This window comes from Puntigrus tetrazona, chromosome 19 (genome assembly GCF_018831695.1).
Source record: "Puntigrus tetrazona isolate hp1 chromosome 19, ASM1883169v1, whole genome shotgun sequence".
Taxonomy (NCBI): Eukaryota; Metazoa; Chordata; class Actinopteri; order Cypriniformes; family Cyprinidae; genus Puntigrus; species Puntigrus tetrazona.
In genome coordinates, this window is record NC_056717.1 from 12,701,096 (window position 1) to 12,772,127 (window position 71,032).

The 71,032-nt window shown below is 38.0% G+C and overlaps 5 protein-coding genes across 6 annotated transcripts; 3 read left to right on the top strand and 2 right to left on the bottom strand.

The window, feature by feature from the left end:
* Positions 1-2,496: 2,496 nt before the first annotated feature.
* Positions 2,497-4,552, bottom strand: dlx5a (distal-less homeobox 5a). Its single transcript, XM_043217244.1, has 3 exons — positions 4,044-4,552; positions 3,373-3,557; positions 2,497-3,097 (listed from the first exon to the last, which is right to left on the bottom strand). The coding sequence occupies exons 1-3, from the start codon at positions 4,396-4,398 to the stop codon at positions 2,786-2,788; spliced, it is 852 nt and encodes a 283-aa protein (XP_043073179.1). The 5' UTR covers positions 4,399-4,552; the 3' UTR covers positions 2,497-2,785.
* A 1,619-nt stretch (positions 4,553-6,171) lies between these two features.
* Positions 6,172-25,271, top strand: ago2 (argonaute RISC catalytic component 2). Its single transcript, XM_043217499.1, has 23 exons — positions 6,172-6,513; positions 8,026-8,073; positions 8,876-9,056; positions 9,138-9,258; positions 9,427-9,608; positions 9,720-9,856; positions 9,935-10,069; positions 10,157-10,244; positions 10,372-10,519; positions 10,610-10,729; positions 10,809-10,931; positions 11,036-11,169; positions 11,276-11,460; positions 11,540-11,699; positions 11,897-11,987; positions 12,248-12,442; positions 12,553-12,687; positions 12,905-13,006; positions 13,214-13,413; positions 13,647-13,795; positions 22,117-22,230; positions 23,556-24,065; positions 24,920-25,271. Exons 1-20 carry the CDS (start codon positions 6,489-6,491, stop codon positions 13,753-13,755), a joined length of 2,619 nt encoding a protein of 872 aa, XP_043073434.1. The 5' UTR covers positions 6,172-6,488; the 3' UTR covers positions 13,756-13,795; positions 22,117-22,230; positions 23,556-24,065; positions 24,920-25,271.
* Positions 25,272-25,416: 145 nt separating this feature from the next.
* chrac1 (chromatin accessibility complex subunit 1) lies at positions 25,417-26,719 on the bottom strand. The gene is made up of 3 exons (XM_043217500.1): positions 26,512-26,719; positions 26,139-26,265; positions 25,417-26,051 (listed from the first exon to the last, which is right to left on the bottom strand). The coding sequence occupies exons 1-3, from the start codon at positions 26,662-26,664 to the stop codon at positions 25,975-25,977; spliced, it is 357 nt and encodes a 118-aa protein (XP_043073435.1). The 5' UTR covers positions 26,665-26,719; the 3' UTR covers positions 25,417-25,974.
* A 651-nt stretch (positions 26,720-27,370) lies between these two features.
* Positions 27,371-35,422, top strand: crtc2 (CREB regulated transcription coactivator 2). Of its 2 annotated transcripts, none has more exons than XM_043218397.1 (14): positions 27,371-27,713; positions 28,943-29,044; positions 29,225-29,317; positions 29,915-29,976; positions 30,058-30,126; positions 30,253-30,353; positions 30,434-30,504; positions 30,589-30,632; positions 30,714-30,916; positions 31,652-32,103; positions 32,508-33,209; positions 33,286-33,342; positions 33,463-33,607; positions 34,484-35,422. In XM_043218397.1, exons 1-14 carry the CDS (start codon positions 27,534-27,536, stop codon positions 34,585-34,587), a joined length of 2,385 nt encoding a protein of 794 aa, XP_043074332.1. In that variant the 5' UTR covers positions 27,371-27,533; the 3' UTR covers positions 34,588-35,422. The 2 variants fall into 2 exon arrangements, with proteins under 2 accessions (XP_043074332.1, XP_043074333.1); XM_043218398.1 differs by having other exon boundaries at positions 30,717-30,916.
* Positions 35,423-38,501: 3,079 nt separating this feature from the next.
* On the top strand, positions 38,502-60,033 carry si:ch211-57n23.4 (immunoglobulin superfamily DCC subclass member 3). The gene is made up of 14 exons (XM_043217292.1): positions 38,502-38,900; positions 44,706-45,017; positions 46,240-46,384; positions 46,462-46,592; positions 46,823-46,960; positions 47,044-47,202; positions 52,950-53,115; positions 53,474-53,724; positions 53,824-53,988; positions 54,314-54,502; positions 55,283-55,399; positions 55,483-55,609; positions 55,787-55,913; positions 56,223-60,033. Exons 1-14 carry the CDS (start codon positions 38,855-38,857, stop codon positions 56,310-56,312), a joined length of 2,163 nt encoding a protein of 720 aa, XP_043073227.1. The 5' UTR covers positions 38,502-38,854; the 3' UTR covers positions 56,313-60,033.
* Positions 60,034-71,032: the final 10,999 nt, after the last annotated feature.

The following is a 71,032-nucleotide window of genomic DNA, read 5'->3' on the forward strand; positions in this document are numbered from 1 at the left end:
AGACATAATTAGGGTAATTTTTGATGTAGCCCGCTGATTACAGCGTTTTTACCGTCAAAGATAATTACCTGTAATTTTCTACCACTTTTAATACTAAAAGGCATCTTTATTTGGATTTGAAGTGGCAAAGACGAAACAAAAGATGAAATTATTCGGTTATTCATGTACAAATTGCCGAGGAGAGTGAACGCTTGGGATATTATCTAAAATTACAATGTTGAATGGGGAGACGAGAAGCCCCTGCAGCTGTCAAATCGTGGATGCCCCAGACGCAGAGAATGAGGCTTGATTTTCTAAAAAGGTTCCCTCATCAACGCATTGGGATGGTTCATTTAAATGTTTGCTCTGCCTATACATAACCTAGCCTATATGATGAAATAGGAACTACTGTAAAAAAAAAAAAAAAAAAAACGCTTGTTAATGGTTTCAGCAACGTCTTCAAAATATCCCCTGCCATTTTTTTGCAACCTAAAATACTAGTTAAATCTTTTTTTTTTTTTGCATGAATTGCAGCTGATTATGCATAGCAATAAAAACTAAACGTGCCTGTGAGAGTTAAGGCCCCTGCGCGTAGAGGGCCCCAGACGGACGGACGGAGACACGTAGCCGTCGATACCGAAACGCACGCGGTCTGACTGCGATAAAACACTCTTTGGCCAAACGCACGAGAACGTGCGCGCGCATGTGAAAACGCTGATACAAACCGTGGCCGGTTCGCTACGTCCCAGCCACGTTTTCCCGTAAAACAGCGCGGCTTTACCGACGAGTCGAGCGCGCAGATCATAACAGTGCCCACCCGTCAGCCGACAGCAAAACAGCGCGGTAAAAGAGCAACACTTACCTCCGATAAATTTATTGTTTGGCATGCATCGAAATCTCTGGTTTCAATGTTTCAATAAAGATACCGTTGCGAACGCGGACGCTCCCGTGTACCGCTTGTGTCGAGTAAGCAAATCCAGGTGTGAAAGTGTTTGCACACCCCGACACCTCTTATATATCGCCTGCAAAATTAGCCGTTATTACTGTCACTGTTTAGTGATGGTGAGCCAGGGAAAAAACCTTCTGCAATCAAGAACCGGGCGCATCTTTGCAAATTATAGATAATTGTAAATGTCCAGATTATGATAATGGAGCTAATCCTGGTGGAAGTATAATTATTGTTGAGTGTTACAGTTGAGGGTGTCCAGTAAAGCTAACTGTCATTATTTATACGCGCTTTTGCGGTGAAATCGTTGAGTGGAAAATGTTCAGTTGGAATTTAACAAGGCTCTCGATATAATGGCATGGGATATAGCGTGTTTGTGTATGTGAAATGCAACGAGAGGCAAAGCTGGAGTTGCTGGTGTGTGTGTGTGTGTGTGTGTGTGTGTGTGTGTGTGTGTGTGTGTCCGCGCGTGCTGGGAGGGGTGCGAGGGATATAAACAAAATGCATAAGCCCATTAGTACATACCACGTTATTCTCATAATCATGTCCCGGCTCTCCACTGGGTTTATCGTCGACTTTCAAATAAAGCCCTAAACAGTAGGCATGCAGCGCGTGTACAGATTTATTTTCGTTTTATAGTCACGGCAGCCATTATTTTTTTGTGCTCGGAGCATAGCAAATACCGATTCTATTCTGATGTTATGAGGGGAAAGCCGGTCTCCAGACGTTTAGTTTTAGGAGCGGACCTAAGCTCGCGTGTTTTGAACGCGGAAACGCTCGCTGGAGGCTTGTGAGGAAATACCGCCGGCGCGCCATTGGACCGTTTTTTTGTTGTTTGTTATTATTTTGTTCGTAGGCCCGCGATGTCTCCCACTCCTCTGTCGACGAAGAACATCTCAAACGAAGCCCGTGTCTGGCAGCCCGGTTTATCGTGCCGTTCAGCTGTAGAAATGTTAGCGCTGGTTTTAATGAGATGTTCAGCATTTTTCCGGGAGGAGGATCTGTCGGGGCTGGGCTGTGGTCGCCGGAGCCGGTTTGCCCCCACAGGCATGCCTCAGACTGCCTCAGATCTCCGCGCCGTCCCTTCGCCTCCTCGCTACAACTCAAAGCGTCTAATTGTAAGGAACACAAAGACAGCAAGGAAGAGCACACCGCTCGCCAGACCAATTTTTTTCGTTCGACAGAGGGGGTTTTAATCAAGATAAAGACCAAGCATTCAGTTCTACTAACGTAAAAACATCTAAAATGTATTTGGAATTAGCTAATGGCTTAATAATAATAATAATAATAATAATTATAAACAAGTACTCTCGGTTTAAAATCATACGTTTTAACTGAAGACCAAATGCGTAAAATGATCTATTCGCCATTAAATAGCGACACCTGAGCCCTGAACACAAGATCCCAAAATTGTAATGCAATATAAAGATTTCTTCAAATTAATTTTTTAGGCCCGCAAAGTCCCTTTTGCAATCAGAAATTTCGAGCAAGCAGCGTATCACAAACGGCTCTGAAAGCGAAGAAAGTGTTCGGTGCATTGTTCGCGAATTAACTTAAAAGAAGACGAAATGTTTGATCATCAAAGAAAAGCACATTTATTTGGGGTCGTCCTTAATGTTTTGGCACATCGCCGGATGCACGCGTTGAGGTCAAAATTCAAGGCACCATTCAGAATGTTCGGGTCCACTGTCCATTTAAAACATTTAATAATTCTTCCAAATGCAATAAATTACATGCACACAATTTACACATTATACACGTTCTTCTAGGACTGCCATATCGATACATTGCATATTCCTCAAAAGAAAGAAAAAAAAATGTTAACACCAGTCCAATATACAACAAAATAATAAACAGATTTCAGTACAACGTTCCTGATCCGAGTGCCAACGAGTGCTGTAACGTGCCGGGTGCCTGAAGGTGGGAATTCATCGCCCCGGTGGAGGAATACCAGGACGAGCTGGCGCTTTCCAGAAACGTGGATGCCGGCGTGTTGATATTTTGCGGCTGATGGTGAGGTCTCTGAGGACCTTGCGAGTCCCAGACCGCGGGAGACTGCGGTGAATTACACGCCATCGGGTCGCTGGAGCTCGGGCTGTGTTCTGGAGGCAGCTCGCCGTTTTTCATGATCTTCTTCAGCTTTGATCTCTTGTTCTGGAACCAAATTTTGACCTGCAAAGAAACAAAGGGTTCCGTGAGATTCCGAGGGCGAATTCCCGTCGCTGTTACGTTTGTACCTGTTATTAAAATGCATATATATTTTTTTTACATAACGTCGTTAACATTATTTTAACGGCCTTTTAAACGCGGGCCATTAAACGCCACACGCGCGCTCGTTTTGCGCGCGAGCTCATGTTCGCATTTTAATTAGAAACGAATAGCTATTTCGCGTTATATGGGTATCGCATAAAAGTCACTGCGGTAAAAGAGTTTGAACGTGGTCGGACCTGCGTCTGTGTGAGTCCCAGCGACGCCGCGAGCTCGGCTCTCTCCGGAAGCGCGAGGTACTGCGTGTTCTGAAACCTTCTCTGGAGAGCGGCGAGCTGGAAACTGGAGTAGATGGTGCGGGGCTTCCGGACTTTCTTGGGTTTACCGTTGACCATCCTCACCTCGGGCTCGGCTGTTTCTTTTTCTGACGGGGGAACAAAAACGGGATAAATACACGGGGACAGACAAGCGAACGTCGGTCATTTTTTGCTGCGATTCGGGTCGCGAGGTTTCAAATCGCCGCTCGTGCAAAATAAACGAGACTTTTGGTTGCCAGCAGAAAATAATTTCTTAAATCATTGCGCATTTCTTAAAGCTTTACAAACTCTTTTTTTTTTTTAACGCAATGTATATTTGCAGTGTTTTGCACAGGCTGCGTAGCTATAAAGAAAACTCGAAGAGCCCATTTTGAATTAGATGCAATGCTGCAACATATTAAAATTTTGTCCGATATAGTTACGAAATGCAGAGCTTACGATAAGAAGCAAAAGTAATACACTGGTTGTATAATATGTTCAACAATAATGCTCAACCATGATAACAGTACGCTGTATAATACATAGTAGTAATAGTAATAATAATAATAACAACACAAGTAATAAATAAATGAATATATTATATAATGACTGACCTTGCGGGCTCGGCTGTGACTGCACCCTATTATATGTTCCGGCATATTGGTGATATGCTGTGGAGTAGGAGCCGTAATCAGGGTAGGATTTTGCAGGGTAATTTCCAGAAGATCCATTGACTCCGTGGTATTGGTACTGATAGGCGTTAAGAGGTTTCCCATACGTGCCCGAGTTCGGTGAACAATAGCCATGATGAACTCCTCCAGCGGGGCTGTAATAGCCAGAATCCGTGGCCGTCGACTCCGGCAGGGTTGGAGATTCCTGAGATGGGTGATGCATCGTGGAGAGCTGAAAAGGGTTTTGAAAATCTGCAGGTTTAATACTCTGAATCCTTCTGTCGAATACTCCAGTCATAGTTTGGATAAGACAACGCAAAAAGGCAGTCTGACTCTATAGGGGTCCACGGAGTCTACGCTAACATTGTGTGTGCAAGCGTCAAGCGTCTCTCTTGAAGACTGCTTTAAGCCCCGCAGCAAAGACTTGGTTAAATCCTAAATTGCGCTGTTACGCACTGCAGGGAGGATCTAGTGCCATTGGCCAAGAAGCACAGCGGACGGCAGTTACTCCCCAACTCGTTCAACCAGTTTCAGAAGAACAAAAAAACTTAACGGAGGTATTTATGGTATGTTTACAAACAAAATGTGAGGGAAATAGATTATTATTTGATAGGGCGAAATGAAGACGGCGGCTGATCTGTTCCATGCAAACCTATCTCCCAGCATGCAGCAGCGATGCCCGATTCCTTAAATACGTTTGGAACACGGTGCTACTTTAAAGGCAGACACGGACAGGCTACATATAGTTTTGTTTAATTATATCTTTTCAGGGGTTCTTACGGATTGAGCTTTTTTTTGTTTGTTTTTGTACGGGCTATTCTGCCTGAATCCTCTCAGATTGTGTCTGCGCTAATGTACATATCAACGCGCGCACGTGCGCCCAGAAAACGCGCAACCTTTTTAGATTACAATAATTTATTATTCGACCCTAAATCAAATCACATTATTATTAAATGCCCTCCTCTGTCAGTAGCGGGTGCCTGAGGACAGCAGCGACGCGCGGAAAGGCCTACTCGCAGCGACTCATTTTATGATAATGGCGCGAACCTTGATTTGTACAGTATGATTTAACGACTCTAAATTTTGCTAGTCTGTGCTGTTACTGTTTCTTAAACGTTGAAGAAAAGTCGTCCGGCAAGCGTTTGGTGAGGGAATCGGCAATTGTGGTAAAATGGTGCCACCAAGTGGAGATAAGTGGTTGTAACTCATGGTAGTCCCGGTTACTTCATGTCTGTTATCCATTTTCCAAAAACACAATGCATGGCCGCTGCAACAGTGCATTGTTGCAGGTGTTGACTAGTCATAAACGACGAGGGAAAGGTCTGAGCTGGTTTACTGATGAAAAAAGCAATACATCAAGGTTTGCTGTTAGGTTAGCGTTTAATAATAGGTTTCGCGATTAAATAGGCCTGATGATTCTGTACAATCAAATTAATTATTCTGGTAAAAAACAACAACAACAAAGTATGAACAAAAACAGTGTTTGGTACAACCAGAAGCAAATTAATCAACTTCATAACTACAGTTTACAAAGTCACTGATGTAAAGCAAATGTTTCCAAGTTCCGTAGGTCTCCATGGTTAATAGAGTATAATATATATATATATATATATATATATATATATATATATATATATATATATATATATATATATATATATATATATATATAATTGCATTTAGAATATTTAAATGCTCATGATAAGCATTTAGATGATGAAAACCCACCTTTAGGGACAGAAAATGGTTTTGTGGAACAAATTCCCTCTGTTTAAAATATGGGAGCAAAAAAAAAGTGCTTCCTAGCCCGGCATATTTTAATAAAAGTTGATAAATGCACACATACAGAAATTACATTGTGTGATACAACAGAACATAACCGCCAGAAATAACAAAAAAAAAGCGATTAAACAAACACAACAATTTGCATTAATATAAACAGCTAAATTATCTTTTTTAAAATAGCCTCTAAACAACGCCGGAAATGACGTATCGTGACCCCCAGCGTTATTTAGACGTCGTTAAATTTAATTTGACGAATGTTTTGTATCTGCTAATTTATTGGCGATTTTGAATAAATGCATTAAATAAAGCGCAAGGCGCGCGCACACGCACACACACACGCGCGTTAGTGTCCGCTCCCTCGCAGTGAGAGTGTGTGAGTGTCGGGTAAATAGGCGCTCGTGCTGTGAAGGGGGGATGGGATGGGGCCACTGAGAGCTCTCGTGCTCCACTAACTCAGCGCGCTCATTAATCCCGGTTTTCTCCTTTATATCGATGCTGTTTTAAACTAAAATTCGCGTTTCCCGTTACCGCATGTGTTACGTGGCACCGGAAAAGCAAAAAGTGTCGGCCTGCGATTGAATTTTGCTGCAGAAAGCGTTTAAAATGTATCCCATTGGAGCAGCTGGCGGTGAGTATTATTATGATTAGCGAGCATGCTAGCGACGAATTGCTAACTGAATAAGTGCGGCGCGTTTCGATGAGGATAAAAATGCAGTTTAATGTAGTTCGGCTCTGCGTGGCACGCATGTTCAAATAATGTTTTAGATTGTAGTTCGTAAGTGCTGTTTTCTTTCTCCGTCGATGGTTTGTTTTGTAGGCCCATTGTTATTGTTAGCCTGCTAGCTAAGCTTGTTGACCTGCTGGCTTTTGAATTTACTGCAGCTGGTTAAACACGTCAATTTTAAAACGTTAACGTGGCGTACTTCTAACCGTTTTAGGTTTGGAGGTATTAGCGTGGGTTAGGGGTTTCTGTTTAATTGTTTTATGCGAGTTTTAGATGTTTTAACGCTGGTAGTTAGGCATCAGTTTGACTTTCTCCAGCTAGCCAGGTTGTAAAAGTTACTAACGTTGTAGTTAAACTGTTGGTGGTTTTGCTTCCAAATTTTGTACGTTTCCGGTCGATTTGTAACTTTTTTTTTGTTATCTACTTGCACAGTCGCTATGTTCAGCTGAAGTTGATCATAAACACACAATTATTATTAGAGTAACGTTATATGAGCCTTTTAGCGTACTATGTATCTTTATTAGATTTCACTTTATGATTGAAACTGCATGCGTATTTCACAAAAGCAGTAAAACGACAGAACCTTTTGTTCAAGTCATAAACTTGGTACTATTTAGTTTACTGCATACATAAACTAAACACCAGCACTTCTTTTTTACAGTGCGATGTTACTTTCAACGTGCTAATACAGTTTTAAAGTCAAAAGTTGAATTGAACATAAGCTATTACGCCGTGAACCAACAAATGACAATTGTTTTAACACATTTATTAATGCTGCAAGAATATAATTGTCTGATTGTTGGTTAACTCTTTAATGTTAACATGGGACCCTGTTGTAAAGTGTTGACACATTGGTTTCATAAAGTGATGAGTGTTGGTAGAGACTTCTGAAATGCAGTTGCTGTAGTTCAATGAAAAGGCATCCTGGTACGTGTGTGTGTGTAGGAGAGTTTGGAAGGTTGAGTTGCTTGTGTGGTGTTGGTGATAAGGAGGTAAAAGGGCTGTTGCCCAGTGGGATGGGTTCATGTCCCTAGTATCTTCCTGCCGTCTTGTGTTTTTAGGGTTGATAAGATGGGGTGAGACAGTTCAAGGAATCTGTCGGCCAAAGACTTCAGAAACCCGTAGCTTCCTCGTACATCAAACGTTTTCACACGTTTAACACCGTTGCATTACCTTGAAAAAAAAGAAGCTTTTCTCAAATCCACAAACCATGTGACCTCATTTTACTGTACACTACATATTTGTAAATAATTAAATCTGATGGATATTAACAATTAAAATAATTTGCTTAAATGTGATCTTATAATCAAAGTTGTAGTGCAACCCGTTTTTTTTTTTCATGCATTTACATTTGTTTCTGCACATAATCACTAATGCAAAGGTTTGTTTGAAATAAACCTGTTATGTCTTTTATAGCTGCTGAGCTGTGTCAGGGACATCAGTCTTCAGGGTCAGATGTTTCTGGTAAGCAGCCCAGACTGAGCTGGTCTCTTGACGGTCTAACATATATTTTCAGTATTGTTTATCAAGTTGCTTGAAATGTTAATTAAATGAATGATTGTCTTTAAACTTAATTTAATAAAAAGAACTTTGGTTTTCCACAGTGTGTCTCTAAAACCTTCAGTATTGCATAATGTTAATTTTTTGCCTGCTGATTGTGTTAGTACAGTAGTAAAGTTTATTACTTTAAGTATCACACTGTGTAAAAAAAAAAATAAATACAAATGTAAATATGTATTAACTTTAAGTTATACATTTCTGTGTGCTTTTTACGGGTAATTTAGCTGTATTTTGAATTTTGCACTTCATTGTGTTTTGTTTTAGGGTTAACAAATGTCTGCAACATTTATTGAATGTTGACATGGCAATAAATTAAAACTTTTTTTTTTTTAAAAAGCAAGTGTTGCTGTACTGAACATCAGCATGGCTGTTATTAGTCTGTTTTCATATTCAGTACAACAGCACGATTGTGATAAGTCTGTTCCATAGAATTAAAGAAACAAACTAAAAATAAAGTTTGCCTGTTAGTTTGTATATACGAAAATAAAGATGTTATGTAAGGTGGGGTGCTTGAGTTCATATAGCACAGCAGAGCTCTAATAGTCTTACCTTAATGTTTGTGTGGGCCTAATTGATGGGATTAAGTTGCTCAAAGGTCCACTAAACTAAAAATGGACATTTCTATCTTAAAATAATAGACATGGTCAACAAAAGCAGTGCTTCTAATTCATGTTAAAAAACCTAACTATTTGTGTGTGTCCCATAGCTCCCTTGTCTCCTCCAGCGCAAGAGTATGTCTTTAAACCACCTCAACGGCCAGACTTTGGCACAATGGGTAGGACAATCAAGCTTCAGGCCAACTTCTTTGAAATGGAAATACCCAAGTTGGAGGTGTACCATTACGACATAGATATAAAGCCTGAGAAATGCCCACGGAGAGTTAACCGGTAACATCTTTTTACTGAAACTTGGAATTTCAACTGATTGTGTGGAAGGACATTTTATACTTACCTTTTTTTTTTTCTTAGTGAAATTGTTGAGCACATGGTCCAGCACTTTAAAACGCAGATCTTTGGAGATCGAAAGCCTGTGTATGATGGTCGGAAGAATCTCTACACTGCCATGCCTTTGCCCATCGGAAGAGACAAAGTATGCACTAATAAAGTTATATTAAATGCTGTATATATTTATTATGTTTATGCTTGATAGAGCAGTTACTGAAATACGTTATTCTCCTAAACTGTACCTTCTTAAAATGCTACATCAAAGTCTTTTTACTTTCTCACATGGCACCGATGTCACAAACTGCTTTTTTAGGTGGAGCTGGAAGTCACAATTCCAGGCGAGGGAAAAGACAGGAGTTTTAAAGTAGCTATCAAATGGGTGTCCTGTGTGAGTCTGCAAGCTCTACATGAAGCACTGTCTGGACGGCTACCCAACATCCCTTTTGAGACCATTCAGGCTCTGGACGTTGTCATGAGACATTTGCCCTCTATGAGGTTAATGGCTGTGTTTTGATATCTCTGTCATTCATAAATCACCCTTAGGGGGCGTCATACGTCAACTTTCTGCACAATGTGGCATTGTAGAGCATATTGTTGTGTCTGCAGGTACACCCCAGTCGGTCGTTCATTCTTCACTCCCTCTGAGGGCTGCTCCAACCCCCTCGGTGGAGGAAGAGAAGTTTGGTTTGGCTTCCATCAGTCTGTTCGACCATCCCTCTGGAAGATGATGCTCAACATTGATGGTTAGTGTGCACTGACATCAATAATAAATGTTCCTTAAAAAAATGTATGCTTATCTTTTGTGTAATGTTTATCTTTAGTATCTGCCACTGCATTCTACAAAGCTCAACCTGTTATTGAGTTCATGTGTGAGGTTTTGGATTTTAAAAGCATCGAAGAGCAACAGAAGCCCTTAACGGATTCCCAGAGAGTGAAGTTCACTAAGGAAATCAAAGGTGATTGATTAAAGTAATTAGTGACCTAATGTTTTTAAGCAGTTCATTTTTGATTTTTCTGAACACTGCTTTCTTTTCCTCCGTCAGGACTGAAGGTTGAAATCACTCACTGTGGACAGATGAAGAGAAAATACAGAGTGTGTAATGTGACTAGGAGGCCAGCCAGCCATCAAACGTAAGATCTTTCACAAAGCACATTTTTAAAGCTTTTTCTGTATGAATGCGGTTACATTTTACATTCCTCATTGTTATGATGTAATGTTAAGTCAGTGCTTTTAAAAATGTTTTTTGCCTACCTCCAGATTTCCCTTGCAGCAAGAGAATGGTCAGACCATTGAATGCACTGTCGCCCAGTATTTCAAGGATAAGTACAAACTGGTGCTGCGATATCCACATCTCCCATGTTTACAAGTTGGTCAGGAGCAAAAACACACCTACCTTCCTTTGGAGGTTGGTCAAGACCACATCTTACACTTTTTTCCAAACATCTCTTATTTATTTCTCTGAATGTCATCAACCTTTTTTGTTGCTTAAATTCAGGTCTGTAACATAGTAGCTGGACAGAGATGCATCAAGAAACTGACAGACAATCAGACCTCCACTATGATACGTGCCACAGCCAGGTCTGCACCTGACCGCCAGGATGAGATCAGCAAACTGGTTTGTCCAGCTATCTGTACTCATTCATTTGTCTAAATCTCATCCACACCTCATGATGGATTTAATTTGCTTCTGACAGATGAGAAGTGCCAACTTCAACACCGATCCTTATGTGCGTGAGTTTGGAGTTATGGTAAGAGACGAGATGACTGAGGTCAATGGTCGGGTCCTTCAGGCACCTTCAATTCTCTATGGTGGAAGGGTAGGAACCTGTCCTGATCAACTTAACTTTTTTTTTGTGTGTGTGGTTAAATTCCAATCTGGATGTGTCTTCCTAATTTATTTGTGTCTCTCTGGCCTTTTCAGAACAAAGCAATAGCAACCCCGGTCCAGGGTGTGTGGGACATGAGGAACAAGCAGTTCCACACAGGGATTGAGATCAAAGTATGGGCTATTGCCTGCTTTGCCCCGCAGAGGCAGTGTACAGAACTTCTTCTGAAGTAAGACAGCTTTGGACCTGGATCTGGAGAAGTTTTTGTATTTGGTGGAATTATATATAAAAAATAAGGGTCTTACATGGTCTTATCCTGTATTTGTTTTCTTTAGAGCATTTACTGACCAGCTCCGTAAGATATCACGCGATGCAGGGATGCCCATTCAGGGCCAGCCATGCTTTTGCAAATATGCCCAGGGAGCAGACAGTGTGGAGCCCATGTTCAAACACCTCAAGTACACGTACCAAGGCTTACAGTTGGTGGTGGTCATCCTACCTGGGAAGACTCCCGTTTATGGTATTTTAGCTTCTGTCGGTTTCATTTGTGTTTTTCTTTTAGTGTATTTTGTAACACTCTAAACAATCAATTCTTACAGCTGAGGTGAAGCGCGTTGGAGACACTGTTCTGGGCATGGCCACCCAGTGTGTCCAGGTGAAGAATGTACAGAAAACCACACCTCAGACCCTTTCCAACCTCTGCCTCAAGATTAATGTCAAACTGGGTGGAGTCAACAATATTCTTCTTCCACAGGGCAGGTGAGGACAGCTTTTCCAAAAAGCCTTTGATATGCAGAAAGCTTAAGGCACTTTCTGAGTCTTTGTTTGATTGTTGGATAACGCCTGGGCTGCTTTCCCATGAAACTTGACCAGAAAGTACAGCTATCTATGCTGTGTGTGTTTTGTATGTGTTTTTTACATTTGTTTTATCACTGTATTGTTTTTTTTTTCTGTAGGCCCTTGGTGTTTCAGCAACCAGTCATCTTTCTGGGTGCAGATGTGACTCATCCACCAGCTGGAGATGGCAAGAAACCCTCAATTGCTGCTGTAAGCCTGACAAACCTCTGATATTTTAGGCAGATTGTTAACTGCGTATTTCCAAGTGGTCACACTCGTGGTATTAGTGCTAATCTACATCTTGTACCCATTTTAAGTCATATTATACCATTTAAGCCATGGCAACAAAACCTTAAGTGTTTAATATGAATTTCCACATTTCTGAGCTACATGGCCCTCTAAATAAAAAATGAAATAATCATAATAATAATATAAAAACAAACTTTTTTTCCTATATACATAATATTTAGGTTGTTGGCAGTATGGATGCCCACCCAAGCCGATACTGTGCCACGGTGCGGGTGCAGCAGCACCGTCAAGACATCATTCAGGATCTAGCCACCATGGTGAGAGAGTTGCTGATCCAGTTCTACAAATCCACACGCTTTAAACCAACGCGCATCATCTACTACAGAGACGGAATTTCTGAGGGCCAGTTCAACCAGGTAGGTTGCGTTTTTATGCTTTTTTTTTTTTTTTTTTTTTTTGGTCAGTGCTTGCTAAGTGGTGCTGACACATTTAGTTTAATCTTCACTGTACTGTTTTGTATGTTAAGGTTCTACAGCATGAACTCCTGGCTATTCGTGAAGCCTGCATCAAGCTGGAGAAAGATTATCAACCAGGCATCACCTTTGTAGTAGTGCAGAAGAGACATCACACCAGACTCTTCTGCATGGACCGTAATGAGCGGGTGGGTTATGGCAGTGTTTTTTTTTTTTTTTTTTTTTTTTGGCTTCTTGCTCAGTACGTTTTAATAGAAAGTATCCAGTCAGAAACATGGTTATTGCAAACATCTTGTGAATCAGAAAAGTACACGTCCTTGAGTAAAATGTTAAATTATAACCTTTTCTGATTTTATCATTTTAATTCTTTTTAATGTCTTTTTAAATTTGCTGTTTATATTCAAGGTTGGAAAGAGTGGCAACATCCCTGCTGGCACCACAGTTGACACCAAAATTACTCATCCTTCTGAGTTTGACTTTTATCTTTGCAGTCATGCCGGAATTCAGGTACCATTGAAAATTTCAAACGGGATCCCAATGAAAGGTTGATAAAGAATTCATAGACTCACTATATAAAGTAAATGCTTACGAATTCTTTATTCCTAGCAATCAGCACTTAAACAAGTGGAGGTTAATTGGCTATAGTGTCGGTGGTTATTATGCTAGTCTGAGTGTGTGTGATTTCGATTCTTCATAATTGCTGAATATCCACAGGGAACCAGCAGGCCGTCCCACTATCATGTGCTGTGGGACGACAACCATTTCACCTCTGATGAGCTGCAGGTCCTCACCTACCAGCTGTGCCACACCTACGTGCGCTGCACCCGCTCTGTCTCCATTCCTGCACCAGCCTACTACGCCCACCTGGTGGCGTTTCGTGCTCGCTACCACTTGGTTGACAAAGAACATGACAGGTAGTGGGTCTGACTATGATTAACATAACATCTAGAGAAGGACATATAGCCCTGTTTGTTATAAATTTTCTAAAGGCTGCTTCCACATCTCTGAAATAAATCCTATTTATTTCATCCTAAATCCTTAATTCTTATAACTCACAGCTTATTCATTTTTTTTTATAATGAGACCTTATTCGTCGTACATTATACAAGTAGATGGAATTATGTGTGTTGTATTTGTTTGCCGGCAGCGCTGAAGGCAGTCACACGTCAGGTCAGAGTAACGGCAGAGACCATCAAGCCCTGGCCAAAGCTGTGCAGATCCACCAGGACACACTGCGCACCATGTACTTCGCCTGAACATAGCCAGAAACAAGCCCTACATCCTGAAAACAGCACGGTGTGTGTGTATGTATTTTTATGTGTTTGCCTCAATTGTAAAAACGAGAACCTTCAAATGGGGAAAAAAAAACAAGAATCGCCATGCTGTTAGGTTTCCAGTTGCCCATGTAGTCAATTTCCGTACATACTAAATATCCATGATTTTTAGAACTGTAATATGTGAATTTATTAATTTATCCTTCTATTTTTTTTTTCTTTGATTTGGAGGGCATGGTTATGTGTCTCTGTTGTACATGTGCATGTCAGATTAGAGGTTACCATGTTTACATAGTCAATCCAAAAATTCAGACTATTTTTACACTGAAAGTTACATTTGCTTCCGGGTGGGCTTGATTCAATACTATTGCCAAGGCTGCTGATGGAGACTGTCGAACAGTAGTTTTTACAAACTCATCAAACCAATGGGTTCGGGTTAGTTTAGGACAACACAGATCAGGTTTAGGGGTTGTGGGGATGCAGTTTCCACAGCTAAATTATTTATCAGCAAAAGCAAGTGCACTGACCAGATGGGGACTTCAGGACAAAAGTACTTATCCTGTTTTGTTTCATTTATTTGTGCTAATATGAATTTTTTTTTTTTTTTTTTTTTATCGTGGTGTCATTTATTGTTCAGTCCAGGGCTCAGTCATCCTACTGTACCTGTCCGCCAATGACATGATCGACCGAGCACTGTCATGTGCTTGTATCATGAAATTTGAAAACAGTATGTCTAGAATCAAGAATGCATTTGGAAGTGAGAATGTAGGAATTGTGCTGACAATCAGTTTTCTGGCGCTCTGCCGCTCACATGAGACTGGTTCTCATAAGTGAAGCCCTGTTTACCTGCGCCGGGGTTCTCAGTGCGGAAACAGCTCTGAAATATGGATAATTGTCATGAGAAGTACTAACAACTTGTGGCTCTAAGCGTTGATGAGATTACGTATTTTAAATTCTACTGCCATGAGCATTTGTTTTAATTGTTCGCTGTGATTGTAACCTAAGGTTTCAGTGGATTGGGTGTATGAGTTAAATTTCTAAAACGCATCAAAAATGTTCCCCTAAGGAAAAAAAATCCCATCACCCTTCACTTGTAAGCACCCGTTATGAAATTTTCATTATGATGTTGTCAAATCTTCCCCACACTGAAACGCAAAGCCAGTTTGGTGCTGAATATTGGGGAATCCGAAGCCCCGAGGTTTGCTTGGTTCTCTGTGCTGTTTCTAATGGTGAAGTTTAACTGTACTACGCTGGCCAGGTTTAAAAGCTGACATCGCACTCCAGCTGGCCATAAAGGCAATCAAGTCTTTTTTTTTTGGAAGTATCATACACACACAGTTGCATTGACGCAAAGGAAGAGAATTTCATACATAACTTCAAATGCACCTTAGTATTTTTTTTTGTTGTTGTTGAATCTTTATTTTTTTTCTTTTTAAACTAAGAATCTCTAGTTTATAATTAGAGAGGTTTTTTTTGAATATTAAAAAAAATCCCTTTTAACACTCAAGATACATTTCTTTTTAGATATATACACATTTGTGAAATCTAGTTTTTCTTTGAGTTTTGTAGAGTAACAGGGTGGGGCCATTAGGCGAGTTAGCTTTTTGTTGCTTAACGGAGTAGAAAATGTATTTAGTTTGAATCCAATCTTAGTTCAAATTTGAAGCGCAATACATTGTATGTGTCGGTAAACTGTTTTCGTGTAAACAGTCTTATCCTTTTCTAAAGCATATCATCATGATGTGTAGTGATTGATCGAGTCTTGTTAGTAAGATAACTGTAAAATCACATCCCCAAATAATTCAATTTTAACTTGAAATTTTTAACCATCTTTTTCTAACTATGCATTCTTAACCAAGAGATTTTAGTGGTTTGTTTGTGTATATGAATTTTAAATATAGAACATTTTGTAATGTAGTCATTTTCATGCTGGGTACTTTTAGTAGTGTAAATAGTGCAAACCCTGTACCCACTGTAGCAGTATTAGCTTACAAAATACTCTATTTTTATTATCAACAATTGGATCTTCTTTATATGGCTCTCAATTATTCCTGTTAGCCGAACAAGATTACATATGTACTTGTAGTTAATGTCCTACCATAACTGAAGCACAATAGGACATTATAATTGTAGGTGCTAGAGTTATTCTTGAGACTACCATTTTTAAAGTATCTTGTTTAGCTTCGACTTTTAAACAAGAATCACAGACTGGTCAGAGAGCTTAATGGGTATGTTAGGTTTTTGATGACTTTTGACCCTGAAACCCTGACCCTTTTTTTTTTTTTTTTTCTTTCTGAACCCAACAGACTGTGTATAAGGGGCATTTTAATTTATCTTCAAATACTTGACTAGAGTTATGTTGTTATTTGGCGCTGATCTCGTAACTCATCGAAAGTAGATGCACTTTGAAGAGCAATGGACACAGACCCCAGATCATGAGTGTGCTATCTGGGTGCAGTTGTGTGGAAATGACTAGATGTCCTACCTCTTGTTACCTGTTACTTGTATTATGGTAACATTACCGCGCTGGTCATTTCCTCATAATTGCACTAATGGGGGAACGTCGTCTTTTTGTCCCTCTGAAAGTGGTAGATGTCACAGAAAATCTTGAACGCATTTTTTTAATTCATATTTGTTCAGAGGCCATACCTGCTGCCATTTAGCCTAGATGACTTAGCATTGCTGTTGTTTTACGACGGTAGATTTAAGCTATGTATTGCAAATGAGGGCTGCAAGTTTCAGATGTCCAACATTTTGACGTTTCATAAGTCAGACATAAATCCAAAAGATTATATGCTTTCCGTGAAGTGGATGGATGCTTTTAAGCGTGCTTAGTAAGCTAGAAAAATGTTCATAAATGTATAGTTTTATAATTTTTCTGTCCTTTTTAAACGGCAGCGCATTGTCGCTTTATCCATATGCTTGTTTGAATGTGTATCACCAAGTTTCCCCGTTTTTCTTGACTCTAGGTTTGAATAATAGTATTTATCATACAGCAACAAAAACATGAGATGAAATCATTGCTCAAACTACTACTTAAAGATATTCCATGGAACAATCTGATTTTCTTTTTTTTTTTACCCGTTCATCCTCATGACCTGATTTAGTTAGATGTTTTTAGAAGTTACTGAGTTTTAGTATTTTAACCTTTTTGAAATTCAGCACCTTAGTCACAGGTCTACAACATATGCAATTTCTCAAGCATGAAATATGAGATGTTTTTGCACTATATCAGAAGAGGTGTTACTAATTTGCATGCTGGTGGACAGATTGTAAGATTATAGAGAAGAACCATCAATATTAGGATAGTCTCGGCCTCGTTTCTTCATGTACAATCATATTGCCACTAATCTATAAAGTTAACAGACGTAAGAAGGTTTTGAGTTCTTACACTATGCAAAAACTCATTTCCATTCAGAGCCGTCACTCTGTTTAGGGGTCAAATTGTCGGATTTTCTCTCTGAAATCTGTCAAGCATACCAAATTGAGTTAGTGAGTTATAGAACGCAAGTCTCACTTTTGTGTGTGTGTGGTGGACGTTTGTTTTTTTCATTCCCTCCTTCTACAATACAATCAACTGATGTTTTTAGCACTCTGACGCAAATGCTTGATTCAAATAAATCCGTTCAAATATCCATGAATGCAAATGTAATGGAGTCCAAGGATTAAGGGAGGAGAATGAAGTACGGTGCTGGTTTTGTCGAGATCGTCGTGTTAATCTATGCTGCAGCATCTCTGTTTCAATTCTTAAGAGGCACGTACAGTGTTAACAGAAAATTGAAATGGTGCCTCAATTTCCTTGGAAACTTTAAATTATTTATCAATGTTGCGCCATTAACATTATTGTCTCTTGAGTCTTCTTTTCTAGAGTATTGTCTTGCTGCTTGAGTGAAGCTTGTATATTGCTTGGCGAAGTGTCTTTTTCGAGCTTTGCGTGGGGTTACAGTGTCCACATGCCTCTTCGCTTTACATTTTATGGTTTGAATAAAACTAGTTAGTTGCATTGATGCTTAGTTGGTGCCCCAATGATTTTTAGATTTTCATTTTAGAAATGTTTTTGTTTGTTTTTGTTTTTTTTATTCATGCCAGACAAAAAAAAAAGCCAGTCTCATCAAAAGAATTTTGCCCCTCATGTTGGTGATCAGAGGTGGTCTTTTAACCTTAAGAAACATTGCTAATGTATTTGCATTAGAACTTTGCACTATAGTGTTCCGAAGCAGAAATGTAAGCCTCTCTCTACATACCATGGTAGTTATGTTACTGTATTCTTTGCTTTTTAATTCCTAAGGTGGCAAGTTTAAAACGCGCTACCTTTTTTATGATTTGCTAAAACCATAAGGATACAAACGAACAGTTTGAATGTACTTCATACACCTGCATACTGGTAAAGAACATTATTTCCATCTTGTTTGCTCCACTTTGTTTTATGCATGCACATTTTAAGCAGCATTGAATCGTTGGGTTTTATTATCCATGAACTGTATCTCACCATTCATGGTTGTGATGTACTAAATTAACAGATATGGGCAGTTTATTCCGAATACACACTGGCACAAAGATCCTTGTATCGCTAAAGTTTGTGGTGCTGTACTGTAAAAAGTGTACATAAGGCAATGTTTTGATGTTTTTTTTTTTTTTGCCGAGTACTGCTCGTATGTTTGCCGGGATTACCAACTCAAGTTTCATCCAAAGGGTTTTTATGCTGCAACACCTGTGTTCATGTATCAACCCAATATGCCAATTTCACTTTCATTGGAAACATTTTGCTTTACCAGCAAACACTCTGTGGTGGTCCCATAATCATGACGGTGGTACTTGCTGAGCCTCAGTTCATTGTGTGCACACACTTAACCTCTGCTCAGTACCTTTACAGGTCAGTTGCCATTCAGCTAGTCATTTATTGGGTTTCAAAACACTTTTTAGGATGTTTCCCCCCCTTTCTAAGTTCTAAACTATTATAAAATGACCAAATCGATGCTTGTTGTGAGGGATAAGAATATTGCAAAGAATCCTGTTAAAGAGCACAGTTCCATTAGTTCATTACATGCTAACATGTTATTTATTCAAATATGAGCATGCTTGTAAGATGAAAATGGGGTCTTGAGACTGATTTATTGGAATAATTGAGAGCTTCGTCACAACCTGGCTTTTTAAACCAACTTCGAAAACTACCTCAATAGTGTCAGGTGCTAACATTAAAATATCCCTTATACATATATGTATATGTGCTCATGACAAAGAACAATAATTGTGACCAAACAACGCAAGCCTATACTGTGTGTTAAGTGTTTAGTTTTTTTATTTTGTATGGTGGATCAACATGAGGGATGTTTTAGCATGTAACAAAATCGCAGGGGACCAAAATAAACATGATTCGAAAGTTTCCCTTTTTAAAATGTAGTGACAAAATACTCATCAGCTTTTAGAGGATCATTCAAATGTTTTTCCACTGTAGCTTTTGAGTGGAGCTGTTCTCAGATCCTCCGGTTGTGTCTATGGAAAATAAATCCGAATTCAGGCCAAGATAATTGCCAAAACACGGTGGTTAAGTTGGTGGTGTTCTTTTCAGGATCTTGACTGAGTTGTGTGGCAGTGTCACCCACATGTCCGTCACTAGCATTGTGCCATATTATGGATAACATACTGGACAAGAGACGTCCAATGACCACTGCTCTGTGTTTTATGTATGTATGGGGGAAACTGACAACATTTTCTTATGAAGCAGCTTGTCAACGTGTCAAAAGGCAATCGATGAGCTTTATTGTCTTTGGAGTGCTAGCGCTCTACTTGATTCTACTTGATTTCTATCTAGTATTGCAATAAAGATGTTTCGCACTCATTAGACCCTGATCCGTTTGAAAGTTCTATGACGAGTCTGCGATAAGCTATTTGTATTTAAACGTTGTCATTTGAGACTTCAGAGTGCTACTCGTTGCAGCTGACGTGTATTTACCTTGCTACATTTTATGAAGGGAATTCAATTTTGATTTGTTGTCTCTCAGATTCTGATTAAGGATGCATTAAGCATCCTAATACACTGGCATTTGAGTTTCTTGAGAGATTAAAAGGTACAAAGAGGTTGTATGGAAATCATTCAGATTCTTGTTTTTCATCAGTGAGCTTAAAAACGTCCAGCGTGTTTTTTTTTTTTTTTTTTTTTGTCGTCGTATGTGTGCCTTTTTAAAAATCTCTCCCACCCCTGATCGAGGGACTATCCTTTTAATTTGATACTCAACGCCACATTGAATAATTTGTACATTTATCATGCAACCTTGAGTGAATGCTGCATAGAATGATCAGTATTTGTATTTTGCACTTTCTAAGCAGTTTTAAAGGATGCCCTGTTGTAATTGGGCACACAGACTAAGACTATTTAAGACGAGGTATTTTCTGCTATAATAGGAATTCTAAGGAACCATATGACTTGTTGGTCTTTTCAAAAAAATAAATAAATAAAGTGTATAGATGTGAAGTACCTCATAAGCCTGATAAATGCTGCATAAACTTCATTTATTGTTCTTTTGTGAACCTCATTTCAAATAATTTCCCCTACAGGGAGATTTGACGCCCACAAGCTGTGCAAGCACCTTTTGAATCATGCGATTGACCGGAAACGCTATTTAAAAGATTAGCAGTGATGCACATCAAATGCAATTTTGACAGATTTTTAGTCATATTCACTGACATGATACAATATTACAGAGCCTCTAGCTTGAGCATCGCTCAGTTGATCATGACTATTAGATTATGTAGTGATGTCTTGCAGTCAAAAGTTACAGTTGACTCAGGTATTGCCATTTAAGGGCTGTATCTGCTTGCCTCTCGTCCTCAATCCCCTCACCTGTGTCTTAATGTAGCCTTAGAACTGCATTTATGGATGGAACAAAGTATATCTGGCCTTAAAATATGCACTATTTAACCACAACATGCAAGTCGCTACAAATCAGGCCATACATTTTTGCCATAAATCTACCTCCTGAGAATGTAGGAGTGTCCTGGAACTGACAGATCGTTTTTTTTGTTTTTGTTTTTTTCTTCCAAATTGTACTCTGTAAGTTGACAATCATCCTTCTTTTTTTCATCATTAAATTACAAACCGTTAAAATTCCAGGACACTCTTGTTAATTTTTTTTTTTTTTTTTTTATCATATTCATGCTAGTGACGGAAAAGCCAAGCGACCAAAGTTTCTATTCGAAGGCTTTCTTGCACTGCGTCGTGGCGTCAAACCTCCCTCTCACATCAGCAATTTATCTTTCATTTAACCTTGTGTTTGCTCCTTTTATAACATGCCAAATTAAATTTGCTGTCATTCCTGTCATGAATTCTTTAATTTCTGATTCATGTGTTTGCATTCACTGCTAAGCTCCTTGTCGTTGTTGTTTCTTGATAATGTAAAGTGTGAGCTTTTCTTTCTTTTTCTTTTTATTTTTAAACAACAGATAAATTTACAAACCAAGATATGCTGTAAACCCTGCTAAGACATAATGTGAAAACGTATCATTTAATATAGCTCACTTTCGCTTGACTGTGTATTGCATCATTTAATAAACTTAATTTCCTCTGACTGCCGTGTCCTGTGTTTTTAATATTTTATGCCAGAATTTTTACTTCTAGCTATGATGTTTTTTGGACATGCTGGCCTCTGCAAAATGTCTGCTGCTTTTGCCAGCTTTTTTTCCCCATTCCTGTTTGCTGAGATCATATTGGCCTTTAAAATCCCTCTACACTTGTTTTCTAGATCGCCGAGCAGCCATCTGTAAGTAAACGCAGATTGTGTGGATTTTTGCAAACCTCAAAACAATGTTGCCTGAAGCCAAAACTGGTGTTTACTCTCTTCTCCTGCTACAGTACAAAACTAAGCTTTATGTTGTACAGTTTAGTTCGCATAGGTACAAGCTAGGGTTTATTTAGGGTTAATCCTTGAACCTAAACTAAAAAAATAAATTGCATCTGCCTCAGCGTCTACTTCGTTATAAACGCCATGACTCAGTCTCTCCTTACCCCAAACATCAAAGGAAAAAAAAAAAGAAAAAGTCATTCACAGTCAGGGAAATCCTCCTTAACTTTAAAATGGTCGTGTTTTAAAACCTAGTGCGCATCTGCACGGTGTTCTAGAAAGGGTGTTGTTCCGTTGTCTGAGATGCTGTCCACATAGGCAGCTCACTTAGGTGTTGAGACACGGCCACTCTTCCAGCTGATAAAAACTCTGGAAGTGGAAAATCACATCTCGTACGCTGGTTTTGTTTTACTCCACTCTGACACTTTATATACAACGCCCGCTGATTATTTAGCGTACTATTGTGTTTGTGAAAATAAAAGGCGTTTTTTTTTTGCTTATCCAGACAAATGAGCAGTGAGCAGCTCTGAGCTGTGAAGAGCGAGTCAGATTTTCCAATAGCTCATTTATGAAAGGCACGCGAGCTCCGCTTCTGCCCGCTGAGATATAATAGACTGAGGTAAGTTTGTCTGACGCTTTGAATTAGTTTTATCATTTAAATGCTTTCGTTTCATTAGTAAGTTGAATAGCGAAAACCTAAATTTTTTTTATAAAGCGTTTCAGTTGAAAGGACATTTTTGTGCTTCATAAAAGAAAATTCGACGGAATCTTTCTCCATTCATAAATTAAGAGCGAGTTTTAACATTTCGTCCGTGTGCGTTTGTCTATCTGTTTCTTTTTGTTTGTTTCCCCTCAGTAACACTACCTTTATATCGTTATGTCGAGTGAGAACAGTAAACTAGCCTGTTTTTTTTTCGAGGTTACATTCTACCCTTCCAGCACAACAACAGAGGCGACTAAACAGGTTCTGTCCGATTTCCCACCCAAAAAACAGCATATATAAAAATACTATAAAAATAGCTGTATTTGAGCATCAACTCAACATGATAGTAATGTTTCGATCTGCCTGACCAACTGGAGAAGCTATGTTTTTGAAAGCGGTCATTATTTTACAATGTATTGCTATAATCGAAAACATTATAAATAACTATTAGTGGGTGTCCCTTTTGGGTTCGTTTATTGGAAACAGGATAGAGCATCAAGAACAGCACAAACACTAATCATGAACATGCTTTAATAATACTAAATAAAAGCAATAAATTCTCTATAGCAGACTATAGACTATTTTTTGAAATGGACAGTATTTCAAAATATTTAAATATGTTGTCCGATAGGTATTTGTAGTGTTTTATATTATGCTTTTAATTAAAATTAAAATAGCTAAAAACTGGAAAAAAAAATACTTTTGAAGACAGTTTACTGAAGCCATATATATATATACTTAAGCATATATATATATATATATATACACGCTTAAGTGGCTTCAGCAAACTGTCTTCAAAAGTATTTTTTCCCAGTTTTTAGCTATTTTAATTTTATACACACACACACACACACACACACACATATACATACATATACATACACAATTAATTTAGGATTAAAGCTAACAAATGTCATACTTTAAGTCAGTGATTTAATAAATGCGCAGCCCTCTTAGCATGCTAGAAAAAAAATAAACAACCTTAAGAATTAAGTGTAACCCCAAAGATAATTTTTTTTGCCTTTTTTTAGATAATGACACTATATCAGTGTGCTGCACATTAGTCTATTGGCACAGACCCCATGTAATCTACTATTTTTTTCAAAGTCTTCCTGTCTTTATTAAGCATTATATTGAGATCCTTTTCTATAAGTCAGGAGTATGGGTTTGAGACGCTGAGCTCACAGTTCAAGGACACTTAATTCTTTCAATACTGTTTACTGTTTGTCCACTATCGCCAGTATGCTGTTGCTCCAGGACAGAATGAGAAGGACCTGTTTGTCCTGGTGCCTTTCCCTCCTGTTTGTCTGGTACCCAGCGGGCAGCATAGTGACGGAGCTGGAGCTGGAGGATTTGGACTGGGAATGGGGTTCTGGATTACACGAACTCCTAAACAGCTTTCCAGCCGATAGCCCGTTTGTCAGAGAGATGCCTGGCAGGCCGGCCAACTGCACTCAGCGCTTCTGGCTTCCTCCATCCTCCCCTGTGTGCTGGGATGATATAGCAGGCCCAGAGGAGTTTGAGAAGTCCCGTCTCCTCGTCCTGCAGAACAGGGCGGCACTGCAGGCCGTATCCACATCTAGCGGCCTCGAGGAAGGGGGTGCGTCCTACGATCTGCAGGCCAAGGAGAACATGCAGGGTGTCCGGGATGACCATCTCACCGTGGCCCAGACGGCCGATACAATGCAGAAGGTGTTTATGGATTTGGATGAGAAGAGGAAGGAGGGGAAAGAGCATTACACCTTCTCAAGGTAACTGAATGCTGAATGTTTTCGTGGGAAGAATAGGAAGTTGCCTTTTTACTATCTCCAAAAAATGACTAACCAGAAGTTATTCACTTCTGATGGTGAAGTGCATATATAGAGTTGTTAGACCCAATTGTGTTTTGGCTGCATATCTGAACTTTGGGACTAAAAACTAGTATGGACACAATGGGCGAAGAACCAACATACCAACAAAAAGAAAAACTTTATTCATTTTTATTAATATTTTAAACGTAATGGCTGTGATTTGTGTTTTTTATAGCCGTACGCTCATCATTAAACAAAAAGAGTGAATTTTTCCCATCTTTTGAGTTTTAAGCCATGAACCAACCAACACTGCTTTTTGTTTTGATGTAAAATTAAAATGCTGATTACAGAAATAACACTTTTTTTTTACATTTATTACAAAATATTCATATATTCCAAAGTCTTTAACTAGTCTTAGAGTGTAGCGAGATGTTTTTGAGGAGTGGGGCACTAAAGAGTTACTTTAGTGTGATTAGATTTGTGGAGATTTTCTTGCAGAATCATGGGTTTTGTATTTTTGCCACCAAGAATTCTGCTACTAAACATGCATTAAGCAGAAAAAAAAAATGCAGGCTGACGATTTCATCAAAAGCATAAACCGTCTTCAAAGGGTTATAAGTTATTGTTAAAAATCTATTTCTCTGTTGATAAAACTTACTTCCAGGAATCCGACTGCTGCACTCTTGTCAGAGATAGTGGAAAGGCAGCATATGATTGCAAAATGCCATCACAGGTTGTTTTCTTCTAAATCAAAATCAGTACATTTTGAAACGCATGAATCAATTTTTTTCTGCCTCTCTCTCTCTGTCTCTCAGTCTGAAGGAGCAAATCGACAACACGAAAGACTCCATTGCTAAAAAGGAGCAAGTAGCAGCTTTTCTAGAGAAACATCTTGCCAATCTGGAGAGGTCTTTGAGCACCATGCAGCTTCGACTGGACAAACTACTTCCCCAGTAATTTCACTTGAGCAGCACAACCTTCACGTGTGAAAATTAATGCAATGCATGCTTTCTTTTACATTTTATCAAACAAACGAACCAGACTTGTATGACCGTGTACTGCATGCCGACAGCACCATGTATTTCTCTTTTGGTACGTATTTGTTTCCACTCTATTAAAGTAAATGGGATAAATATTAGGTAACGGCAATAAAATCTATTTTTATACCCCCAGACTATAGACTGTTCCCTAAAAATGTAAAAGGTACAAGTATAATTACGCTTAATAAAAATAAATAAATAAAACGGTTCACTTTCAAATGTTTTGCGCATCATAGACTGCCGTATTAAAAACAAGATTTTAGAGAACACCGTCAGCAAAAGTATTTATTCAAATACAAAATTAAGACTGTTCAAGCATTTAAAAACGATACAGTACGCTATATAAATCTTCAGCTACAGCCCAGAGTCAAGTATGAATTAAAGGCATTTTTATCCTCAGTGGTTAAAATGTTAAAGCGTGGCCACGAAACATACATTTTAAACCCTGAGAAAAGCATTTTCAATTTGAAGACGTGAGCAAGGTCTGATTTCACATTGAATGGAATGGACTGCACAGATGTATGGATCTTCCCTAAACATACAGATTCAATCAAGCAGTAATAAAACACCATATAACCTGGTCTCACAGTGGTTCAGTTGAGAATTCAGTGTAGCGGCTATTTTGACATTTTAACACAACGCATAGTGTAAGTGGGTCCTAAAACACACAGACTACATTAAGTAAAACATGTACATTACCTCTCTAAAACAACAGAGGTGTATTAGTACAACTCTTTGGGTGAAATGTCCTGATTTGTGAGACAATGTCCTGCGAGTTTAATCCACAGTTTTAGCGAGGAAGTGGTCAGGATCAGTTCACAGTGATTTCCTCAGACATCATCGTCTTTTTCCATGTCTTCCAGCGACTTCAGATAGTCCCTGGCCAAGATTTTCTTAGGAAGGATATCTAAAAATAGCAGAGACAAAACTGTTTACACACCAGCTGATTTAGTTTGACTTGCGTTCATCAGCGTCGCAAACGGCCGGGACTCACCGGTTAAAAACTGAAACGTTTCCGTCTCCTCTGCTGTGTTGGCCAGGTCCCTGTACGACAGCGTGTTTGTCTCTTGACCCGAACCATTTTTATATGAGGACAGAGCCAAGTGCTGGACAAAAAGCTCCTATGAGGAAATTATGAAAATGTCACACATTAATAAAAACGCGAGTCAGTGATAAACGCACTGTCGGAGTCTTTCCTTTGTACTTTTTTCCTGAAATATAAATAGAGCTGTTAGAACTACGGGGATATGGTCTAAAAGCCAACTGATATCACAGATTTCCAAACCAAAACACTTTTTTCCACTGAAGTAACTAAATAATGCAGATAACCTAGCAAATGACCATTGCTTAATGACACATCAAATTACCGTTGCTTTTGTTGTCAAGAAAAGAGCGTCCTGGTTAATACAGGACACATCGGGAGAACTTTTCATGATTAATCGCACCCTCGACATGGGCAGAGATATATTTTTAGTGTTTGTAGCATTCTCAACTTTTTCCTCCATGTTTTTTTCAGACATGTTCTATTCTGTTAGCACCAGCCGCGTAACGGAAGTAAATCTACAGACTTTCAAAGAGTCGTCACCGGACTACGGTCACATGGGAATTGTAGTTTTTATGACAAATCTTCTGTAGTCCTTCCATCAAAAGTAATATTTTTCATCGGTATTTCATAAAATCAGTTTGAACTCGTGAATAACTAATGTGGGTGTGTTTGTGTGCGTGTGTGATTGTTTCATTCACCTATTTTGTTAGTGAACAGATTTCTGAAAAACTAAAAATGATGTGATGAAAACATGACCAAAAACAGTGGCTTTCAACCTTTTTGACTCCCAGTGTCTAAAAAAATGTTTGAACATTTTGACTGTACTGCAGAGCATAAATTAAAGTAACTAAATATTAAATGATCTAATTGCATTTTAATGTTTTATACACAGTGAGGAATTTTAAACAATAAATATAATTTAAATTGTTCATGTTTTAACATGTTAATTTAACACAACGTAATAAAAAGTTTGATTTATTCTTTAATGTATACACTTTTTAAAATTATTGCAACTGTATGAAATTATTTCCATATAATTTTATTTTTAAGTTTATTTACTTATTTTCAATGCGACAAAAAACGCAAACGCTCCGCGCTGTAGTTGTTCAATTGTCGTAAACTACGTTTCCCAAAATACCAGAGTTGTTTTTTTCCTTCTCGACAGTAGTTGGGCGTGTGCGCTTTACAGATAACGAATGAGCTTGGCAACGATGTTTACTACAGCCTTCAGGACTGCAGTACCCACAATGCACTGCTCACCGTTGTCAAAAGTCTTGCTTTCTTGGGTCACTTATCGAACTCTGGCCGTGTCAGCCAGCTTACTTTCTCTTATTTGACGGAATAATGCATTTGTCGGGCGCGGGCCTTGGGGAAATAGGGCACGGACAGGGGCCCGGAGCAGGACCGGCGCCTGGAAGCTGCAATCCGCGGAAATTCAGCGAGAAAATCGCCCTGCACAACCAGCGACAGGCTGAAGACACAGCCGCTTTCCGAGAGGTTATGATGGACATTACTTCCATCAGGGTGAGTCTAACTCAATTCAAGACGCGTCGGGCTCATTTTACACAGTTGTCATATATTTGATTCCGTTACAATGTGTTTGCGGCGGAAGGAAGTGCTTAAACTTCCAAATAGTAATTGCCTTCTTAGTGTCTGCTGTATTGATTCCTGACAGCGGGACAGCTTTAGCTACAGGGAAGTTCGATTTCACAAACTAAAAACCAATAAGAAAGTTTAAAAACTGTTAGTAACACTTAAACAGTTATAGTTATGTTTTGGGAACGGCTCTATTGGTATATATTATATTATATCGGTATATAATGACCATAGATAGTAACACGTGCAAGCCTTTTTTATATTAATATCAAGAAAAAATGTGCTATATATATATATATATATATATATATATATATATATATATATATATATATATATATATATATATATATATATATATATATATATAGGAATAACACATTTATATCTTGTTCCTGGTCAGATTTTTAACAGATTTTTAAGAAAAGTAACACTTACATCAGGTAACTGTGGCAAAGAAGAAATAATAATCCATAAATATATGCAAATGTCTTTGTTCTTTCACTTGGTTTGATCTAATCTTACGGCAATCTCTGCAATTGCATAATGTAAATCAATCAGTTACTTATTAAAAACAGGGCTCCGTTTAACCATTTATCACGGCTTTTATCAGACAGCAATCTTCATAATGCATAACGATAACCCCTTGAAATATTGTATGCACTAAATGTGGTAGTTGTAACTTAATTATAGCGTTTTATGGAGCTTACACACACAGACGTCTGAATTGGCTGTGTAACTCGACATCAACAGCTGTTCGCATGAAATTAATGCAGTGTGAACTTTTAGATATGTTTTAGACCCTTTAAAATCAGAAGGTCATGATAAGTGTGCTGGGACTAAATAGGACTTAAATAGGACTTAGGAAGTATTTTACCATCTGTGTATGGACTTGTGATTCAGCAGGTCCACATGGACTATGTCAATGCACATAAATAGCTTTGCCAGTCACTCATCTAGGGTCTATTTGACGTTAGTGTTGTAGACTGAGGGATCTGTGAATCCCAGGTACAATGTCTGTTTTAAATTATGATGCAACAGGCACTGGTTTCCCTGAGGGCAAGGCAGTCTGGGAGAGAGTGAGATGAGATTTGTGTTTAACTCAGCGTTGGATGGCTTTTGTTGTTACTATTATTGGCCTCCTGTTCCCTCTTCAGGTTCAGGCCGAGAGAATTCGGCAAACCAGAGACTCGGTCCCGTACTATGGAGGATCGCTGCCAAATGTAAATCAGATCTCAAGATGCTCCACCGAGACCCAGGTGTGTATTTTGATTGTTTTCCAGTATTATTAGCTTGTTGTTTTTTTTTTTAAAAAAAGGAAAAAAGAAACGAGCAGAAAAACAAATTCAGGATTTATTGAATGTCAGATGCTTTTGTTTGAATGAGTTTCACTTGATTTGCTTTTCGTCTGTTTTTTTTTTTTCTTATATATTCTACAGTACCCAAGTTATCTCACCCAGCAGCTCCTAGAAGCAGATGAAGAGTACAGAGATGTCCAGCCCAGTCCTCTCGGCAGGCTGCACAGAAGACACGTATCCCCACTATAAACAATGTTTTTGGAAATATTTGTACAGTATTAAGTATGATCAAGACCGATTAGTATGAATAGTTTGATTTAGTTTTTTAAAAATGAGTCCTTTTGTTCAGCAAGGACACATTAAACTCGTCTGTATAACCATTTAGAATATTACAAAACATTTATATTTTAAATAAATCCAGTTCTTTTCATTAAAAAGGTCCTAAAAATCTTACAGTAATAATAAGACAATTTTCTTGAACACCAAATCAACGCATCAGAAAATGTATTGACAGATACGACTGCTGAAAATTCAGCTTTCCATAAGAGGAATAAAGTACATTTCAAAAGATATTAAAAGAAAAAAAAAGTAATTTGTAACAATTGTAATAATGTTTCACAATATTATGGTTCTGTGTTTAAAAAAAAAAAAAACTCGGTGAACATTAGAGTAATGTAAAAAAAAAAACATTCTTACTAACCCTAAATGTTTGAACCCTAATAATCATTAATAATCTAAAAAAAAAAAAACCTTAATCCGTAATCTTGAACAGTTGTAGAATTCATGAAAAGTTGTAGATTGGAACCAAAATAATCCTTAACTTAATGTCAGTTTGACAGCGCTCCCTATCTGTCCACGCACCTCTCTCCTCCTCGAGGTCACACCTGGAGACGGTAAGGTTTTAAAGTCCCCATCGGATGTAACTCAGATGTTCGTGCCAGTACTTCAGAGAAGTGTTACTTGTGTCCAAGCAGGAACTGGTCCAGTTGTTCTGCCACTGAGAAGAGCCAGATGGTCCGTCTTCCTCTGACCGCTCTTAACAGGTAAACCAAGCCCACGAGCGTTCACGCTGCTCGTTGTATAGTGCAGCTCTATGTACAGTGACCGTACTTGTGCCGAACCTGTTGAGACAGATTCCCGCATTACCCTCTTTTCACTCATCCTCACAGAACCAACTCCGACTCAGCCCTCCACACCAGTGTGAGAAACACCCAGCTGCATAGCCACCCGAAATCTGTCCAGACCCTGCACAATCCTCCCAGACACCATGGTAAGTTCAGCTGTTGAATGTTGCTTTTAATTGAATAGGAATAGTTGGTATTTTGTTTTAAATGACACTGATTCTTTAAGGGTTCGCACATCCTGCACCGCTCATTGAAGAAAATATTCAAGAGGAGACGCAATCTCCCAAACTAAAGAAGGTATTTATTCTGCCTCGTTCATATCACACTCATGAATCGTTGTTGAACGCTTTCAAAATGCAAGCCTCGTATCTTATTTCGCAGTTATCCTCAATGGGACCGTCAGGATGCGAAACGCCTGTTGTTCAGTAAGTTTCTTTTTAATCCTAGTCATTAAGATATTTCAGTTTTGTTTTTAAACACAGTGTTTGTTTGCTCTCTCTCTCCAGCAGCTTCTCATTTCCCGATCAGCAGGTATCGTCGCTCCCTGTCCCGTCGGCCCTCAGTACGAGCGGCTCTCTTCCAGACCTCTCCAGCCTCCACCTGCCTTCTCCTCTTCCTGTAGGTCAGGATTCTGAGGCCCACAGCGGTGCGGAGCAATTGGGCAACACGTCCACGCACCCCGAAATAATGGCTGACTTTAACCTGCCAGGTACATTTTAGGGTTAGGCAGTGTTTGAATTACATTAATGCAGAGGGTTTTCACCTTTTGATTCCTAGGGCCCCTAAACAGGATCATCACTTTTCAAGTGAACTTACATAAAATACAAAAGCAGCTGTGTATTTTCACGTATGAAGATTAATTTGTACTGTAAATAAGCTCTTTTTTTGTATAAAAGGCCAACAAATATCCACAGAAAAAATCAGTAAGCTTGTTGTAGAAAAGCTTTTATAATTTGCAAGTAAAATAACATTGTAGTTTAAAATGAACAGGTGTAAAATAATAAAATACACTTATGTTTTTCACTTTGATGGAAACTAGCTTTGACAGTCATGAATATATTAATTTTATAATCTTTTTTAAAAACTGTCGACCGTCTTGCGGTCCCTAGACCACTGTTTTGTTAAACCAAAACATTTTTGTAAATTTGAAATTAAGCAGAAATAAAACACATTAAAGTATAATTATTACATTAAAAGCTTGAAAATGAAATGAAAATAAGAAATGTTGCTTGTCAACTGACTGAAACAAATATAAAGTACTAAAATTACTAAATTAACTAAAACAGAAGAAAAAAAAATTACAATGTACTACAAATGTCTAAGACCACATTGAAAATATGGCATTTAAAATCTAATTTAAACTTGAAAATAAACTTGGTTTTAGCATGCTGAAAGACAATAAAACCCATGTAATGAGAATAACTTTCACAATTTTGTCTTTTAGGTCTGTCCTCGTCTCTTCAGGCATCTTTAAGTAATCCATTGCTCCAGTCCTCCCTCAGCAATCCCAACATCCAGAGCTGTCTGAGCAGCCACTCCCTGCCCAGCTCTCTCAGCTCCACGTCTTTGCGTCTGTCACTTAGCAACTCTTCGCTGCAGTCATCACTCAGCAACCAGTCCCTACAGTCCTCTCTCAGTAGCTCTTCCCTGAGTAACCAGTCCGTCCAGTCATCCGCCAGCCGCTGCAGTCACAGCAGCGGGATCGGAGGCTCTCGCTCCTGCTCCTCTTCTTCTCTCTCTGGTTCTCCACGTGTTACAGGCCACGCTCATGCCGCCACGTCGCGCAAGAGAGCCCAGCTCAGCCCACTCATTGTGCCCAGCGTCGGAGAGTCCCGCTGGCAGCATCCCAAGCAGTTTTCACCCACATTGTCTCCAACCATGTCCTCCGTACCCCAGGCAAGATATGAGCATTGTTGATTATCTTTGCTCACAGGGTTTCTGTAGGTTACCTAAAAAAACATTCAAAAAAAAAAAAAATTTTAAAGAAGTGTAATTTCTTAAATTCACTTATTAATTAAGGCCATAAAATATTTTAGTTAAAATGTAATTGAGTGTGTATGTGTATGTGTATGTGTATGTGTGTGTGTATATATATATATATATATATATATATATATATATATATATATATATATATATATATAAAATACATTTTTAATGTATTTTTTAACTACTATTTTCTTTTTACTAAGGCATTTTTGTGAAAAAAAAAATCAGTTTTTAAAAAAGTTTTACTTAATAACTGCCTTATTATTATTATTATTATTCAGTTTCTAATGTGCATTGAATATTTCACACAGGGTGCTCTCCTCAACCCCAACAAAGTTCCGAAGGAGACGAAGCCACCAGCGTATCCCTGCACTCAACACCTCAGATCCGCTCCTCCGCTGTCCCATCAGCCAATGCGTCAGTATTTCCAGCCAGAGGCACAGCATCAGTCAATCCCAGAGATGGAACAGTGGAGTCAAGATGAGCCCCATCAGCAGACACACAGTCAGACACAACACCACCACACTCACAAACACAGTCGGCCCCTTCAGCATCATTCGCAACCACACGCTAGATATCATCAACAGTTACTTTATCATTCCCAGACTCACCAACCGCACATCTCACTGCAAGCGCTTTCCCAGCAGCAGCAGCAGCAGCAAGAGCATCAAATGTACACACAGTTCCAGTCTCATCAGATACCCCAGGAGCAGTACCAGTGTCCGGGCCAGTGGCAGATGCCATGCCAAGAGGGCCAGTACCAAAAACAACAGCTAACTTTCTCCTCTCCAGGTCAGGAGAAGAACAGGAATCATGTAACCGGCCCGCATGGCTTGCAGCATGCACAAATGAAACGTAGACACTGTATGCAGATGCCAGAAGAACCAAAGCTACTATCTAAGGTTGCTATCCAGGAGACTCCAGGAAAGGGATCAAAAGTCCCTCATTATAATGAAAGTGAAGTAACTGAAGCAAATCCGGGTTTACAGGATAAAAGTTTTGAACTGAACAAGGTGAGTCCTGTTTGCGTTGGAGTATGCCAGGCATAATTATTATAACTATGATAATAAACACTTTTTTTTTTTACAGGAATCTTATGTTGGCTTGCATCTAACACCTAGTCAGGCGAAGGCCCTTTCTCAGCAGGTACTTTGTTTGTTTCACGAGTCATCGATTTAGATTTCACACGTCCTGGCCATATGGTCTGATGCCGTGCAGACATGCTGTGCATTTATCATTGACTGAAGATATGTATTTTTTGTGCAGCTCGGGGTGCTTCAGAAGGAACCTCTAGGTGGCAGTAGAGTGTCAGATCTGAACTGTGAAGCTGCAGAAAGCAAGGAACAGCTAGCACAGAATCAGAGCTACAGTGCAGGAGAGACACAAAATATGTTCAACGTCAACTTATCTGGTAAGATCCGTTTTAAACATGTAATGCCTGGCAAGAAAAGGTTACTTACACACACACACACACACACACACACACACACACACACACACACACACACTTTAGACTGGGGTAATGACTGGTGGAATTTTAAAATTCAAATTCAAATTTAAAGTATATCAAAATAGTATTATAAATATTTCACAATGCAGTATTACAATATTACTTTTTTCCAGAATTTTTTATTAAGTAAATGCCGCCTTGATGAACATGAGAAAAAAAACAACAACTTTTGACTGGTAGTGTATATATTAGTGCTATCAACCGAGTAATCACGATTAATCACATCCAAAATAATTTTTGTTTACATAATATATGTGTGTGTACCGTGCCATTTATTATATAGAGTAATAATCAAGGTAGTTTGCTGCCATGTGCCAGTGGCCATGGTACGGCAGCAGACTTCCTTGATTTCTACACTGGAATGAGTATAGTGCTAATTATATTAGCCTAGAAAATCACAACTTTTTATTTTCGGCCGGTCTTAGCAGACAATATAACTAGAACTAGAATAGAAGAGTCAAGGTTTAAATAGGAAAAATATTGAAACTCTTTGGTCATTTTTGACGTGATGCTACTGTTCTAATTGGATTCAATGATCTATGCTAAGCTATGCTAAAAGTGCTATCACCAGACGGTAAAAGCGGTAAAACTCAACTTATTAACTTTGGGGGAGTTGGAGAATGAACCTTTCTCCAAAAAAAAAGTGTAGTGTTCCTTTAAATATGATACAGTAGGCTTTATATAGCTGTAGCGTGTTTAGCCTGTACGTTTGATATGTCTTTTTAGATTCTCCTATCAGTCACTGAAACTTCTCACCTTGTTTCTCCACCTTTTCAGATCCGTCATCCTGGCTGGACCAGGACATATCCAGTCTGCCGGACTCTGTTTTGGAGTTTGACCTAGAAACATTCGGTCTGGACAGTAACTTGGGTTGGCCATGAATGTATCATAAAAGTCAACCAAAATGTACATGCGTGTTCTTATGACACGTACATTTTTCAAAAAATGCCAGTGGAATTGAAATATAGTTTTAGAGTCAAATAGAAGGTAAACTATTAATTGGCTAAAAGGTTCTTTAAGGGAACAAACAGGAAATTGTGTTTTAATAAGTAGTTTTGCACACAGAGGTCCTAAATAGCAGGTCTATGTGCCTTAATATGCATTTTTGGTCATATTTTATTATAAATAGATTGTTTACGTATAGCTACATGAGGTGACGTCTGAGTGGTTTAGAAAATGTGTATTTTCACATTTCGTAGCATAGAATAACTGGTATAATATAAAAATATATCAAATTTGGCTAAGATAAGGCCTAAATGATCTTCTTTAATTCATCAAAATGTCTTGATGGTAAAGCATTATTAACCTTTTACTCTTTAACACTTAGAAACTAATTAAGTATAATTAGTTATGTATAGACGTATAGATTTCATATCTATTTGTTTGCATGTTATAGTATTTTGTTATAGTGCGACTGGGGTCATTTTTATGACTTCTTGTAACCGATTGTTGACACCTGCCTTTGAATTTCCTCATCATCGTTTTGATGGCGTTTCATCATTCATAGTTATTCATAATGCAGTTTTATTATATTTTCATATCGATTTTGCTTTATCACTCTCTGGTAGAGGTCATGTTGTTTTTCAGTATTTGTCCTCAATGTGAACTCAGATATTTTCACAGTATGAATATTGAAATACATTTACATTTCTGACAGAATTCCTAAAACACCATCTGTAAATTCCACAAGTATTGCAATTAAAAAGTGGACTAATATCTCTAAGTGTGCTTTTTCCAAATATTGTTACTATATATAGTGTTTAGTTTACACCAGGTTCAGCCTCACAGTGAAGCCATATTGGTTGCACTTTTTTCTTTTTTTCTTTCTTTCTTTTTTTTAACAGTATGTAAACTTAGATACACTTTTAAGCACTTATATCTAAGAAAGTGTCCGGTTTTAAAAAAGGTAACTGCATGGGGTATGTTAGGTTCAGGGTGAGTACCTAGTTATTGTAATTTCAATAATAAGTACATAGTATGTACATGAGTGTCCGGAGTGTTAAAATAAAGGCCGCAATATTTATTATGTCTTTGTTTACAATTATGCCTATTTAATAATTGGTAAGAAAGTAATGATTTAGGATATCAGCCTTCTCTCTGGAACAAACTGAGGTTAAGTGATTCCACCCAAAGGCACAAGAGTTCATACAGGGTCCTAGGAACATCCACAACAGTTTGTACATTTTCACCCCTAATATATATTACAGAATTTCTCCAAGCCCGTATTCATTTTAATGACCGCTTAAATTAATGCACGCTATATCCAATGGGTGTGAAGGTGAGAATCGTGTTTTTGGTATGTGAATGAAATGCAGAGGTTTAATCTTTTCCCAAGTATAGTTTTTTTAAAAAAAAGTTTATTAAGGCACACTTCACCACTGGATATTATATTTGTAGAGTTGAACGCTTGAGTGCCTGTTCTTGCTGTCTTTCAAAACATCCCAACAAATGGTATCAACTAAGATGAAGGTAAGATTGGCCATTTTACTATACTCGTAATTTCTCTATACATTAAATTGTATTCTGTTTATTACATTTTAATTATTTATATATAAAAAAAACAAATGCGAGATGTAGCACTAAGCTGGGTAAAGACTTCAAAATCTAGCCAACCTTATTTTAGATTCAATGCCCTTCTCATCTCCTCAACATTTCCTGCCAGCGTCCCCTTCACACTACAAAACAGTTTGAAGCTAGGAACACTGAATTAATGAAATGGCCGGCCCAGTCTAAAACCGACTGAAAATCTCTGCAAAGGTATGGCTTAGAATCTTAATACAGTTACCAAACTATGGAAACTAATGTCCTAGTGATGTCCTGCAGCCGTAGGTGTGCTGAAGTCATTCAAAGCAAGCACCTCTAAACGTCCTACTAATTCAGACAGCTGTAACCCTTCAAAATGCTTGTTTTAACTTTAGTGGTCACTGTTCTTCAATTTCTTTCCACATAATATTTTTGTTGAAATGCATTGGATGGAATAGTGGTATACGCACAGCTAATATTCCTTCGGATCCTGATGACTGGCAATATTTCGGAAACAAATGGTAACAAAGTATTTCTAGAATGTTCTCTATTTTGATCTCCACTACATGCCTTGCTCAGGACTACACTGTTGATCGGTCTATGGAAACATGCATGTGACTTACGATTCCTTCCCTCTGTGACTCTTTCGTCCTCCCCTGTGCATAATAGAGTTAACAGCAAATAAAAGGCATGGAGAGAGCAGTGAATGAGTTCCTAAGTGTTAGGGTGGATTATCCCTGTGCCTGTATCCATGGTTAACTGGGCAGCCATAGAGCACCTAATGGGATAAGGAGCGAGCGGAACGGTAGGTGAGGCCCGTCTGATTCCTTTTCTCTGCCACACTCTGATCTCTTCCTCTGGCCCGAGGACAGCCAATCCTCAATCCTGTAACACAAAACGGATGGAATGAGGTTTACAGAAACTTTTTTTCTCTTTTTTTTTTTTTTTTACAATTCTAATAAAGTGCTTTTATCCCATCATGTTAACGAATAATGTTTTCAGAGTCCTTGGTCCAAGTGTTTTAACATAATTAGATTACATAATTAGATGTGCTGAGCATTACAGTGTTACGCATGTTATACGTCGTAAGGCAATTTGCTATTTTAGTTATGCCATTTTATTAAAAATGCCTTTTCTTATCAGCATATGCCTACCTATTGCGTAGGAAAACATTAGACTGCTGGGGGCAAGAAGTTTGAATAAGGGTTTTAAAATTGAGTTCAAATCTGAAAATAGATTAAAAATGGTAGAATTTAATAATGAATTATAACTAAAAGAAACATAATGAAACATGCAAAATTGACAAATGTAAAAATTTGAGCATTTATCTTGTGCTTGCAGATGCTTGGGCTACACATATTTATTCAAGGAATAATTTAATTTGCAGCATGATTTCAATTCACAATATGACAAAAAAAAATGCTCATTAAATTACAAAACTGCAAATACTACTATTTTTCCTTTTGAGGGGATTTGCAAAATGCTAATATGTCGGTCTCGCATATTTGGACCCGTACTGTATATTCAGTATTATCGAATTGCTTAATTAACAGCATGACCTCATTCTTGTAACATTATTAATGTGCTACATAAATAATATAAATAGGCTCTTTCACGTGCATAATACAGATTTGCATTTCAGTGAATTATTTGCCTCAACCAGTTTGTTATGTGACTGAATGAACGTGCTCTTTCATGGTGAGGCTGAACAGTCTTATAATTGGTGTTTCTCTGCCTGTTCAAATGTTTCTCTAAATACTTCCTTTCAATTAGTAGTCTATAATGGGAGGGGATGGGCCCCTGGGCAGGCCACTGGCTTTATTTAGCATGCAGATCCATTCATATACTGCTTCATATGCTAATCGCTGCTAATTGAATCAGTTCGTCGGGTGTTTTCCTGGGTTTAATGGCGCTTTAGGTCTGACCACACAGGACGAGACAGCTTGGACTAAAAACGCTGTGCAAATAAGGTTTGGTTAAGGTTAGGCTACTTTACAGTACCAAAACAAACGCTGACCACAAAGCTCCCGTTGTTCCGACTAACGTTACTACAACGTGCCAAATTTGATTGGTATCCAAACGAACATAAAGTAGTATTAGAACTTTTTCACGATTTTAATTTTTCAATATTTGATGAACGACGTCAGGCTCTGAGTGTAACCCCTTGTTGTAAAAAAAACACTAAAGAGGCCGTTTTGCTCAAATGTACCGTTAGCTATAACGTTAGGTAAGGCGGCGGCCGGTTTAACGATTGGTTCATCACAGCGCCACCTGTCACTGACGGCGAGAGCGCGCGCGTCAGCGTCAAGCGGCGGCAACAATATCATGAATAATGAATGACCGCCGCACGCGCTCGCCGCTGTGCTGGAGGCCGGAGCCGCTCGCGAGGTATTCTCAAAGTGGCCGTGGACGTGACCAGCAGCGCCCAGCTGGAGCGCCGTTAACGCGTAGTGTAATGATGTTATATTAGGTTTACTTCGTTTTGGATCTGTAGGCTGTTCGAATACAAAGACGTTTGCGCTAGAACAAATTGCATTTTTTCCCCCTTTCACTTTTTAAACTCTTTTAACCCCAAAGAAGTAGCCTACCTGTTCTCGTTTTTTTGAAAGGATTTACACAGAAAAAATGAAGCCACGGATTTTCCTGACCATCCTGACGTTTGTTGGTTCATGTGAGTATAAACTTATTTGTTTTTACATCGTAAAAATAGCCCTTTGTATTTTATTTAGCCCACCCATTGTTTGTTTGCACTTTGCTTTCCATATTTTAATAGCAGCATCGTTTGACCAGAAAGATATGAAGATCGTATTTTGAGATGTTTTGCAGCAAAAGAATAACTGTTTGTAATGGAATAGACTATTCTTCAAAAAGTCTGATTTATTTCTATTTATTATGCCTTCAGTAGTGCTTTGAATCAAGAAAGTACGACATTAAAACTAATTCAAATGTTACTATATTAATATTTATTCATATTTTACTGCTTTGTCTTTAACTAGCCTATATCAAATACTTTTTCTTTACGCTGATGCAGGACAAGCCATTGATGCAAATGAAAAGTTAAAGTGTAAAAGTGTAAAATGTAAAATAGCAATTTCAGCTGTTACTATTCACCTTTTTTAGTATTTTCTAATTGCTGATTTAAGTATTTGGGTTTTAAGTCTAAAAATAAATAAATCAAACCCTTAACATTTAGCAGAAATGACAGAAATTAAGTTAAATGCATGCTAACAAAGATTGGGCCATAATGTTAAAAACTTTTTATGTAGTGTTGGGATAGACTCTTGAAAGAAAATAAAACTGCATGAAATCAATAGCATTTTTTGACAGTTGATTTGTCTGATTTGATTATCATTTTAATTTACTCTTCAGGCTACTAAATGTTTAACAACATTTTATAAATATCCAAAGCAATGTAAGATATTGCGATCTATATAGTGATCATATGGGATATGGCATAGACTTTAACTTCTTTTTTCTTCTCTGTAAAATTTTTTCCTCCTTCTTATAAGAATCAAACATTTCTGTTCTGCTTGTATATTTTTATAAAGAGATTAAATGACTGGATTGGGATCAAAACGGTTTGTTTTCGAACCAGATGTTATGGCCATGAGTTTGGATCATGCGTGATCTTTAGAATAAATCTCCCGTGGAATAATAAATAAACATAGTCGGAAAGTTGAACAGAAGGAGATGGCGAGTCTCAGGGAGGAGGGGGGTAGAAACAGATGACCTTATAGACAGAGGGGCTGCGTTGACCTTGGGCGGTGTTAACCTTTGGGGTCCCCCTTCTGGACAGCGGAGCGGTCCAATGCGGGTGGAGCAAAAAGAGCCGGGGAGACAAAAGTGGCCACCTCTCCCCACCCCCTTTGACCTGACCCCAACACCCCGATCTCCATAACACTGCTCCAATCTTATTGGGAAGTAGGGGTAAATTTAAAATCGCCTTAAAGCTGTTGGAGGTTTATGAGTGCCTGAATATGTTTATGCTGGAGTAATCCCTCCACAGACTCCTCATCTGTGGAAAGTTCTCACTCCAGAAGGCATATCTGACAAGACACCGTCTAGCTAATCCACATACAGGGCACAAGCTGCAGTGGGTGGCCGATGTCTCAATCACTGCACTGATTTCCTTCCTGTTGAAAAACCTGGGAAATTTGAACAAAAGCATATAAATCCTTCGGCCAGCTTTAAGTTCCAGTAGATGTTATTCAGTATATCGCCACGAAAAGTTGTGAGCAATCATGTTTGCTTGATGATATAAGGCCATGGCCACTTTAATCTGAACATTCATTGCTCTAATTGGAGCGGTAGGCATTTTCCTCACTGTAATCAAGCTGCCTTAATAACCTGTAATGCAATGTATAGGCTAATCAGCCACAAAATTGCTTTGTATATAGAGGCTTTAAAATTTATAGTTTCAGTGGTTCTGGTAAAGAAAGTCATTAAGGGTTCATGAAGCCAAACAAGAACTAACAGTGGCATTAAAACTTGCATGTTGCAGCAGAGGGACATTTTAACCCTTGGTTGCTCCATTAATGAGATTGGCTTAATGGAAGCCCTGGACCCCCTTCTGGTCCTTATCCCAATAATTAAAGACCTGAGGCCATAGTGATGGGGTATCCTCCCCCTTGCAATTGGAGCATATTGCTTATTGATTTTACCCAAAGGTTTTATGTCTGGCAAAGACTTTTTCATAAAAAGCTGTTGACCTACAGACACAATCTAATTAATAGAAACACATATAATTCGCTAAGCATCATTAGATGACTGAAAATAGCATCTTAAAACATCCTTTGAAAAAGTTTGAGACATGTTTAGGAAAAGTGGAGGCTAGATCAAAAGAGGAGCACAGAAGAGCTAATTGTTGAGTGGTAATTGGTTAATGAGGAGGGTGGAGGGAAACTGCAGGGGGTTGTTTCCTCTCTTGAGTGGAAATACAAAAGTGTGTGCATGACTTTGAACTTGGCATATGCCACCTAATGACAATCAGTGTTTAAACAAAAGACAACTTTGCCTCAAATGACCAACACAAAGGAGTGTTTGTGCAGGCGGCTTGTGGCTGTTGTAGTCAGGAAGAATTTAACTCCCATTATGAAGTCAAAAGAAGCCCACCCATAGCAGCATGATCCCCCCTCTCTACGCAGCTCTTTACAATTCCTCCCCCAAGTTTGTATTCAGCTATTGTTTATGTTAGATCTCCTGCTGCCTCCGTGGAAATAATGGGAGAAAAAGAGAGCGAGAGGAATTTGTGAATGTTCGTATACATCTAGAATTTCTTTCAAAGGGCTTATATCACTTATATCACAAAAGTGCCAGGCCAGTTTCAGTAATGCTAAAATCGTCTTGGGACAATGGAGAGACCCATATAGAAATTGTAATGAGCATTAAAATTTGAATATTTGGCCTGAAGTTACAATTCTATATCCTTGAAGCTTTTCTCAGAGCTCTTTTTCCTTTTTCTGAGATGGAGATGTGTTCACTATTTTTCCATCTTTTCAAAAGTTCAAAAGACTTATATTCAGCAAGAATGCATTAAATGGATGGACAATTGATATATTTGTAATATTTTATACTTCTGCAAAGATACAGCTTCGGCTTTGTCATCAAATGAACTAAATCACATTTTTTACTATGCTAACATTCTAAATCGTAATAATATTTCACAATGTTGCTGTTTTTCTTTTATTTCTGATCAAGTGCAGCTTTGCAGACTGTGTGTATATATATAGCAAGATGATGGTGGGGTCTGTTGTAAATCTTTGCCACATTGACCCTTTAGAGACTCTGGTTAGAGATGAAGGTCATTAGAAAGATGTCTGCCTTCCAACAATAGTTTGTGAAGTTCAGGTCCAACATTAGCCTGGGGACAATGGACCAACCTGGGGGCTGGGTCTGTGTGTGTGACTGGACACAGGCTGTCTGCCTTAAGCCCTGCGTTGTTCATCCACCCTTCACCAACTCTCTCATGACCCTTTAGGGAGTGAGGTCACAGCTCAAGGGGTGGGGATGGGTGGCGGTCTCCTGCTGCTCAGAACACCATCTACAAACCCCCAAAACCCGATTTCTATCCACCTCTCATCTGAATGATCAGAATTATCCCCAGACTTGAGCTCTTAATCACACTTCTGTTCGGGTCTCATGCAGGTTAGAATAGGTTATTAGCATAGACTTATAATGCAAAATATTTTATGCACCATCATCATTGTTGTAGCAACAAAGGAGATCTTAGATACTGGAGTTTGAGGTATAATGACAAATTCTCTAATAGGAAGATTCTCGAACACAGTCTATTGTGAGGTGGGCAGAAACATCTTAAAAACATTATATTATTATGTTCAATTGTTCTCTAAGGTGGTTTGTGTTAAATATCCAGTCAATTTATATCTCTCCTACAATATTCCATTATTGGATATGGGATATATCAAGCGAGAACGAACATATTTGTACATTTATATCTTTATTGCTTGGGCCCTTGTGTTATTCTCTGTATTTCTGAGTCCAGCTTGTGTGACATAACCCCCCTTTCCCTTGGGACCTCTGAATTTCATTAACACTTCGGGTGGAGTAAGCCAGGGAAGGGTCAGATGTAAGCTAGCCCTCATAAAAATGAAAAAGGAAGAGGCAGACTCGTCCCATCTACATCTGCTCAGTGTGTGACCCAACTGGGAGCAAAAGGTGCATCTCAGATATTCCCTGCATTGGATGTCTAGTTTATAGTGCTATATATTTATGGACTCCTGTATTGATATGGTTCAAGGTATATTAATCCAAGGTACATGGGTAATGTCAGATATTTTAGGTTTCCCATATGCACTTTGAATTAGTGTGAAACAGATATTTCCGGACAATATCAAAAGTAAATTATTCGTCATATGATTATAATGTACAGTATTTTTTTTTTTGGAGATTTGCTAAAAATAATTTCAACACTGTCATTAACCTATTAGTATTTTTGAAGATAAAATTTCATTGGGCAGTAGAGGATGTTAAAGTTTTCCTAAATGTGAAAATGCCCTTTTGGCGTAGCAATATCTATATATGTTATTGCTAATGTTTTAAATATCGCTAATAACCAATATAGTACAGATAGTCCATTAAAAATGAAAATCCTGTCATCATTTGCTCACCCCTTTACTCAAGCGTACACAAGGAAAGATATTTTGAAGAATGTTTGTATGCATACTACTGCTGCTAGCCAGACTTCTATAGTAATTTTCCACACTATGGAAGTCAACGGCTACAAACAAGTTTGATTACCAACATTCTTCAAATTATCTTCTGCACACAAATGAAGATATTTTAAAAAATGTTTCAACATGTTTTGTATACACAATGGCCATTAGTATGGCCTAAAACAAATGTAAACCCTGTCATTCATGGAAACATATCTTTTGCATTATAAATTATATTTATTTTTGTGGTGAAGTATCCCTTTAAGACTCTTATTTACTTACAGCTGTCACAATCAATGCAGGTGGTGTTTGAAGACCCCAGTAATCAAAAGTGATTATATTTAAGCAAGCAGAGGTGCATATTGAAAATGGGGTCAGTTGTATCCACCTAACAGATGCTAAAGGTACATCTAGTGCAAGTTCAAGAGCAGACTTGTGCTCCTTAACATAACAGCTGCCGGAGACACTGGCCATCTCCAGAGGTCACATTAAGGGTGGAATAGGTCTGGAATTGTCCATATGAAAAGCACAGAAGATGTATGAAATGGCCATGTAGCAAGTTGACAATTAGAGAGGACCGGGGTGAACCAGTGGCATGGGAAAGTCACCCTGGAATCAGACTGAAAGGAAAATGTGATCGCTGGGGGTTTGGAATAGTGGGGGTTTGTATAAGTGGGGGGCAGATGGTCCAGACTGAGAGGGGTGCAGAAGGCTCCTGGTGGTTGCTGGGAGTTGTTTTTGGGAAAAGGGTGTCGTCACAGGGCTATTGTCATCAAGGGTGCGTTTACTCAAAAGAGATTCCTTTAACTTGACCCCATAACTCACCCTAATTCTCCATCCCTTCTACTCTGGCTTTGTCACAGCCCACTATGGTTCACTGGCTGCATTGCGTTTGTCTCTATTGTGATGACCAAGTTTGGGTTGGTGATACTGAGTAAATAGGCAGATATGCTTAGATAGGAACGCTCACAATGACATCAGTTACGAGACACACATCCAATTTTAGATATTGAAGTTTTCATTTTGAGGAAGGAGTCTTGAATTAAAAGAAAACACTGACACACTGCAAACACAAAAATGTGCATGTATATCATAAACTCAATATCCATGAAAGTTCCTCCTTTGATACCATCAGAGCAGTCAAATTAATAATATAATGGAATATTAAGTGTCTGTTAAACGTAATGGAACTTATTCACTATTCTTTTTATAAATCATAAGTGTTTCAAGTGCTTAGCTTTTATTATAATCTGGTTTGTTCCAGTTGTGTTCTGAGCCATCTTCCATTTCTCTCTCACTATCAGGTTTGTGTAATGGATCTGAGCTGGCTTTCCTTACTGAGCCCAGTGATGTTATCGCAGTACGGGACAGGCCGTTGATGCTGGACTGCAGGGTGGAAGGCGAGGGTCCCATTACGGTGACATGGCACAAGAACGGAGCTCCGCTGCTTTCAGGATTAGGCAGTCGGGCGAAGATCCTATCCAACGGGACGCTCCTTATCCGCAGCTTCCAGAAGAGACGGGATGGAGATGCTACCGATGCTGGAGAGTATTACTGCGCTGCACAGAACCACTACGGCATGCTGGTCAGCCGCAAAGCCCGTGTGCAACTCGCATGTGAGTGACTAAAGAGCAAGCATTTCAAACATGGGCAACAGGGTGACAGTTTTTCACTCAGATACGAAACTCTATACTTTGCCTTTGATTACCCAATTTAGTGAAGGTACCAATGTCTGTTTACTATCTGTTACTCTGTCCTTTCCCATTTTCCTCTGCTTTTCCCTTTGGTCCAATAAAAGCAGTAGGGTGGGTGATAATCCTGTAGAATTATAGTTGTCACTACATGCTTCCCCAGAAGGTACTGTTACCATGGCAATGAACTCTCATTGGGAGCACTTTCTTCTAACACCCCTACCTATTGATTATATGAATGACCAGGCTATTTAGACCACAATTCTCCTGGCACCTCACCCTACATCTCCAATAGAAATCACCATTTTAGATGCCAATATCACAGTTGTGATACCTTTATTTCTGTATCTAGAAAATATCTAGATAAAAAGTTATATTCAAATATTTGAATACCCTCAGAACAGGATAAATTTACTTCACAAGCAAAATTGTATAAATAATATTTTGTCCCACTATATATTATGTGGCTTTAACTACTGTAATTACATTTAAATTAATCATTTCTTACAATTGACTTATAATGTACATGCATGTTTTTACATTGTAGTTATATTTTAAATATATTACATACATTAATAACATTAATTTCTGTAATTACATTAGTATTTACACTATTGACCCATCTCTTGCACTGTATCCCTAAATCCTACCCATACCACTAAACCTATCCCTAACCTTACTCGTATCCCACCTCGATATTATCAAAAGTGTTTTGCAATACAATATGAGCTCAAGAAGTACACTGTACTTATTTTTGATGCAAGCACATAAGTAGTTAAGGCCACCTTATATGAAGTGTGGTCAATATTTCTTTCAAAAAAATTAAACTAAACCAAAACCTTTTTTGATACATTTATGCTTGATGTATATTAATAAAAATCTACTCTATTTAATATTTTTTCAAGGAAGTCTCTTGAATTGAAAATGCTTATGCTTGCTCAAGATGCATATGACTGATACAGTAAAAAAAAAAAATCACAAAACAATAATACTGTGACATTTTTTTTTTTACAATTTGAAATAACCGTTTTCTGTTTTAATAGCTTTTCAAATTTACTTTACACAACAGCCATTACTTAGTCTCCAGTGTTACATGATCGTTTAGAAATAATTTGGTTTATAAATAACCCTGAATTGTCCTCCGCAGCTCTTCCAAAATTCCACACACACCCAGAGTCCATGTCAGTAGATGAGGGAGGTGTTGCACGTTTCCAGTGTCAGGTCAATGGTATTCCTGAAGCTAGCATTACTTGGGAGAAGGACCGTGTTGTGCTTGGAACATCCGATGACAGGTAACACACAGTTCTTACTGTCTTTCAATTTATTCTTCCTCGGAGTATTGCTCATTAATGTTGCCCTTTCTCCACAGGTACACACTTCTCCCAATGGGTATTCTGCAGATCACAGGCGTTAAGAAATCAGACGCTGGTGTTTATCGCTGTGTTGCCACTAATATCGCCAACACCCGCTACAGTCATGAGGCCTATCTAAACGTAACCGGTCAGTAGTCACCCTTGATCTAACAAACACCCCAGACTGCATGTACATAACCTTAACCTTAAACTTCATGTGTTCTGTAAATAAGCAATGTGCTGTGTTATGTTTGTATTAAACAACCAGCGCATTGATTATTACCTCAAATGTCATGATGTCAAATGTCAACCTTTATATTAGTGATTTGTAATTTAGCTCCTGTTTCATCATCTCTTTATTTGCCCTTCTACTCTCAGGAGGTGTTCCTCGCATCTATAAGGAGCCAGTCATCCTCTCCGGCCCACAGAACCTCACCATTACTGTCCATCAGACCGCCATCCTGGAGTGTATCGCCACTGGAAACCCTCGCCCGATTGTGTCTTGGAGTAGACTTGGTATGAATCCTCACACTTAAACTGTACGAAGATAATGTAACATTCTAGCAGTTGGATTTGTCTTATTGTGTTTTTTCTTTCAGACGGCCGATCCATCGGAGTGGAGGGCATACAAGTGCTCGGGACGGGGAATCTGATGATCTCCGATGTCTCCCTTCAGCACTCTGGGGTGTATGTGTGTGCTGCCAACCGGCCTGGGACCAGGATGAGGCGTACTGCATTGGGCAGACTGGTAGTTCAAGGTAAACTTCCTGGATTTGCACTGAAGATATTTTGTCACGTTCTTACTGATTTTCCACTCAACATTTAAAAGGGTTTCATCTAATTTCTCCTCATTTTATTCATTAGTCTCAGCTGAAAGATCACTTGCAGTGTATTGTGATATATACTAGCATTCAAAGTTCGGCGTTGGTCAAAATAGTCAAAACAGTAATATTATTAAATATTATTACAAATTATTGAAAAAAGTTTCTATATTTCAATATTAAAGTTTTCTATATTCTGTATTCTAAATATATTAAAATGTAATTTTTTTTCCCCTGAATTTTCAGCAGTCATTGCTTCAGTCTTCAGTGTCACATGATCCTTTAGAAACCACTCTAATATGCTGAGGAAGCATTTCTTATCATTATCAGTTTACCTGTTATTATTTTTGTGACTTTTTTATTACTACAAAGTGTAAAAGAGCAAGACTGTATTTAACAAATAAAACCATTTTTTTGATCTTACTGGACCCAATCTTGAACGGTAGTGTATTGAATCAGAAAAGTAGATACTTTAGCTTCAGTATTCCGTAAATGGTATTAACCCATGTGGAAAATAATAGCTGACTCCACACTGCTTAATTCTGATTTGTTGTGACGGAAGTTCACTATTACAGTAATTTTATTATTTACACACTTCACTGAGCACAACAGAGCAAGCCTATTGTCTTTGCGTGTGCATGTTTGTATCTGTGTTTGTATTGAATTAACATAGTATTTTTGGCCAGACGTTAAGCAGAACTGGTTTTGAACATGACCCTTGGAAGCTGACTGGCCAGCAAAGCAGGAGAAGTCAATATTCAGGCCCTCCTTTCTCTCACCTTTGCCCTCCTTGTTTTTTTCCTCACTCTGTACTGGGTCTGATGGTGTGAGATTCTGGCTGCCATTATGGTAATTATGGCCTGCTGCTGCTGTCCAGCTGGGCTTGAGAGGAATAGCTTGGGTAATGAAGTCAGCTGTTAGGAGATATCCCCCCTTCAACACCCCATGACACATCTCATCCATCACCCTGCTACTGTCCATACATTCAACCTGATCATATATCCCTGAGGTATATATGCTCCTTTCATTGGCTTTCTTCAAAGTAGCTGCACACTGGGGGTCTTTAGGAAAAGACAACATGAGAACAAATGGGGAAATCATCCACGAGAGGCCTAGTACAAAAGCCATATTTAATACCACAGTCGGTAGTAGTAAGTGTAAAGACTAAGCTTCTTATTCATCTGAACTTAAAAAATAATCCTAATAATGCATTTTAACGTCTTAAACTGTTGGAGTGATGGCCAGGAGGCAGATATGTGAAAATATCTGCTGTGATAATGAGGATTATCCTGTTGTCCCATAGCTTTATGCATCCATTCATTTGTTAAATTATTGCTGAAATTGCACCCAGGTGTGCTTTCTCTATCTGTGTCCCAAATGTCCAGCTTAAGTCTGATCAATCAATAGTCACCCCTATCAGTCTTTTTACAACAGAATTGGCAGTGAAGCCATTTGGGGGAGTTAATCTTGAATGTATCGATTCATTTATTGATCCACTTTTTGTGTAAGATGGGAACAAAGAGATTAGGATAGGTTATTTCTCCAAAAAAAGAAGAAAGAAAGAAAGAAAGAAAGCAAAAACCTTCGCAACAAACCATGAGAAAAGCATCATTCAGATCAGTGCAGCAAAATTAAATTTAGAGTAACACAGAGTGACAGAAATGTAATTAATTATGAAGGAATTGCGCAAGAATACGTTTGATTAATAATACTTTATAATAAGGTTTAATATGATAACATTTAACGTTCGGTATAATGGATTATCAGATTTACAGCATTTATTAATCTTGATAAATGTTAATTTAATGTTTAAACATCATATTGCTCATCATTTAGGTAATGTATTCTAAATTATGTTCATTTATTTCACTTCAAGTGTTACCGTGTCAGTATAGGTACGGTTCTTAAGTTTGGGGTCAGTGATATTGATATTAAAACTTTTATTCAGCAAAGATACATGAAATTATTCAGAAGTGACAATAAAGACATTTGTAATGTTACAAATTGTTTTTATTAATACGCACAAAAATATTAAGAAGCGCAACTGTTCTGAACACGATACAAAATGTTTATTAAACACCACATATTAGCATGCTACTTATTAAAGACTGGAGTAATGGCAAAGTAATAAATTACATTTTAAAAATATATTAAAATAGAAGAAGCCATCTTAAATCATTTTAACTGATAGACAAGGACTGGAATTTGTATATTTGTCTGCCGTTCACAAAGGTAAAATCAGCACATCCTTCTCAAGTTCAAAGCTGAGGGGTTTGTTTAGGTCAGGTTATGGTCCTCCAGACTGCTCTTTGTGGACGTGAGCTCTGCACTTTCACGCAGTCATGAAGGTTGGGACAGATGCTGAGCCAGGATGTGGACAATAGAGAACAAAAAGGAAGACGGACAGGCAAAGAGCAGTCTTCCTAGTGTGCATGTATATGTTTTAGGAGGGGCGAGGTATCCCCTCTCACCTTTGCCCTCTCATTTCTCACCTTTGACATTGGCCTAGGAAGCAGAGTGGGTGGAGCCTCCTCTGACAGACAGGTGATGAAGCAGCAGAATGGATGGTCCTCAAATGAGGAAGGGTGATGGGCCTTCATGACCCCTCCCCCAGTTTCCATAGCATTATGAGGCCAGTTGTTCTCGTCCCAGCTGGTGGTCAGGCAGAGGGTGACGAAGTTCAAGGGGGGATTTGTGACGTTACAACAGCTTTGTGTTGAGGGAACCCGTTCCTTTATTTCCACCCTGGGCTATTTTTAATATAAAAAAAGGATATTGACATCTGGTTCAGCGGAGGGTTTCCTTAAGTTACATTTTCTCAATCTGAAAAATGTGTGCCTACACATCAAAGCAGGTGCAGAAACAGCAATTCATATTAAGCATGAGACTCATTGATTTAAGTCATCGTATGTGACTTCAGCGAATGCATTCAAGAGCCAGTTTATTCAAGTCATGGAGGCAGCCATGTTTTTCAATAATGTTAATTGATTGCGTAAGTCACACAACAGGATTAAATGAATGAGGAATAGCCACCTGATCAGACTCAAGGTCAGGATCCGAGACCCTGCTAAAAGAATAACTGATCAATACATGAGATGGATTGGGCACTGATGCTGTCAGTTGATCCTGGTTGTAAAGACACAGCTGGTTAGCTGTTGGATGGAAAACAGACCGCAAAAGCTGATGCTGTTATTTAATTGTACTCTGATTGCTTCCTCCTCGCAGGCAGGGGAAATTACATGTCATGAAATTATAAATCCATCTGAATCGGTCACAGATCGACATGTGCTGTGTGTTTTAGGTGTGCTTGTATTCATAGCTGACTTTCACTGAACATTTACAGTTTAGGTTGGACCTTAGTAGATCTTAGTCTTTTTAAATAGTCTTTAACAACCGTTATACATTGTAATGTAAAAAAACAAACACGCAGTTCTAAAAGCGTAAAATGCATGTTTATAGTTAATGTTTATAATAATATGGTTAAAAATGATTCGCATTGCTTTTGGAAATCAGGTCTGATGTTAAATATCAACTGATAAAAGTTGCTTTAGTATGGTAATACCAGTCAAATATTTGGAATAATTATGCTTTGCAATGTTTGAGAAAGACGTCTCTTAAGTTTGCCTACTTTTTTGAAAAATGCAGTAAAAACTGTAATAAAATAATATAATTTTTCTATTTGGATACATTTCAAAATGTGATTTATTCTTTTCTTGACAAGGCTGAATTTTCAGCAGCCTTTACACTACTCCGTGTTGTTTAATGTTGTAATGCAAAGATTTTTTATTTTGTTTAAAGAAACTCATATTTTATTCAGCAAGGATGCATTAATGATTGATCACTGTTTATACAAAAATATAAAGCAGAAAAAAAACAGTTTTCAGCATTGCTAATAATAAGAACCATGTTTAATATTTGAGTACCAATTCATAGTCTCTTTTCAAAAACATTACAAATTCTTAAGATACGCAGATATGTATATCAGCCAGACAGATGCAGCATGTTTCAGTTCTGGCCTTTATTTAGTTCTTCCTCGGTTTAAAATATTTCTATTCAACGATGTCTATTCATCAACAGTTCTGCTCAGGTTCAAGAACAACAATGATGTTGCTGATGAATGACACCCCTCCTCATGCATACACACACACACACACACACACGCTGTTCATTCAGACTGTGTCTGGAGGTCTGAAGTGACCTCTGTCCTATTGTGCCCTGCTATAGTTTCATTATACACACACCACTCCCACTTTTCACTTTGACCCTTAAGCCTGGGCAGAACCCACTGAAGTGTTTTTTATAGGCTGTTTTTTTAATTTCAGGCCTACTTGCACATATATGATACGTTTTGTGGCATTGTAACCTCAAGTTATACGTATAAGCTATATAAGGGTTATACATACAAACTCTCTCTCTCAAACATGTGTGTGTCTTTGTCCATAAACTCACTTTGTTTACAGATTGATCCTAAACTACATCTTACATCTTTTCATTTTTAATTGTCTTTAGAGATATTATTCAGGACACAATGATGACAAACGGAACAATCAGCTGCAAAACCCAATTAAACAGCTTCTCTGCAGCTCATATTGATCTGGCAAATCTATATTTTTGTCCAACGGTTCAAAATATTTTGACCTCATTTGAAGGGGAAGCGGCGCTGTTTTAAAGACCTGTGCCTGCATTGATTAATAGCTGTCTATTGAAATAGGGTTCCCTTTGACCTATGACCTTCTACACCTCCACAGACTACTTCGGACCCTCTTCCCAGGGAGAAGGGGGTCTTGTGGGGGTGTTTGGTTGTGGTGGGTGTCAGTAGATCAATGAGATGCATAGTCCTGCGGTCTGGAGAGCTCTACATATATGCAAGGCCATTGTGTGGACACTGAAGGAGTGTCAAGCGGAACGGTGAACCCGCATCTGCACTGCTGAGCCAGACGAGGTCATTCAGGAAGATACAGAGCGCTTATAAAAAGAGTTTAAGTTCAAGATCTGATGTGAACGTTAGTGCGTTTCAAAGAGCCATATAATGCTAAAATATTAAATCGTTTTAATTGATTAAATATTAATATAAAGTGTCTCGCTGTTAAACAAATGTATTATCTTTGCCTCGCTGCCATACTGTCCACAACTGCATTTCACATAAATGAATGAAATAAAAAATGTGGTAGACATTTAAATGAGCAAACTCGTACAGTAAGAGTTTTAAGCAGCCAATATGGTAATACTATGCATGATAAAAAAAAAAAAAAAAAAGCAAATAGTTAATAGTGAGTATGTGTGTCCACAATTTTTTTTTTTACGTGACATTTTTATTTTGAGTGATTGAAGCAGGTTAGTTTTTATATAATTATATAAAAATTGGTTAAATAAATAATGTTGTCTTGTCATTTGGTCTTAGTCTCACCGACTGTTAGTCTGATCGATATTGCATCATTTAAATTAATAGTATAAGATTCTTATTTTTTTATGTTTTTTTGTAATGTTTTGTTGAAGTCTTTGTATATGTAGCTTTGTGCATTTTTATTTCAGCTCTAGTTCTAGTTATTTTCATACATACATAACATATATTTTGCTTCAAGTAAAAATAAAAATAAAAAAATATATATATATATTAGTTTGCGTATGATTTAGTTTTAAATTGATTGAACTCTAATAACCCTGGTCTCACCCTGTTTCCCCAGCTCCTCCCGAGTTCATTCAGTGGCCGCAGTCTGTTTCTAAGCCAGCAGGAGGCAGTGCTGTGTTCACATGTGTTGCTCAGGGTGTTCCTGAACCTCATATCATCTGGCTGAAGAATGGCAAGATTCTCACCCCGGGCGATAATGTGAAACTCACTAACAATAACAGGTACACGCTTAAATTGTATGAGAATCGTAGGTATGACAGGGAATACACAAACTTACTGCTGAAACACACAGTTCATAAATTTGTTCATATACCTATTTAGATTTGTATTATTATTGTTCTTATTTATATAAGCACATTTAATTTATATTCATTGTTTTCTATTTATTTATTTTTTATTATTAAATTGTGTGCAATATTTTAATTGCTTTATCTACCTGCAATATTTTGTCTGGAGGCGTCACCAATTTCTGTCCACTAGATGTCAGTGTTTTATATTCTGTTATTCGCATTGTGAGATGTGCATGTTAAATTTAGAGTACAGATTTAAAATAATAATAACAATAATGAATGTTTTCAGTACCCTGGCTGTGACTCGCATCACATCAGAGGATGAGGCCATATACCAATGCATTGCTGAAAACTCTGCCGGCACTAACCAGGCCAGTGCTCGTCTGGCTGTGTCCCTGGCCAAAGAGCTACCCGATGCCCCTCAGGGCCTGAAAGCCACGGCTCTGTCTAAAACCACCTTGCAGCTCTCCTGGACCCAACCACCAGCTGAAATCACTGACGGGATCATCGGATATGTGCTGCATATCCGCAAATACGGCGGTGAGTGCCTCTGGAATTCAGATTCAATTTTAACATATTTTGCTCTCTGCTAGTATTTTTTGGAGTGTCGCTTAAAAATTGGCGTACTGTTGTTTTCAGAGCCTGAAAGCAAAGAACTACAAGAGGCTGTGAGTAAGACAACATTTCAGCACGACCTCACAAACCTTGAAAGCGCGACCACCTACTCCATCTACCTGAAGGCTTACTCTCCACTGGGCGCTAGTGAACGGTCCAGCACTGTCGTTTCCACAACACTAGGGGGCGGTATGTAGTTGCATACAGATTATACATTGCATGTTTTATTTTTTGCTTAGGTCACTACAATTTCAAACTCTCTCTCTCTCTCTCTCCCTAACTCTCTCTTCCTAACTCTATCTTCTCTTTCGCACATCAGCATTTTTGTCTTCCTCTGTCTGCTACCTTGTCCTTTAATATTATCTTTCCTCTGCTCACAGATGTTTGAGAATCAGTTTTTCTATGGCTTCTCTTTTTGTTCATCCACCTTATGCCTAATGATTTTTTAGAAAGAACTCTGACAGCGTACTCTGAGCACAGTATAATGTGTTTTCTCTCTTTGCACCCTATCTAGTGCCCAGTTCACCTACATTTTTCACCAAAGCAATAAACACCACTGCAGTCCAGGTCCTATGGGAGCTGCCCAATAAACCTGGAAAAACCGAGGGTTTCCGAGTGTCTTACCGCAGGGTCCCCCACGGAGAAATCCTGGGACCGATTCAGTTGCCATGCCATGTTAATACTCACACCATTTCTCATCTCGGTGAGGGGAAATTGGATTTCTTGTTTGTGTAAACTATATGAAAATATCGACACAACTATAGACTATAGATGCAGGATATCTTTGGAAATGCCAAATGGTTTACTAATGTAATGTAGTTAAATGTTAATATAAATAGATTTTAAGTATATCTTAAGTCAGGGGTTTTCAAACTCTGTGTAGAGAATTGTATTTATTACAAAATACATCATTTTAATAATAAGCTAAAGTGCAATTTAGCAACAACAAAAAAAAATTGTCAGCACAAAAAAAGCCATCAGATTCCATCTAGCCTTCCTTATTTTAACGTTTTATGCTGGATACTCTCTCGCTCAACTATTCTGTCTCCATAACCTGTTACAGTGACAGCTGAAATATTGCCCCACTCACCCAACTTAAGAGCAGACCTGAAACAAATCATGAACACTAGAGAACAAATGCTCCTCTAAGTATTTCCTGGCATTGTTACGTGACAAATGTGTGAATTCAGAGAAGTCAGAGGAGAGTGGGAAATTGAGATATTGACAAAAAACAGATTCTACACCGCATAACAAGAAAATTGCACAAGTAAAAGGACCGTAATGGCCAGGAGGTTTTACACTGGACCTCGAGCACCATGACTCAGCTGATCAATAGTTCTACTGTGACTGCAGAGTCAACAAAACCAGCTCAATGAATATGTATTAGATTGTGCATGTGTGAAGCAAATGCATCAGTAACTTTGATTGATTTGCAGTGTGTGTGTGTGTGTGATACTGACAGTTTCCATTTCTCCCCCCTAAGACCCCGGCGCTGTTTATGAAGTAAAACTGGTGGCCTATAATGGCAATGGAGAGAGCGACTGTTCAAAGAAACTTGTTTCACTGGCCGAGGACGGAACTAGCGCTAAAACCAGAGCAGGTGGTTTAGCGTTTGTTTTTGGCATATATGATTGTGTATCATTTTTTTATACAAATGTATAATAGTGATTTTCTTTGCTTCAGGAGAGGAAACTCAGTGTAACTGCAGGGGTGTAGAGAGCTCGGTGAGCAGCATTGTGGTTGGCATCCACATTGGCATGGCCTGCATCATTTTCTGTGTGCTCTTTCTTATGTTTGGATATCGGCGCAGGTAACGGATCTTTGATTCACTTCACAAAATATTAAACATAATAACGTCATGTACATGTAATATACAATATAATAACAATTACATTTATTTTTTTATAATGCATATGTGTGTATGTACATACATAATAAGATGAAAGAGTACAAGTATAAAAAATACATTTGATTTTTTCCCCCTCAGTTTCCTCTGTAGGAAGGGGACTCAGGACAGCTGGTCTGTACCACAAGGTGAAGACGGAGGGCATCTCAACGGCATCCCAAAAGCGGCAGTAACACAACCTGCTCACGGCATTGAACTGGTTCCACAAGTAAGACTTCCAGTCGAGCTTCTCAGCAACGTTTTTTTTGGTTTCATTTTCTCGACTGTGGAAAAATATTAGCTCAAAACAGTTATCGAATGGATATGCTACTCTCGATTTTGTCATCAGAATATCTTACCTCAGTAGATTCACTGTGGTTAGCAGATGAAGTGCACGATTTACTCAATAGTCACTGCCAAAACACTTTTCTCATAGCCTTTTCTTGTGTATCAACAGTTGGAACTGAACTTGTGCTCTGATTGTCAAGGTTTGTAAAAACGTAACTTGCCATACTAACAGCTGTTTTCTCTATTTTAGGGACAAAATATAGATCGCCAGGCCCAATGCCAGGTTCTTATTGAGCAGCACTCATCCAGTCTGCCAGGCACAGGCACAGGCACTGGCTAGCATTAGTGTTAGCTAGCACTGCCTCAGTGATCTCTCTCCTTGTGGTTCCTCTGCCTAGCCTACCCACCAAATTCCCTTTAGTCCATATGTATCATGCCCAGTCTTTCACCTAAACTGCTGCTACTGTTTAAAGGTGTAAACGGGCCTATTTTAACTACAAACATTTCGCTAATCGAGCTGTCCCGTTTGTTTCTTTTGCTCACTCCCTTTAGAATCAAACTTGACTCCTTTTAAAGATCTTTGTCAATGTGTCCGCACAAGAACACCAAATAATAGCCTTAGGAGATACTGTAGTCATTTTTTTAATGCTAGCATGCTAAGTTACGAATAGTTACTGCACTATTTCTGAGCATAAACACACAATGGAAGCGAAACACGATACCAAACCCGCTTTATATTTTATTACCAAAGGGCTTTCTGCTAAAACCAAAACTTCCTTTTGCAATGCGTCCTCTGGTAATAAAATGTAGCCTTACATTGTGCCTGAAACTGATGCCAAATATAAAGACTGACCGTTTGAATAATCTCAATATTTCTCTTCAGTATGTGCGATTTAGTGAACTGCATGATTCACAAAACAAGCTACAATAAGCCATATTCTCAGTTGAAATGATTACAGGGAACAGAGCTTGTTCCATTTGTTAGCCTTAGCTCGGATATACCAAGATGAATAACGTGGCCTTGATTTTGCCTTCGCTTGTGGTTGTGTGAGTTCAGATAAATTGATTGTTATATGTTTCACCGTACATGCCTCGAGGCAGGCTCTACCCCAGAGGAACCATAAAGGTGATGGATTCTTCTCACCTTACCCTCTTTCCTATTCTTTATAATGCCCACCAAAAGCTGTGTACCTCCAAAGATAGCTACCTCAGAATGTTATGTTGGGCTGACATTAGCCCCCTGCTAATAAAGCTTGCCTACCTCAGCCAAAAAATAGCAGATACCCGCTACTCTTCCCACTGCCAGTGCCTGTGCCAGCTGCCTCCAGAACCTGCATTCAGGTGCCCATCTGGTCGACTGCCATGGAGAGTGTGACCGTGGCTGCCCGTCCTCTGGCTCCAAATATTGCCTTAGCAGACAAAAGCTGTCTGGGAACCCCTCCCTGCGAGATGTCTACAGAAGCGTTTAAGCTGTGGAATACTTCAGACACACCTCGGATCCATCGTATGCTTCGGATATGATGATTAGGATCCTGTCAAGCCGTTCCGTGGATTCCTCTCTGTGCTGATAAACCTAAACTCCAAAGAAAAAGATAATACAGCAGGTACAGAAAGGGATTTATTTTGTTCAGAGGATGAGATACGAAAAAAATTCCACATGGAGAGCATGGACCCTTGAGAATTTTAATTAGATATTTTTGGGCCTTTCCACGTGGATACCACACATACAAAAAAATACTGTAAAACCAAAAGCTTAGGATATTTTGCTTTCCACCAAGGAATATGTGATGGCATCGAGAGGATGCTTATCCAAAGTGATTCTTTCCAGCCAAACCAACTGGTCTTTTCTCCAGATGCCAAATCGGTTGCCATGGGAACTTGAAGGAGCTGCGAGATGATGGTTGATTTTGGGTTTACTGAGAAACCACTGCATTCTCTCTTTCCCAAAGGAACAGGCATGGCAGCAGATTATCCCAAAAATGATTTTGATATGAAAACCAAGCTTTATGATATCCAAAGATGTAAAAATGTTTAAGGTTTTCATTTGTCTTTATATCAGTGTCCTCTTTAGATGAACCTAAGCCATTCCGTTTGTTTTTGCAGTTCATGTTAAAAGGGGAAGCTGCAATAAAATGGATTTAATAAGAAACCTAATAACCACACAAATATCAGCAAAAATAATATGCTTTAATAGTCAAACATTTTCGGTTTTCCCTCTTTTGACAGTGAACTGCCATATTTTTATTTTGAAAACCTTTTAACCTTTAAATAATAACCAAATGAAAATGGGATATATTTTCAAGGAGATTTTATATGTTGATACGAGAGAAGGAACATTTGTGTCCTCTTTATGATAACTGAGTCGAACGTGCCAAATAGTAGAATAATAATAATACCAAATATCTCTTTCATATTTAACATTCATACCCTTTATCTTTTGTAACACTTCATTACCAAAGCACAGGAACATACATGAGTGTACGGTATATGTTTGAGTTAATGCATAAATGTGTGTTTTTTTTGCGATTGGCCAACAGTAGGTCAAACCTGGAGTCAGTAGAGGTCAAAGATACCGTTTCAAAAAGTCAAGGGAACTATGTGTATACAGTAACATATGAATGGAACCAAAGAACTTGATTTTTTTTTACTGATCCTTATCAAGAAAGCAAAGAGGCTTTTAACTATGTAGATCTAGATGAGGATATCATTCTTTAAGATTTACAGGCAAAGAAACCTGCTTTCCTGAAGATGTTCTACTCTACTCCAGGTTGACCTTTTGAACAAAATGAGTGTTAAACGTTTACCCACAATCACTGCAGTTGAAACAGCCCTTCCATGGACTAAAACTCCCATTCTTATATTAATTTAAAACAACTGAAATGTTCCAAGAAAGAAAAAGGGAGGATTTTAGATTTGTAGCTGTATAGCGTGATTCGTATAGCGGTAAACATTAGATTACTCATATTTTAAACACAATATTTGGTTCTTTTTGTAGAACTTTTTTTCTATTCTCTTTCACAAAGTTGTCATGGTACCTACCTTGGTTTGGAACGATAGCATTTTGATGTTCGTTTTTTGTAATGTTATTATTATTAATATTTTAATTATTGCTGTTGCTTTTTTTCCTGTCCATTTTGATAAACGCCTGTTTTGTTTTTCATTTCTCTGTAGCAGATGAAGGAGAATGTGAAAGTGTTTGTTAGGAACCTAAAAAAAAACAGCGGGTTGAATGCAGCAGGCTGGCAAAGATCTGACTTGGGATTTATTACGTTTATTTGCCTTTATATTACACTCGATTTGTGTAGTGTGCAGATAACGCTTTTGCAAATGGTTAAATAGCACACATAAATGAGTGAATCCCCAGTCTGTTTGGATTATGACCCGCTGGTTAGAAAAAAAGAGAAAAAAAAATAGTTGAGATGTAGAGTTTGAGGGCTAGAACCAATGAGGAAAAACAATGCTTTAACATGTACTTCCTTTTGAGTTATTTGAACCTGAAAAGCTTTAAACACTTTGAGACTGTGGTGTCTCCAACCAAAAAGATTAAAGATGGAGATCTAGTGAATGGACAATTACAGAGCCACTGTAAATGAAGGGATTAAACAATGCTAACGTAAATGGAGCGTGGTTGTTTTGTAAACTGGTAATGACTTAATATGCAGACTGCAGTCTCTGAATTGATCTGTCAGCGCAACAAAGCTCGTGATTCACATTTATCATGTTGCTCCTCCGATCTTACAGCATTTCTCTAATTGGCTTGTTGGTCTTTACCAGATCACAAATCAAAAATGTCTAGATCCTTCAACATACTGCATGTATTGCATCATTAGCTTGTCTAGCGGTTGTCTTCTCGTGAATGGACTTTGATTAATTCCTTTCCTGTTTGAAGAGAATAACGATGACCGTCTTTTACCTAGCAACCAATGGGAATGTCTTTGGAAATACTCCAAGATGTCATTGCTGAGCTCTCTCTTGATTAAGGTGACTGTTGTAATAGCGCGGTCTCAGATCTCTGCTTTTTCTAATTTGTTCAAATTCCAGGGCGCCTGAAACCAAATAAAAGAAAAGAGCAAAAATATTTTTGTGTGATTACTTGTATCGTGACGCATAGTAAAGTACTGCTTTTATTGATCTATCAAAAAATAAAACACTCACACAAGTAAAAACAATAGCACACCTGGAATATAAGTAATTCATGTTTCTAAAATCATGTTGCTCTACTCTGTTAATGGCTAAGATGCATGAATCAGTGGCAACTATCATTCTACCCATCACCTCCAGCTTCATCTGAATAAGATAATAACCTTTTATCCCTGCCAAGTTCTTCCTCACAAAAGCTGTCCCTTGTTTTGATCATTGCCTAAAGCCTGATATCATTTAGGTGTACTGAAATGCCTGCTGCCGTTCTAAATAACCTGCTTTAAATAGACGGCACATTAGAGAACTGCTCAACCATTCACTGCTCTGTCTCATAAATAAAAGAAAATACAGCTCTTCCTCAGCCAGTACTCTACCTGTCTCCTTAAACAGGCCATAGCCACATATTTCAGCTATAACATTTCTACTGCTAGCATTTAAGTGAAAATGTCATCTTGTTATTTTGGAAGGGTTTGTCCTGAAGCACAGGCTTATACTAATACCACAATAAGTTTGCAGTATATTGGTTTTGTTTTACAGTAAAAATAGTTCACGGCACCATTAAATCAAGATGAGTTTACTTGCAAAAGTAACAAAGGTATTGTATTAGATATTAAGACTTGTTTTCAGACAATGTCTTGCTCAGGGTTGTAGAATTCAGTAGAAAGCTAGTTCCAACCAACCTATAGCAATAGGCTACTTTTGATCGAACATTTAAAGCATGTAAATCTTATTATATTATAAAATATAATACATTCTATTTCAATTATTATTCTTATTAATATAATTATCATTATTATTAAGCCATGTAAACAAATGCAAAAATTGTAAAAACGTTAGAGTGACTCGCATACGCGCTAGAAAGCGTTTGCGCGTGCACAAACCCTCTACGCAAGAAAACGCTTGTGGATAGTTCGCGCGCTCACTGCGCAGGCGCGTTAGTCGTTCACAGCTGGATGTGGTTTATAATTTTTCGTGTTTTCAAAAACACAGAAACTTGGTCTGTCACGCACGCGAATGTTACTTTGTGGGCTCTGTAGTTTTATTACAACAAGAAAGAAAAAAGTCATTTCCCACGAGGTAAGAAAATGCACCAGTGTAGTAACCATGTTTTTGGCATATTGCTTATCGTTTGTATAAGTGCTAAACTGTGGTTATTGTAGCAAAACCATGGTTGATTTCTGGCTACCGTAGTTTAACTACAGTAACCATGTTATTATTATTATTATTTTTTTTTTTTTTGCGAAACCTGGCTTTCATAAGAGAGTAGCGATGAATGAATTGAAGAACAATGTCCATAGATGATAATGGTGGAGCAACATTAAAACCTCTTTAAAAAAAAATCTGACAACCATTTATCAAATCATCAAAGACTTGCCAGGTGCTCCAACATGCTTAGAATACCTGAAGGACATGCCCACAGATCCATACAAATTACTTACTCGCTATTAAATGGAGGCTTAAGTTACACTTGAGGAAAAGCTAATTTTGTTAATGCTAATGCTGTTCATGTTTCTGACTTTTAATAAGTGGGCACTGCAAAGTTACATTTATCAAAATCATTTTCATTCTGATAGTCTCATCCATATTTCTCTTACATGCTCTTAAATTGCTGTTTTAGTCTCTTCTTTTCATGACTGAATGACCGATACAATTCTTTTGAACCTGCCTGTACACACACACACACACACACACAAAGCCTCTCGACCCTTTTGCTGTTGCCATGGAAACCTCACCCTGCGAGCCTCTCCTGTCTTCACCCTAGAGATGTCTCCTGATGTGACACCACATGTTTTAGTGCCGTCAAAGACCTATTAGGAAAAGGTTTACCTCCCATACTTTATTCTTAGGTATGTTACAATGGGCAGCAACTCATGCTTTCCAAGAATTTGTTGAATTGAAACAACAAATCATTTGCCCTGTCACTCATACGTTTACTAATAACACATTTGTGTCTGCTTTCCTGCTATTATTTTATTGTTCTCTCCTCTCTGTGATTGGTGTGTTGTTTAGCCCTATAGATCCAAATGAATCTCCAGCTGTGAGGAGTAGATGCAGCGTCAAGCCAGTGAGAATCAAAAGCCCAAAGCCCTGTGTTTAGGTGCTACATTTAGGTGCTTATAACAGGCACTTTTATATGGCCCTGATCACGTGTGCAGATAAAGGGGGTGTGTTAGGCTTCACTTTGATTGATTGTGTGATGCACATGCCAACTAGCACCTAGAGAAGATTATATCATTTAACCAAGACCAAATTAACATCTTATCAGATCATTTGTACAGGCTTGGCTTCTAAAGTGTAAACTAAACAGCTCTGTGTATTACCGAATCGCATGTTAGGTATATTTAAATTTATGTGTTATATTATTGACCTTTTCATTTTGACTTCTGTTAAGTAAATTCAGCTTTCATTTTCTTCCATTCTTCTATACAGTATGTTCCTGACAATTTCGCGGTAGATGCATGAATATATATGAAGATCAGCTCATACTTGTAGCGTCCTGGTTTATTGATTTGTTAGGTGTTGAAGTAACTATTATTTGTGACATTGGGGAAAGGCGAAGAAAGAGGTAGGAACTTGCAACCTTGACAAGTCTTCATTTATATCTGTGTGTAAACTTCTGTCGGAAGTCAAGTAGCTTTTTTAAAATCCAATTTCATCTCAAGGGTCCTATTTTCTCTGCATGCATCTAAGAGAGCGAGAGAGAGAAGTTGTTTTTACGTTTTATGAAAGTGCAAAAAGGCAAACCCAGAGAGCGCCATTGTCATGGGTGGAAGAGATGCTTTTTTTCTGCAGTTTTCTGATCTCCTGAAAAGTCCATTGTGAAGGCAGTGCACACCTGCATTGCATTTGTCACTAGCAGATCAATCTAAGTCTGTCTAGAGCTCTGTTCCAAAACCTCGAGAATACTCTAATAAGCATAAAACCCAAGACACACTGTGCGATTTTCGGCGGTCCCAGACGTAAGATTGGCATCGTGAAACAGTCGTGGCGTATCAGAAAGCACAGTGACTTTTTCAAGAAGTCAGTTGTTCGTCAACTGGGACAACCGAAAGTCTTGCAGTGTGTCTTGTGCTTAAACATTCCTGTGGCACACACAATTGAAATAAAATCATTATAATTGAATTATTATAATTTTTTTAGAACATTGCAGTGTATTACAGGATTGCCTTTGCTACAAACGATAAAAGCTACTTAAGGTTTGTATGCAGTAGCTACGTTTGACTTGATTCTTATTTCCATTTTATGATATTGCGCTGTTGAATTGATAAATGGGGCTTCTGGTCTCCTGGTATATTGCTGGCTGTACATTTACACTCCAGTCCCCAATCAATAACAACCTCTTTCTCTTTTGCCTCCCCTTTGTTGTACCTGCTTTGATTTAATACACTAAAATGTCTGACTGTTTATGAACAGGATTAAGGACAATGCAGTTGAGATTATTTTTTTTTATTGGCAATTTTAATGCTGCATTTTATATTGCATATAAGTTCTGTAATGTTTTATTAGGTGCCATTTATTTAGCCAAATATAATATAATCTGTCTGTGTTCTATTTAAAATAAATTTTCTTTTTTTCCACATTTATTTTTAAACACAGCTGTGAAAATATTCCATTTGGTGTAATATTGCAGAGTGCGTCATATACAGTAGTTATTATTATAACCTGATTGTGTTAAATAAGGTAATTTTTTACATATCCATTACGTATTCTCTTTTTCTATTTAAAAGCTAAGAACTAGAATACTAAACCACAGTTTCCTTTGGATGTCTTCGATGCTTTTGTTATTATTATACGGACAACCAGAAATCAGAGAATAGTACTCCAGGCCAATGATCCATTTGCCTGCTTTAGCCGTCTGAATACAAGTTTATCTCTGAGGAATAACTCAAGGATGCTTTTCTAACCCTCAGTTTGAAGACCTCACAATAAATAACAAGAAGCACCAGAGACTTGAATCTAATAAAGTGTGTGCAGGAGTGCGTTGTGTGTGAAGAGGAAGGGAGATTTGCATACGGCATGTTACTCTCCTTCACCTTTCCTTAATTTATCCCCCATCAATGCATCTGTATTTCTTTGTCAGACATTTTATGCCTGATTATGCGTGCGATTTCCCATTTAATTCTCATTTTCTAATTCCAGCCCAGCATTGTTTGGCACAGACCTCTAGTCCTGTTGTTAATGTGTCTTACCTAGGTACTATAAATCCTCCCCGTTCTCTCTTTTCAGGGTGTTTGTCTTTGTATCTTTTGCCCTTTCACATTGTCTGCTGTCTGTTCTGTCCTGCAGCGGTCGTTATCATCATCCTCTGTCTTCATGAGACACACCTTCCTTCTTCATAATGAGCCCCCGAGCTGTAATTACACTCATGTTTATACAAAGATCAGGCAGACCGAGGTAAGCTGCTCCGGTAAGCTGTCTGAAAAGTGCCAAGTGGCTCTCTATTGTCTTTCATATGTATTTGCATAGCCGCTGTCTTTATTATTTTTGCATCCTATCAGCTCTCCTTCTCCACGTGATCGCTCTCTTGCTGTTGTTTGCGCTCATGCTGTCTATCACAGCGCGCAGTTTCTTTCCCCCTTCCCTAAATTCCACGCGGATTGGTTATTTCTGGAAAGTTGCAGCATCTCCTACACTTCTATCATTGCAACATGTCATTTTTACCTCCCATAGCACCCTTTGCTTTCACTCAGCCTCTTTCTGTTGCCGTTTTCTTAGTCAGTGCAATCCTGTAGAAAATTGCAAAACCAAGACAGAGCTAAAACAGTACATTTTATGATCATTAATTTATGCATTTAATTATTATTGTCAGCTATATGTAATTTCTGCTAGTCTCTTGGTGCTGATTTATACATATTCCCGAACATAAGGTCCGGGATTGCTGCGAGTGCATTCGTTTGTCAGCATGTGTTTGCACTTCGTCCTACACGACACGTGCAATGTGTTCTCAGCAGTCGACAAGGAGCATCATTCACATGGGCAATGTCAGCTAAAAGTCACCATGTAGTACTGTGAAGATCCTGAACAAACAAAATGATGCACAAACAAGCCTGTATCTCAAGTGAAGGTGTGTGACTGTATTTCTTTCATGGACTCACACAACCCTGAGCTTGTGCTGCTTTGTTTTCCCCTCCTCCTTCAGAAGTTCAAAGCTGCTTTGTCCTTGAACATCCATAGATTGAAATGCAATTATTTATCTCAAGAAGACCAACCTCATGTCATAAAGCTGTTCTGCTAATGAGAACATTTCATTCTTTAGAAAAATAGCAACAGCTGGGTAATATAATATGGTACACAGACCACTAAAGATACTCCCACATGCCTTCATTTGTGGTTATGGATCTCCCTTGTTTATGGTTATGGTCTTTTTTTAGTGTCTAAAATACATGAACAAATATTTGATGCTCTCCATAGGTTTAGATTAATGCAGCAGAACCAGGTTTAACTGCAGTTATACACACCTAGAGTATACTCTACAAATTAACTTAATCGATGGAAATCCAAAGCTTTATGTTATAGTAAAATGTAATAGCATTATTTGGTTTAAGATGGTCCCTTACTGGTTGATGCTGGTCCTTTGATGGTTTAGCTGGTGGGACCAGCTTAGAACCAGCACATGACTAGCAAAGGACCAGCATAAACCAGCGAAGGATTGCGCTCAAACCAGCATCCCAGCTCCAAAACATACCCTTTTTTTCAACAGTGGTAGTAGTTGTACAGTATAGTATAAATATACCACGTAAAATGCTCTTCTATTTACATGTCATTTTTGACTTTCTGGACTTTGGAGTATATATGACACACACATGTTTGGCGTGCAAATGGGAAATCAATTTTTCCGTATACAAGTTTTCGTTTTTATTTGGTGTACTGTTTATATGCACACTCATAAGATCAGCTAGTTATTTTTAGTGATTCTTCATGTTGCCTCATTAAGTCAGTAGATGGCAACATATGAGTCAATGACATTTTTTTTATTCAGTAGATTTGTTCAGGAACTAAATGGGTGATTTTCTTAATAAATTAGTTTATTTTTTCATTGTCAATTTGTTCAAACTGATGTGTTTGATTAGATTCTTGCCGATTAAACGATTGCATAAAAGCAAAATGAATCGTGCGTTGAAAGTGCCTCATGCATATGGCCAAATCACTATCTGTGGATATTCACATACTCTCCTGCATGTGTGATATGCATCACAAAGATGCTTGTTTTTCTCAGCAGCAGGTTATCAGGGCAATGCTGCCTGGGGGGCTTGTCTCCATACTTAAAAAATAATCAGTGCTGTGACCCATTGGTGTTAATTTCAGCCGTCACCCAGCCTGTATTAGAAGCTATTTATGGATCCAATTATTTGCAGATGTGTTTAGTGGCCTTTCAAAGGCACATGGTAAAAATATGCATCATCTGACAGTGTAGCCAGTGCCACTGGCCGATTCATTTTCTGTTTGGCATTTCTCCCAAACCTTGAGCTCAGCAGAAATGGCAGATGATATTTCTCCTCAGCTCATTAATAAATGCTCTGTTGTGTCATCAGTACTGGTGACTCATTGCCGCAATGGACTTATAAGGGGATTGGATTGGATAAACAATTTCTACTGTTAGAGGAAACGTCTTGTGTTATCTATCTGTTATTTTGTTTTGAGTCATAGTTTTGTACATATATATTTATCTACGTAACAAAATCTCACAGCAAGCCTCAATCTTTCTGTAATAAATCATAAATCACTAATTAAGTTACAAGCCTGTTCAATTTAGGAGATAATGATTTCTCTAAAGCCATGAGAAATGCAACATTGACAAGGCAATTAACCTTGGTACTAATGCTGCGCAGTAAAGAAAAAAGGTTATGTTCAACTAACGTACAAATGTGGTTCTAAAAGCCAAAAACATATTGAATATGACTTAATCACACCAACCAAATAATTTGTAAGGTTCGTTATAAATACCTCCTGAGGTAACAATCACCTGTTTTCACTTTCAACAGTCTTAAACAGAAATCTGATGCACTGGCTCTGGAAATCAGCACATGTGAGTTGAAACACTAATTATTTTTTTCTCACAGATGTGTGAAGATTGTTTGTGAATCATTCACATGAGAAATCCCATTTATGCCAACTCACAACATGCTTGTTCTCTAGTTTGAACTTACTTTCCTTAGTTTTTATTCTAAGATCAGTTTCATATCTGAAAGAAGTCTTTTATGCCCACCTAGGAGACATAATTGCAAATATTTTACTTGTTATTAGCTATCTTTAATGGAACCTTGCCATTGGCAGCTGCCTTTAATCTTGCATGATGGGATCATTGTTATGAGTGACGATGCTATATATATATATATATATATATATATATATATATATATATATATATATATATATATATATATATATATATATATATATATATATATATATATCTCCCTTTTAATCATGCCAAAAGCCATGTTTCTCTGTGTACAGAAAGCCGGTAGTGTGTGTCTCTACACTTCACACTATGTATTTCCTAAGGACAGGTATCTATATTATTACTTTTATTACTATTACTTTTAGAATTTGATATATTAATATGATTTGATATCTTTGAATTCGCATAATAGATATTTACCTGACTGATATATTTTGTTTTGCTCTGTAAATATTGATTGTAGTAGATTTACGTTGTGTCCTGGCTAGCAACACGAGCACTAAAGTTAGAGTTAACTAAAACATTCGAATATCAGAAAAATACTCATTAGAAACAGAAAAACAACCTATTTGCATTTCAATCCGAATTCGAGGTCATAAAAAATGTAGTCAGATTTGGATTTAACCTAAATTCAATGGCATGGCTCTCTGGTGGTAGATGAAGGTTTCCTTGGGCCAGCATGTGGACCTTACAGCACTATGGCAGTGCTAATTCATATACACTATAAATGCACTGCAATCTCCATATTGGTGTTAATTTAGATTATTTCAAGAACATTGCTTTTAAAAAAGTTGTCTCAAGCTCACTAGAGAGTAGGCATTATGTGTGTGATATATGAATGTTGCTGTGTCACTTATTCACTATATCCTGTATTTTCCCATATATTGAATGCGACAGTATTGTATGGAGAGCAATTTTGGACATAGTTTGTTTCCAGCACATATGTGGTGCGATGTGGCATTGGTTGTAACAAACATGCATTTGCTGTAACAGCTTGACTGGCCCCCAGTGGAGAAAATCACCTAACTAGGGCCCCCCAGGTTTTTTTTGCGTTTGAGCTCCCTGATGACTGACCTGAGCTGTTAAATGGATGGCTGAATGCTGCCTAATGTCCAATGCCTCCTTGTTTTTATTAAATCAAGTTAATATCCTTGGAGAAAAGAATTACATTGTCACACAATCAGCATTAGGCTAGTGTGTTTACCAATTATGTGCATGCAATCACATTTGTGAGATACACTGCATGTAATCACTATGAAGTATCTGCAGAGCTCGAGGCTACATCTCACCTGAATTATGTGTATTGTGCAGTCTCAACACATTCAGTTTGTATTCAATCAGTATTAGATGATTATATTAGATCATACTAAAATATTTAGATTTCAGAAGCTTTTGTTGAATAAATAATTATCTTTTAATCATCTTTAATCAAAATCATCCTTTCCCTATCCAGTACCACAATATACATAGTTTCATTAGTATTTAAATATTTTTTTGTAATAAAAAATATTTATATATATTTTTTACATTTTGTGATGTTGTGATTTTATTTATATATATATATATATATATATATATATATATATATATATATATATATATATATATATATATATATATATATATATATATATATATAACACATTTTTTTCAGTTTATTCATTTTATATGTATACCAGCATATAGCACAATGTATAACACTTGCTATAGTCACTTGCTATTCTGATGTAGTTATGTACTTTTTATATGCGTCACTGGAGCATGCTTAATGTGAAAGACTGACACTTCAAAAGCTTCTTATATACTTCTGCTCACCTCCCAAAACAGAGCTGTGAAAACAGTGCGAGGAAAACAGAACAAATAGATAATGAAAGTGAGAAAGAGATGACAGATTGAGCAAGAGGAGGAATTTTTATGAGGTAGGAGCAAAAAAATGGTGAGAATTAGGGATGCTAGAAACAGTATACAATTTTCATTCCTGTGTGGTTTGGTTTCTGTCGATCAGGTGTGTGCAGTCCATCTTGTGCATATAAATAGTCCATCATTCATGTCCGATGCATTCATTCACTCGTCAATCTTATGGCTTCACTCAGCGAGCCTGTCCTCCAACAAAAAACAACCCATAGCTCATTTGTGCAAGTACCTTATTACAACAAACTCCTGATCGCATCTCATAAGACATCGCTCTACAAACAGAGCTACATGAACCCATCGTGTTTTTGCCCGTAGACGTTTTTGTATCATGATTTATTTAATCTCTGTTAATATAACTGTTAATAAAACTAAAGTGCTCAAAGCAATAGCATCTTTAGTTGTTTTGAGCGACAGGATCCACAAAAAAACTCCAATTACAGACCCTCACACCTGCGTCGAGTAATTGCTGTCTCCTAATGTTATAGTTGAGCTCATTTAAGTAATTTGGGCTCATGTTTCTTCATAATTTCAAATAATCGCTCTCGTCTGATTTTCAGACTGTAAGCAGGCGGCTGATTAAACACGAAGGGATCACAAATTATGAGAGCCTTCCCAATACACTGTGACATTAGTTGTAAATGTCAGCCCACTGTTATCAGTGTAGGGAAGCCACCTTTTAAAGAATAACCTTAAGGTTCATGTTAGCCTCTACGAATCATGTAATATTTATGATTACTGGCAGTTTGCTTTGCTTTATCGTGTTTATTCCTTTTTTAGATTTAGAGACATTTTAAAATGAAATACACAAACTTTTTTTTTTTTTAGATGTAACCAGATTTCTTGCAACACCCTTAAACTTATAGGTAAATGTCACTCCTTTATCATTCTTGTCTTTTTTTTTATGTCACTGTTGTTGTGTTTATTTTAGAGACTCGTTTAGGGTTTTAAGTTGAAATGAATGGCAACTTGATATGTACTTTTTATTTTCTGTGGGACACAAAGTAGTTTGTGGCTCCGTATCATAAGTATAAGTATCATATATGTAGTCAATATGTAGTCAATATTTGTCTTTTACACTCTTTTAATGAACAGTGACTAAAAAATCTATATCGTGAAGAACATTTTTCCACTATTCAATATTATTGTTTAGTGCAAAAAGGTTCAATTTTTAAGCTTCTTAATGGAACCACAGATGCTTTTCCTTTTCCATTCTTTTTGGTCAAGCTTTCAGATTGTGTGTTTATTTTCAGTCTGAATTCAGTATCCTACTAGATTATATACAGACATACAGTACTGCTTTTCAGCCATGTACACTTGATCTCTATCCGATCTCACTCTGTCTATATAATTAGGTTTATCTAAGCAAGGCCGGTCTAAAATAAACATAAGTGACAATATTCCTCAGGTCCTGACTAGCAGGTCTCAAACTTGCTTGCTTATACCTAAATGAAAGCTTGCTTTTTGTGTTTCTCCTTCAGAAGGATCAGTGAAAATATGTTGGTTTTCTGACCCCATAGACACAGATGACCTTGTCTTTCCCTTTTCTTCTAAGGCCATGAACTCTATTTTTAGACATTACATGTATTCAAGGTCAAACAAGTAAACATGGTGTGCAGATGCTGAAAGACCACAGTGTCTGCAGCCATGATCTGCAAACCCTACTCTTCTCTTGCTGCAACACATTGCTTTGCTGGTCCACATCAAATTAGAATACAGCCAAAAAGAACAACACTCAAAACTCATTGAGGCCTAATTTTAAAATTAACTCATGCCATTCAATCCCATGTAATGCGTGCTGGGAATTAAAAATCCCCTGCTCAGAT

Bases quoted from the DNA above. Each gene is read 5' to 3' on its own strand.
- dlx5a (XM_043217244.1), bottom strand. From the start codon at position 4,398: ATGACTGGAGTATTCGACAGAAGGATTCAGAGTATTAAACCTGCAGAT. The intron at 3,558-4,043 runs GTCAGTCATTAT...TTCCCCCGTCAG, and splicing joins GTCACAGCCGAGCCCGCAAG to AAAAAGAAACAGCCGAGCCC. The intron at 3,098-3,372 runs GTCCGACCACGT...GTTTCTTTGCAG, and splicing joins TGGGACTCACACAGACGCAG to GTCAAAATTTGGTTCCAGAA.
- ago2 (XM_043217499.1), top strand. From the start codon at position 6,489: ATGTATCCCATTGGAGCAGCTGGCG. The intron at 11,461-11,539 runs GTATTTTAGCTT...CAATTCTTACAG, and splicing joins TGGGAAGACTCCCGTTTATG to CTGAGGTGAAGCGCGTTGGA. The intron at 12,688-12,904 runs GTGGGTTATGGC...TTTATATTCAAG, and splicing joins GCATGGACCGTAATGAGCGG to GTTGGAAAGAGTGGCAACAT.
- chrac1 (XM_043217500.1), bottom strand. From the start codon at position 26,664: ATGTCTGAAAAAAACATGGAGGAAAAAGTTGAGAATGCTACAAACACT. The intron at 26,266-26,511 runs GTAATTTGATGT...ATTTCCTCATAG, and splicing joins TCTTGACAACAAAAGCAACG to GAGCTTTTTGTCCAGCACTT. The intron at 26,052-26,138 runs GTGAGTCCCGGC...TGCTATTTTTAG, and splicing joins AACGTTTCAGTTTTTAACCG to ATATCCTTCCTAAGAAAATC.
- crtc2 (XM_043218397.1), top strand. From the start codon at position 27,534: ATGCATTTGTCGGGCGCGGGCCTTGGGGAAATAGGGCACGGACAGGGG. The intron at 32,104-32,507 runs GCAAGATATGAG...TATTTCACACAG, and splicing joins CCATGTCCTCCGTACCCCAG to GGTGCTCTCCTCAACCCCAA. The intron at 33,608-34,483 runs GTAAGATCCGTT...CCACCTTTTCAG, and splicing joins GTTCAACGTCAACTTATCTG to ATCCGTCATCCTGGCTGGAC.
- si:ch211-57n23.4 (XM_043217292.1), top strand. From the start codon at position 38,855: ATGAAGCCACGGATTTTCCTGACCATCCTGACGTTTGTTGGTTCAT. The intron at 38,901-44,705 runs GTGAGTATAAAC...TCTCACTATCAG, and splicing joins CCTGACGTTTGTTGGTTCAT to GTTTGTGTAATGGATCTGAG. The intron at 55,400-55,482 runs GTGGTTTAGCGT...TCTTTGCTTCAG, and splicing joins TAGCGCTAAAACCAGAGCAG to GAGAGGAAACTCAGTGTAAC.